At 40.9% G+C, this 72,089-nt stretch overlaps 2 protein-coding genes across 2 annotated transcripts; one reads left to right on the top strand and one right to left on the bottom strand.

The window, feature by feature from the left end:
• Nucleotides 1–48,572: 48,572 nt before the first annotated feature.
• LOC311628883 (tripartite motif-containing protein 60-like) lies at nt 48,573–49,933 on the bottom strand (the record flags this gene model as incomplete). Its single annotated transcript, XM_084896456.1, is given in 3 exon segments — nt 48,573–49,574; nt 49,580–49,654; nt 49,658–49,933. Coding segments are annotated over 3 exon segments (1,353 nt in total).
• Nucleotides 49,934–63,129: 13,196 nt separating this feature from the next.
• Nucleotides 63,130–64,180, top strand: LOC311628786 (peroxiredoxin-like 2A). Its single transcript, XM_084896303.1, has one exon. The coding sequence runs from the start codon at nt 63,173–63,175 to the stop codon at nt 63,824–63,826; it is 654 nt and encodes a 217-aa protein (XP_084752429.1). The 5' UTR covers nt 63,130–63,172; the 3' UTR covers nt 63,827–64,180.
• The last annotated feature ends 7,909 nt before the right edge of the window (nt 64,181–72,089 follow it).

Raw genomic sequence — 72,089 nt, 5'->3', positions numbered from 1 at the left:
ACTGTTTAACATAGTTGAGAGACAATGTTCCCGAGCTTTCCAGGTTCATAACAGTGTTTAGGTAGTTGTTTTTCCATGTTTCCAATGCTTATACCTGGACAAGAAGGCCGAATGTTAGAAACTATGAGAAAACATCAGTAATTCTGGGAAAATAACAGTAAATAGATGAGAACTCGCATAGAACATGTATAAAACACTTCTCCAAGTCTGTTGTTAGTTTATAAAAGGTATCTAAGATCCAGGAAATCCTAAATTAGAGTTAAAATCACATGAAACATTGTATGAATCCTATATTTTTTACTTACAGGAGCCTAGCACAGTAAATGTGTGTCATACAAGGCAGAATACCACTGAAATAGAGAAATAAACACATTAAGCAGCTTTGCAAATCCTTCCACTTCACTTCAATGTAGTATTTCACTCTATAACATAGTTGAGAGACAATGTTCCCAAGGTTCTTCTGGTCATAACAGTGTGTAGGAAGTTGTTTTTATATGTGGGCTATGCTTATACTTGTACAAGAAGGACTAATATAGGAATCTAAATGAAAACACAAATAATTCATAGAAAATGTCAGTAAATAGATGAGAACACGTTTAGAACAGCTGAAACAGATTCTCCAAGACAGTTTTTAGTGTAGAAAAGGTATCGAAGATTCAGGAAATCCTTATTTAGTGGTAAGAGCACATTAAACAGGGTATGAAACCTCTTTTATTTACTTAAAGTAGCCTAGAACTCTACATGTGTGTCAAACAAGGCTTGAAAGCGAGAAATGAGCAAATTGAACAGCTTTGGAAAGCCTGACAGTTCACTGTAATGTAGCATTACACTCTACAACATAGTTGAGGGACAGTGTTCTCGAGCTTCTTCTGTTCATAACAGTGTATAGGAAGTTGTTTGTATATGTGGGCAATGCTTATACTTGGACAAGAAGGCCTAATACAGGAAACTACATGAAAACATGTATAATTCAGGGGACTTCCGCCTTCCTCCTCCTGGTGCACATTTAGAACTCCAGGTTCTGCAGGGACTCACAGCTTCAGCACACTTTTCCTGAGAGGAAGGAGGCAGAGGAGGTTTAGGACTCAACGGCCTGAGATTGGCGTCTCCGTGCCTCCCAGCTCCTTCCCTCCCAGCATCCCAGCAGCCTGGCCCCCGGAGCCCTCCTGCCTGGGGAGCGGCCTCTCAGGTCCTACCGCTCCGGCCCCGCACTCAGGACAGAGAGAGAGAACTACACAACCAGACATCCTAGATCATGGGAAGACCAAAAAACAGTCTGCAAATGAAAGAAAAGCAGGCTTCACCAGAAAAGGAAGTAAATGAGATAGAGTCAAGCAACCTACCAGAGCAAGAATTCAGAGTAATGATCATAAGATGACTAAAAAGAATGGAAGACAAATTTGACAATATGAGTAAGACCAAGAGGAAATGAAGAAGAACCAAGAAGAAATGAAAAATTACATTGCTACTGTAAAGAACTCAATAGAAAGCATCAAGAGTAGATTAGAAGAAGCAGAGGACCGCATCAGTGAGCTAGAAGACAAGACGGAAAAAAATACCCAATTAGAACAGCTTCTGGAAAAAAAATTAAAAAACAGGAGGAAAGTCTAAGGGAACTTAGGGACAATACAAAACAAAACAGCATTAGAATAATAGGGGTTCCAGAAGGAAAGGGAATTTAGGAAGACATGGAACACATATTTCAAGAAATAATGACAGAAAACTTTCCTGAGATAGAGAAGAAAAAACCCACACAAATCCAAGATGCTCAGAGTCCCAAGCAAAATGAACCCCAGAAAACCCACGCCTAGGCACATTATAATTAAGCTGGCAAATACCAACGACAAAAAAAGAATTTTAAAAGCAGCCAGAGAGAGACAGAAAGTTACATATAAAGGAACCCCCATCAGACTAGCAACTGATTTCTCCACAGAAACTTATCAGGCCAGAAGGGAATGGGATGAAATATACAAAGTCATGCAAAGGAAGGGTTTGAATCCAAGAATACTGTACCCAGCAAGGCTATCAATCAAAAGTGAAGGTGAAATCAGGAGCTTCACAGACAAAAACAGACTAAGGGTATTTATGTCCACCAAACCATCAATGGAAGAAATGCTAAAGGGTCTACTGTAAAATTAAAGAAATTGAAAGGAAAGAAGGAACACAGGGGTATAGAATAAAAATGGCGTCAAATCAGTATCTATCAATAATAACTTTAAATGTAAATGGACTAAATGCTCCAATCAAAAGACATAGGGTAACGGATTGGATAAGAAAACAAGACCCATACATCTATTGTCTACAAGAAACCCACCTCAGAAAAAAAGATGCACACAGACTGAGGGTGAAGGGATGGAAAAAGGTTTTCCAGGCGAATGGAAATGAAAAAAAAAAGCTGGGGTAACAATACTTATATCTGACAAATTAGATCTCAGAGTGAAGGACATAACAAGAGATAATGAAGGCCACTTCATAATACTAAAGGGAGCAATCCAACAAGAAGAAATAACCCTGGTAAATACAATATATATGCACCCAATACGGGACCACCTCAATATATAAAAAAACTGCTGGAGGACATTAAGAGAGAGATTAATAGCAATACAATCATAGTAGGAGACTTTAATACCCCACTGTCACCCTTTGACAAATCATCTAAACAAAAAAACAGCAAAGAAATATCAATCCTAAATGACTCACTAGACCAGATGGAATTAATCGACATCTTCAGAACATTCCACCCCAAAGCCACAGAATATACATTCTTCTCCAGCGCACATGGGACATTCTCAAAGATAGCCCACATTTTGGGACATAGGCAAAGTCTCTTCAAATTCAAGAAGATAGAAATCATATCAAGCATCTTCTCAGATCATAGTGGCATAAAACTGGAAATTAACTACAATGAAAAAAATCCAAAGAAATCAAACACATGGAGACTAAACAGCATGCTATTAAACAAGGACTGGGTTACCAAAGAAATCAAGGAAGAAATTAAAAACATCCTGGAAACAAATGACAATGAAAACACAACTATCCAAAATCTATGGGACACAGCAAAGGCAGTTTTGAGAGGGAAGTTCATATTCCCATAAGCCTAATGCAAAAAACTGGAAAAAATGGTAACAAATGATCTAACTCTACAACTCAAAGAGTTAGAAAAAGAGCAAAAAGAAAAGCCCAGTGTAAGCAGAAGGAAGGAAATAACAGAAATCAGAGCGGAGATAAATGCCATAGAGACCAAAGAAATAATACATAAGATCAACAAAACCAAGACGTGGTTCTTTGAAAGAATAAACAAGATAGATGGACCTCTAGCCAGACTAACCAAGAAACAAAGAGAGAGGACTCAAATAAAATCAGAAATGAAAGAGGTGAAATAACAACAGACCCCGCCGAAATACAAATGATAGTTACAAAATACTACGAAAAACTCTATTCCAACAAACTGAACAACCTGGAGGAAATGGACATATTCCTAGAAAAATACAAACTTCCAAAACTCAATCAGTAAGAATCTAAAAATCTCAATAGAGCAGTGACTGGGGAAGAAATTGAAACAGTCATCAAAAAGCTTCCATCAAACAAAAGCCCAGGGCCAGATGGCTTCACAGGAGAGTTTTACCAAACATTCAAGGAAGAACTAAAACCTATCCTCCTCAGACTATTACAAAAAATTCTAGGGGAAGGAACACTTCCAAACTCCTTCTATGAAGCCAGCATCACCCTGATACCAAAACCAGATAAAGACAACTCAATGAAAGAGAATTACAGGCCAATATCCCTCATGAACATAGATGCCAAAATCCTCAACAAAATTCTAGCAAATAGACTCCAGAAGAACATCACAAAGATCATACACCATGACCAAGTAGGATTTATTCCAGGAATGCAAGGATGGTACAATATCCGCAAATCAATAAACGTGATACATCACATAAACAAGTTGAAAGATAAAAATCATATAGTCATATCAATTGATGCATAAAAAGCAATTGATAAAATCCAACACACTTTCCTGATAAAAACTCTCAACAAGGTGGGAGTACAAGGATCATACCTCAACATAATGAAAGCTATATATGATAAACCAACAGCCAACATCATACTCAATGGGCAAAAACTAAAACCATTCCCTCTAAGAACAGGAACAAGACAGGGATGCCCACTCTCGCCACTCCTCTTTGACATAGTACTGGAAGTACTAGCCATTGCAATTAGAAAAGAGGAGGAAATAAAAGGCATCCAAATTGGAAAAGAAGAAGTAAAGTTATCCTTATTTGCAGACGACATGATATTGTATATAAAAAAACCAAAAGACTCCATTAAAAAACTAATTGGCTTAATAAATGAATTTGGCAATGTAGCAGGATACAAAATTAACACCAAAAAATCTATGGCATTTCTATACACCAACAGCGAATTTATAGAAACAGAGACTAAAAAAGCAATTCCATTTACCATCGCACCAAAAAAATTAAGATACCTAGGAATAAACTTAACTAAGGAAGTAAAGGACCTATACACGGAAAACTACACGACACTGAAAAAAGAGATAGAGGAAGATGTAAGGAGATGGAAGAACATACCATGTTCATGGATTGGTAGAATTAACATCATCAAAATGTCCATACTTCCTAAAGCAATCTATAGGTTCTATGCACTCCCCATTAAAATACCAACGGCATATTTCACTGACCTAGAAAGAACTCTCCAAAAGTTCATTTTCCAAATAAAAGACCCCGAATAGCCACAGCAATCCTGAGAAAGAAGAATAAAGTAGGAAGGATCTCAATACCAGACTTCAAACTGTATTACAAAGCCACTGTTCTCAAAACAGCCTGGTACTGGCACAAAAACAGACATATAGATCAATGGAATCGAATCGAGAACCCAGATATCAACCCAAATCACTATGTTCAATTAATATTTGACAAAGGAGGCACAAATATCCAATGGAGTCAAGACAGTCTCTTTAATAAATGGTGTTGGGAAAATTGGACAGATACATGCAAAAGAATGAAACTAGATCACCAACTTACACCATACACAAAAATAGACTCAAAATGGATACAGGACTTAAACATCAGACAGGAAACCATTAAAAATACTGGAAGCATCTACAGGCAACAAAATCTCAGACATATGCCAAAAGAACTTCTTCACTGATACTACCCCTAGGGCAATGGAAGCTAAAGAGAAAATAAACAAATGGAATACATCAAAACAAAAAGCTTTTTTACAGCAAAAGAAACCATCAACAAAACAACAAGAAAGCCCACTGTGTGGGAGAACATATTTGCAAATGTTACCACTGATAAAGGTTTAATCTCCAACATCTACAAACAGCTTATACAACTAAATAAAAGGAAGGTGAATGATCCAATTAAAAAATGGGCAATGGACCTAAATAGAATATTTTCAAAAGAAGACAGAAGGAAGGCCAAAAGGCACATGAAAACATGCTCATAGTCACTAATTATCCGAGAGATGCAAATCAAAACAACAATGCGGTACCATCTCACACCTGTCAGAATGGCCAACATCAACAAATCAACAAACGACAAGTATTGGTGAGGTTGTGGAGAAAAAGGAACCCTCATGCACTGCTGGTGGGAATGCAGACTGGTGCAACCACTGTGGAGAACAGTGCGGAGTTTCCTCAAAAAACTGAAAATGGAACTCCAATTTGACCCAGTAATCCCACTCCTAGGAATATATCCCAAGAAACTAGAAACACCAATCAGAAAGGATATATGCACCCCTATGTTCATAGCAGCACAATCTACAATAGCTAGAATCTGGAAACAGCCTAGGTCCCCGTCAGCAGATGATTGGATCAAAAAACTGTGGTACATCTACACAATGGAATACTATGCTGCCATAAAAAATAAGGAATTCTCATCATTTGCAGCAACCTGGATAGAACTAGAGAACATCATGCTGAGTGAAATAAGCCTGTCAATGAAAGAGAAATACCACATGGCCTCACTCATTTATGGATATTAAAAAACATTATAAACTGACAAACCAAAAGATAGATATAGAGACAGTAAAGCAACAAGCAGACTGTAAAATTACAGCGGGGAGAGTAGGGAGATCTGGGGGAGATAAGAGATCAACCGAAGGACTTGTATACATGCATATAAGTACAACCAATGGACCAAAACTCTGGAGAGGGAGGGTATGTATGGGGGGGGCAATGTTAAAATATGTACACAGATAATAATTTAATAAAATAAAAAATAAAATTAAAAAAAAAGAAAACATGTATAATTCAGAGACAATGACAGTAAATGGATGAGAACTCATTTAGAACAGATAAAACAGCTTCTCCGAGTAAGTTCTTAGTGTTGAAATGATATCTAACATCCAGGAATTCCTTAATTCGAGTTGAAAACACATTAAGCAGTGTATGAATCCGATATTTTTTACTTAAAGGAGCCTAGAACTTTAAATGTATGTCACACAAAGCTAGAAAGAGAAAAATAAGCAAATTCAGGAGCTTAGGAAAGCCTTACACTTCACTGAAATGTATCATTAAACTGTATAACATAGTTGAGAGACAATGTTCCAGAGCTTTCCAGGTTCATAACAGGGTATAGGTAGTGTTTTTCCATGTTCCCAATGCTTATACCTGGACAAGAAGGCCGAATCTTAGAAACTATGAGAAAACATAAGTAATTCTGGGAAAATAACAGTAAATAGATGAGAACTCGCATAGAACATGTATAAAACACTTCTCCAAGTCTGTTGTTAGTTTATAAAAGGTATGTAAGATACAGGAAATCCTAAATGAGAGTTAAAATCACAAGAAACATTGTATGAATCCTATATTGTTTACTTAAAGGAGCCTAGAACATTAAATGTGTGTCATACAAGGCAGAATACCATTGAAATAGAAAAATAAACACATTAAGCAGCTTTGGAAATCCTTACACTTCACTGCAATGTAGTATTACACACTATAACATAGTTGAGAGACAATGTTCCCAGGTTCTTCTGGTCATAACAGTGTGTAGGAAGTTGTTTTTATATGTGGGCTATGCTTATATTGACAAGAAGGCCTAATATAGAAAACTACATGAAACCATGTATAATTCAGAGAAAATGACAGTAAATAGATGAGAACTCATTTAGAACAGCTCAAACAGCTTCTCCAATTAAGTTCTTAGTGTTGAAATGGTATCTAACATCCAGGAATTCCTTAATTCAAGATGAGAACACATTAAACAGTGTATGAATCCCATGTTTTTTACTTAAAGGAGCCTAAAACTTTAAATGTATGTCACACAAAGCTAGAAAGAGAGAAATAAGCAAATTAAGTAGCTTTGGAAAGCCTTAAACTTCACTGAAATGTATCATTAAACTGTATAACATAGTTGAGAGACAATGTTCCCGAGCTTTTCAAGTTCATAACAGTGTTTAGGTAGTTGTTTGTCCATGTTCCCAATTCTTATACATGGACAATAAGGACTAATGTTAGAAACTACAAGAAACATCAGTAAGTCTGGGAAAATAACAGTAAATAGATGAGAACTCGCATAGAACATGTATAAAACACTTCTCCAACTCTGTTGTTAGTTTATAAACGGTATCTAAGATCCAGAAAATCCTAAATTAGAGTTAAGGTCACATGTAACTTTGTATGAATCCTATATTGTTAACTTAAAGGAGCCTTGAACAGTAAATGTGTGTCATACAAGGCAGAATACCATTGAAATAGAGAAATAAACACATTAAGCAGCTTTGGAAATCCTTACACTTCACTGCAATGTAATACTACACTCTATAACATATTTGAGAGACAATGTTCCCAAGCTTCTTCTGGTCATAAAAGTGTGTAGGAAGTTGTTTTTATTTGTGGGCTATGCTTATACTTGTACAAGAAGGCCTAATATAGGAAACTAAATTAAAACATTAATAATTCAGAGAAACTGTCAGTAAATAGATGAGAACTCGTTCAGAACAGCTGAAACAGATTCTCCAAGTCAGTTTTTAGTGTAGAAAAGGTATCTAAGATCCAGGAAATCCTTAATTAATGGTTAGGGCACATTAAACAGGGTATGAAACCTCTTTCATTTACTTAAAGTAGCCTGGGACTCTACATGTGTGTCAAGCAGGGCTTGAAAGTGAGAAATGAGCAAATTGAACAGCTTTGGAAAGCCTTACATTTCACTGTCATGTAGCATTACACTCAATAACATAGTTGAGAGACAATGTAACCAAGCTTCTTCTGGTCATAACAGTGTGCAGGATGTTGTTTGTATATGTGGGCTATGCTTATACTTGGACAAAAAGGCCTAATATAGAAAACTACATGAAAACATGTATAATTCAGAGAAAATGGCAGTAAATAAATGAGAACTCATTTAGAACAGCTGAAACAGCTTCTCCAATCAGTTCTTAGTGTTGAAATGGTATCTAACATCCAGGAATTCCTTAATTCGAGTTTAGAACATATGGAACAGTGTATAAATCCTATATTTTTTACTTAAGGGAGCCTAGAACTTTAAATGTATGTCACACAAAGCTAGAAGGAGAAAAATAAGCAAATTCCGTAGTTTTGGATAGCCTTACACTTCACTGAAATGTATCATAAACTGTATACCATACATGACAGACAATGTTTCTGAGCTTTTCAGGTTCATAATAGTGTTTAGGTAGTTGTTTGTCCATGTTCCCAATGCTTATGCCTGGACAAGTAGGCCGAATGGTAGAAACTATGAGAAAACAACATTAATTCTGGGAAAATAACAGTAAATACATGAGAACTTACATAGAACATGTATAAAACACTTCTCCAACTCTGTTGTTAGTTTATAAGAGGTCTCTAAGATCCAGGAAATCCTAAATTAGTGTTAAGATCACATGAAACATTGTATGAATCCTATATTGTTTACTTAAAGGAGCCTAGAACAGTACATGTGTGTCATACAAGGCAGAATACCATTGAAATAGAGAAATAAACACATTAAGCAGCTTTGGAAATCCTTACACTTCACTGCAATGTAGTATTACACTCTATAACATAATTGAGAGACAATGTTCCCAAGCTTCTTCTGGTCATAACAGTGTGTAAGAAGTTGTTTTTATATGTGGGCTATGCTTATACTTGGACAAGAAGGCATAATATAGAAAACTACATGAAAACATGTATAATTCAGAGAAAATAACAATAAATAGATGAGAACTCGCATAGAACATGTATAAAACACTTCTCCAAGTCTGTTGTTAGTTTATAAAAGGTATCTAAGATCCAGGAAATCCTCAATTAGAGTTAAGATCACAGGAAACACTGTATGAATCCTATATTGTTTACTTAAAGGGCCTAGAAAGGTAAATGTGTGTCATACAAGGCAGAATACCATTGAAATAGAGAAATAAACACATTCAACAGCTTTGGAAATCCTTACACTTCACTGAAATGTAGTATTAAACTCTGTAACGTTCTTGAGAGACAATGTTCCCAGGCTTCTTATGGTCATAACAGTGTGTAGGAAGTAGTTTTTATATGTGGGCTGTGCTGATACTTGGACAAGAAGGCCTAATATAGGAAACTACATGAAAACATGAATAATTCAGAGAAAATGTCAGTAAATAAATGATTACTCATTTAGAACAGCTGAAATTGATTCTCCAAGTCAGTTTTTAGTGTAGGAAAGGTATCTAAGATCCAGGAAATTCTTAATTAGTGTTAAGAGCACATTAAGCACTGTATGAAACCTCTTTTATTTACTTAATCTAGCCTAGAACTCTAAATGTGTGTCAAACAAGTCTTGGAAGTTAGAAATGAGCAAAGTGAACAGATTTCAAAAGCGTTACAGTTCACTGTAATGTAGTATTACACTCTATAACATAGTTGAGGGACAATGTTCTCGAGCTTGTTCTGTTCATAACAGTGTATAGGAAGTATATTGTATATGTCGGCAATGCTTATACTTGGACAAGAAGGCCTAATATAGGAAAGTATAGGAAAACAAGTATAATTCAGAGAAAATGAGAGTAAATAAATGAGAACTCATTTAGAACAGCTGAAACGGGTTCTCCAAGTCAGTTCTTAGTGTTGCAAAGGTATCTAAAATCCAGGAATTCCTTAATTCGAGTTGAGAGCACATTAAACAGTGTATGAATCCTATATTTTTTACTTCAGGGAGCCTAGAACTTAAAATATATGTCACGCAAAGCTAGAAAGACAGAAATAAGCAAATTAAGTTGCTTTGGAAAGCCTTAAACTTCGCTGAAATGTATCATTTAACTGTATAACATAGTTGAGAGACAATGTTCCTGAGCTTTTCAGGTTCATAACAGTGTTTAGGTAGTTGTTTGTCCATGTTCCCAATTTTTATACCTGGACAAGAAGGCCTAATGTTAGAAACTACGAGAAAACATCAGTAATTCTGGGAAAATAACAGTAAATAGATGAGAACTCGCATAGAACATGTATAAAACACTTCTCCAAATCTGTTGTTAATTTATAAAAGGTTTCTAAAATGCAGGAAATCCTAATTAGAGTTAAGATCACAAGAAACATTGTATGAATCCCATATTGTTTACTTAAAGGAGCCTAGAACGGTACATGTGTGTCATACAAGGCAGAATACCATTGAAATAGAGAAATAAACACATTAAGCAGCTTTGGAAATCCTTACACTTCACTGCAATGTAGTATTACACTCTGTTGAGAGACAATGTTCCCAAGCTTCTTCTGGTCATAAGAGTGTGTAAGAAGTTGTTTTTATATGCGACTATGCTTATAATTGGACAAGAAGGCCTAATATAGGAAACTACATGAAAACATGAATAATTCAGAGAAAATGTCAGTAAATAGAAGAGAACTCGTTTAGAACAGCTGAAACAGATTCTCCAAGTCAGTTTTTAGTGTAGAAAAGGTATCCAAGATCCAGGAAATCCTTAATTAGTGGTAAGAGCACATTAAACAGTGTATTAAACCTCTTTTATTTACTTAAAGTAGCCTAGAACCTTACAAGAGTGTAACACAAGGCTTGAAAGAGAGAAATAAGCAAATTGAGCAGCTTTGGAAAGCCTTACAATTCACTGTAATGTATCATTACACTCTATAACATAGTTGAGGGACAATGTTCTCCTACTTCTTCTGTTCATAACAGTGTGTAGGAAGTTGTTTTTATATGTGGGCAATGGTTATACTTGGACAAGAAGGCCTAATATAGGAAACAACATGAAAACGTGAATAATTCGGAGAAAATGACAGTAAATAGAAGAGAACTCCTTTAGAACAGCTGAAACAGATTCTAAAAGTCAGTTTTAATGTATAAAAGGTATATAACATGGAGGAATTCTTTAATTCAAGTTGAGAGCACATTAAACAGTGTAAGAATCCTATATTTTTTACTTAAGGGAGCCTAGAACTTTAAATCTTTGTCACACAAGGCTTGAAAGAGGAAATAAGCAAATTCAGTAGCTTTGGAAAGCCTTACACTTCACAGAAATATATCATTAAACTCTATAAAATTGTTGAAAGACAATGTTCCCGAGCTTTTCAGGTTGATAACAGTGTTTAGGTAGTCGTTTGTCCATGTTCCCAATGCTTATACCTGGACAATATGCCCAATGTTAGAAACCACAAGAAAACATCAGTAATTCTGGGAAAATAACAGTAAATAGATGATAACTCATATAGAACATGTATAAAACACTTGTCCAAGTCTGTTGTTAGTTTATAAAAGGTATCTTCAATCCAGGAAATCCTTAATTAGAGTTAAGATCACATGAAAAAGTGTATGAATCCCATACTGTTTACTTAAAAGAGCCAAGAGAGGCAAATGTGTGTCATACAAGGCAGAATACCATTGAAATATAGAAATAAACACATTAAGCAGCTCTGGAAAGCCTTAAACTTCACTGCAATGTAGTATTACACTCTATAACATAGTTGAGAGACAATGTTCCCGAGCTTCTCCTGTTCATAACAGTGTGTAGGAAGTTCTTTGCATACGTGGGCTATGCTTATTCTTGGACAAGAAGGCTAATATAGGAAACTACATGAAAACTTGAATAATTCAGAGAAAATGACAGTAAATAGATGAGAACTTCTTTAGAACAGCTGAAACAGATTCGAAAAGTCAGTTCTTAGTGTAGAAATGGTATCTAACATCGAGGAATTCCTTAATTCCAGTTGAGAGCACATTAAACAGTGTAGGAATCCTATATTTTTTATTTAAGGGAGCCTAGAACTTTAAATGTCTTGAAAGAGGGAAATAAGCAAATTCAGTAGCTTTGGAAAGCCTTACACTTCACTGAAATGTATCATTAAACTCTATAAAATAGTTGAGAGACAATGTTCCCGAGCTTTTCAGGTTCATAACAGTGTTTAGGTAGTTGTTTGTCCATGTTCCCAATGCTTATACCTGGACAAGAAGGCTTAATGTTAGAAACTATGAGAAAACATCAGTAATTCTGGGAAAATAACAGTAAATGGATGAGAACTCGCAAGGCAGAATATCTTTGAAATAGAGAAATAAGCACATTTAAGCAGCTTTGGAAAGCTTTTGACTTCACTGTAATGTAGCATTAAACTCAATAACATAATTGAGATACAATGTTCCAGAGCTTCTCAGGTTCAAAACAGTGTTAATTACACTAAAGAGATCATTAAACAATGTATAAAACCTGCATTATGTACTTAGAGGAGCACATAACTATAAATGTGTGTCATACAAGACAGAAATCCATGAAATAGAGAAATAAACATATTTAAGTAGCTTTGGAAACAATTAAATATCCCTGAAATGTAGCATGAAACTCTATAACAGAGTTGAAAGACAATATTCCCTCACCCTAACCCTAACCCTAAACCTTTCCATAACCCTATCACGAACCCTAACCTAATGGAAGCCCTAACCATCACCATAACCCTAACCCTAGCGCTAGCCCTAAACCTAACCGTAACCCTAAACCTAGCCCTAGGCCTAACCCTAAACCTAGCCCAAACCCTAACCCTAACCCTAGACCTAACCCTAACCCTAGCCCTAACCCTTACCCTAACCCTAGCCCTAACCCTAACCCAAGCCCTAGCCCTAGCCCTAGCCCTAACCCTAACCCTAACCCTAGCCCTAACCCTAACCCAAACTGTAACACTAACCCTCACCCTAGCCCTAACCCCAACCCTGACCTTAACCCTAACCCTAACCCTAACCCTAGCCCTAACCGTAACCCTAGCCCTAATCCTAACCCCAACCCTAACCCTAGCCCTAGCCCTAGCCCTAGCCCTAACCCTAACCCTAACCCTAGCCCTAACCCTAACCCTAACCCTAGCACTAAACCTAACCCTAACCCTAGCCCTAACGCTAACCCTAGCCATAACCCTAACTCTAGCCCTAACCATAACCCTAGCCCTAACCCTAACCCTAGCCGTAACCCTAACCCTAACCCTAACCCTAGCCCTAACCCTAACCCTAACCCTAGCCATAACCCTAACCCTACCTAGGAATAAACTTAACTAAGGAGGTCAAAGATCTATATGCAAAAAACTACAGGACACTGAAAAAAAAGATAGAGATTGACATAAACAGATGGAAGAACATACCATGTTCATGGATTGGTAGAATCAACATCATCAAAATGTCCATACTACCCAAAGCAATCTACAGATTCAATGCAATTCCCATTAAAATACGAACAGCATATTTTGCAGACCTACAATGAACTTTCCAAAAATTTATTTGGAATTAAAAAAAAAGACCCAGAATAGGTGCAGCAATCCTAAGAAAGAAGCACAAAGAAGGTGGGATCTCAATACCAGATATCAAGCTGTATTACAAAGCCACTGTTCTTAAAATAGCCTGGTACTAGCACAAAAACAGACATATAGATCAAAATAGGGAACCCAGATATCGACCCAAAGCACAATGCACAATTAATATTTGATAAAGGAGGTATGAACATACAATACAGTCAAGACAGTCTCTTCAATAAATGGCATTGGGAAAATTGGACAGATACATGCAAAAAAATAAAACTAGACCACCAACTTACAACATACACAAAAATAAACTCAAAATGGATAAAGGACTTACACATAAGATGGAAAACCATAAAAATATTAGAGGAATCCACAGGCAGCGAAATCTCAGACATATGCAAAAGGAACTTCTTATTGCTCCTAGAGCAATGGAATCTAAAGAAAAATAAACAATGAAAACTACAAATATTACAATTTACCAGAGCTAAGATTTGGAAACAGCCTAAGTGCCCATCAGCAAGTGAGTGGATTAAAAAAGTGTGGTACAGCTACACAATGGAATACTATGCTGTGATAAAAAAGGAGTTCTTACCATTTGTAGCAGCATGGCTGGAACTGGAAAGCATTATGCTAAGTGAAATAAGCCTGTCAGAGAAAGATAAATACCACATGATCTCACTCATTTGTGGAATATAATGAACAACATAAATTGATAAACAGGGACAGATCCAGAGACACAGAAGCATTGATCAGACTGCTAAACCTCAGAGGGAAAATAGGGGAGGGTGAGGGTAAAACCAAAGAACTTGTATGCATGAATATAAGCCTAACCAATGGACATGAACACTAGGGCATTGAGAGCATGAGTGAGGGAGGGTTGGGTGGGTTAGTGCTGAGATGAGAACACATACGTAATACCTCAATTAATAATGAGATTTTTAAAAAGAAAGTGAGAATGTGTTTAAAATCCTACCTAATAAAAGAGTAATATGCAAATTAACCATCACTCAACTACACCTACAAGCCATGCCCACCAGCCACACTCACCAACCTATCAGAGCAAGTATGTAAATAAACCCAACCAAGATGGCTATAGCCACAGAGAGCAGGAGGGTGGCTTGGGTTTCCCAGGCAATGGAGAAAGCCAAGCTTTCCACCTGTCCTTGTTGGCCTAAGCCTCCACTCAGGGCTACAAAGTTTCAATTATAGAAGGTAAACAAATCCAAACAGAAATGGTGGCAGCTACAGAGCTGAAAAGAATGGAAGGCTAGGGTTTCTCTGGGCAATAAAGAAGCAGTTTTCCACACACCCTGACAAGCCCAGGCCTCCACTTCAGGCTACAAAGTTTCAATTATAGATGATACATAAATTCCAACAGAAATGGCTGCTGGCCACAGAGCGAGCAGGAGGCTTGGCTTCACTCCAGGTACAAAGTTTCAATTATAGAAGGTAAATAAATTCCAGATATCAGGGCCTCTACTTGGGTCACAAGGGGGCGTGGCTGGCCTGCAAACCACCACAGGCTCATCACCCAGGCTGCTCCACGCCCCAAGGGAACCCCCACCCTCATCCAGAATACCCTTCAGGGCAAACCAGCTGGTCCCCACTCGTGCACCAGGCCTTTATCCTATCTAATAAATGAGTAATATGCAGATTGACCATCACTCCAACACACAATGCTGCCCCCATGTGGTCAAAGATCCTGTCCCTATGTGGACACAAGATGGCCACCACAAGATGGTCAGCAGGAGAGGGCAGTTGGGAGGGAACAGGCCTGCAAGGGACGGCAGTTGGGGGCAATCAAGCCTTCAGGGGAGGGCAGTTAGAGGTGACCAGGCTGGCAGAGGAAGGAGGCTGGGGGCAAACAGGCTGGCAGGGGAGCAGTTAGACATCAATCAGGCTGTCAGGGAAGTGGTTAGAGAGAGATCAGGCTGGCAGGCAGAATCGGTTAGGGGCAATTAGGCAGGCAGGCAGGTGAGCAGTTGGGAGCCAGCGGTCCTAGATTGTGAGAGGAATGTCCATTTAAACGGGCAGCAGGACATCCCTAGAGGGGTCCCAGGTTGGAGAGGGTGCAGGCTGGGCTGAGAGACACCCTCCATCGCCATGCACAAATTTCATACACTGGGACTCTAGTATTTTATAAACAATTAAATTCTAATAAAGCCTTCTGAAAATTACTGGGACTACAAATGACCCCTCTATATATGCAAATAAGTGTAAGGGTATACTCTTTAAAAATATAATTCTAAGCTTAATAAAAAGGAGAAATTTAAAAATTTTTAAATCTCTTCTACTAATAGTTACAGGATTAACTAAAAATTGTTGTTAAAATACTAAATCTGACAATAATTACAGTCATCATAAATGAAAAATCACTTGAAATATATGGCTAATCTATTATAAAGTACCCATCTTGTACAAATCCCTCCCAAAACACCTCCCTAGTAATTCCCCCTGGTAGAATTGTATATGGATTTTGTGGGGAGACTGTTTAGAGTGCACCAGCTGGTCAAGGCTTCCCTAAGCCTTGGAACCCTTATCAGCCTCTGAACCTGGGAATCCTAATCAGGCCAAGATACCATGTTCCGTTTAGTAGCCAATATGATAGATGTAACTATTGGCATGAAGCCTTCTTGGTCTAAATGGTATAAAAGTAGGTTACTGACCAGCTAGTTGGCTGGAGTTGGCTGAGGTCAATCCCGGAGGTCCCCTCTCCCTTTGCTTACATTAACACCCTCATGTGAGAAAAAGTCTGAGGGAAAGAGCAGCTGAGCAAGAGAGATAGGAGAAGCTGCCGAGCCGGAGAGCTCAGATACCACTACGATGTGAGGCAGTGAGTCTAGGAGGCAGCATGTGGCTGCTAAGATAATAGCTGTGGGGGCAGAGACTGGTGCTGCTTTATGGGAAAGATAGATGCATTTACCAGTTGGTGTCTGTATGGACTTTGCTGTGAGGACAATTCTTGTCTGATAGCTTGATGGCCTCTGGCTTCAGCAACAAAGATTCATCCTTATCACTCCCAGCCTCTCATGGCTTCTCTGTCTAAGATCTGGCATCCTAGGAGGTCCAACCCCAGGCAGAGTAGCTCAGACCCAACACCTGTTACTAGTGAGCAGAGGATACAGGAGAAACTTGGACTAAGTTCCCAACAGTTAATACACTGGGCATGGTTCAAATGGGAACCAGCCCTGGCATAGTTGCATAGGAGAATTTAGAAGATTACATACACTCACAGCCACTCAGAGCTGTAAGGTGCTCTTGCTATGTGCTCCCACAGATCTACACTGAGTGTCCAGATTATTATGATCTCTAATGCAAAATAATCTGGCCACTCAATGTATCTACACTAATAAAAGAGTAAGATGCAAATTGACTGTACCTGTGTGACGCCCACCAGCCAACCAGGAGTGAGTATACAAATTAACCCAACAAATATGGTGGGTTAATATGCATATGCAGGCACCAAGTGGCCACTGGGCAATGTGGTAAGGCAGAAAACCGGATCCAGGTCAGAGCAAAAAGGTGACTCTGGCCAGAGCGAAGGTGGTGCTGGCAGCCAGGGGAAGGAAGGCCCATTCTTGCACAAATCTTTTTCCTTTGTCCATTGGGCCTCTATATACACAAACACACACAGTACACACACACACACACACACACACACACACACACACACACTATCGAGCCTCTAGTGTGTATATACCCTGTTTCCCCGAAAATAAGACTGTGTCTTATATTAATTTTTGCTCCCAAAGATGCGCTAGGTCTTATTTTCAGGGGATGTCTTATTTTTCCATGAAGAAGAATACGGTACACATTTATTGTTAAATGAAAATAAAGGAAATGTATTACCTGTATACGGTACGGTAGTACGGTAGTTGTCAACACAAACCAGGCAAACTGTGAATCCTACAGTATCAATAATTTACTCATTTATTCAATGACAATCATGTCATCATCTTCTGGAACATCATCATAACAATCCAATTCCTGAATTTCCTGGTGAATTTCTTGTGACTCCATTTCTTTCAGAATCAGTGGACCAAATCTCTCATGTTTAGCAATAGCATTCTGAGACAGAGCCTGGGGGGGGGGGGGTGCGTATTTGGGGGGGGGGGGGATGCCTTATATTTCACTCAGAAGGAAACCTGTAAGTAGGTCTTATTTTCGGAGGATGTCTTATTTTCGGGGAAATATATATATATATATGAATTTGTGCATGGGTGGGGTTTGGGCAGCCTGGACAGGGGGAGGGGACATGGGCGGTTGGCTGGCCTGTCTGCTAGTCGAACTCCTGGTTGAGGGGACAATTTGCATATTAGCCTTTTACTATATAGGATATACACTGAGTGGCCATATTATTATGTGTTCAGAGATCATAATAATCTGGCCACTCAGTGTAATCTAGATAAGTGTTTTAGATCAGTATTGTCTAAATATAGGAATGGATGAAATTAACTGCCAAGAAAAAAAAAAATGGAACTTCTGGATAATAGTAGATAGTTGTTCCCCAGATCCTTCCTTGTCTGATATTAGACATTTTCTGTTCCTCATCAATATTAGTGGTTTAATATTATTGCTTTTGCTTCTGGTATTGAATAATAGGCCATAACAGGATATGGTGTTTATAGGATATTCATCTTGTTCCCTTATTCTCCATTTTGTGTTACCTGTGAGAACAGCTGTTTAAAATCTTTCCGCTGAATGCAGGTGTCATTGTGCCTTTAAGATCCAGGAAATACCAACCCTCTGATGAGCTCCCTGAATTCCACTGAATCGTTAATATGGCTTAATTTAGCTTCTGTAATATGCTTAGCTAAGCACAGCTTCCCCCTTTGTTCTAACCAGGATGCAGTTTTTGCTTTTTTATTTTTAAAATATATTTTATCTGAGCGGCGGCGAGCTGCGGGCTGCGGCTCGGAGGGAAAGGAGTAGCTTCTCTGAGGCCTGGAAATCCCACAGGGGAGAGGTCCATCGAGCAGCTGAGAAGCCCGAATCGGCGCAAACACGTGGATTCAAGGGAGGTCTTCAGTCACCCACGGAAAGGAGAAGGAACACCACATAACCAGACATCCTGAAAAGAGAGGCCATGGGGAGACAAAAACATAGTCCGCACGTGAAAGAAAAGCAGGCATCACCAGAAAAGGAAGTAAACGAGTCAGAGGCAAGCAGCCTACCAGAGCAAGAATTCAGAGTAATGATCATAGGATGGCTAAAAAGAATGGAAGAGAAATTTGACAATAGCCAAGAAGAAATGAGGAAGAACCATGAGGAACTGAAGAAGAGCCATGAGGAACTGAAGAAGAACCAAGAAGAAATGAAAAATGACATCGCTACCATGAAGAACTCAATAGAAAGCATCAAGAGTAGAGTAGATGAAGCAGAGGACCGCATCAGTGAGCTAGAAGATAAGATGGAAAAAAATAGCCAAGTAGAGCAACTTCTAGAAAAAAAGATTAAAAAGCAGGAGGAGAGCCTACGGGAGCTTTGGGACAAAACAAAACAAAATAATATTCGAATAATAGGGGTTCCAGAAGGAAAGGAAACTGAGGTAGACATGGAAAAAGTATTTCAAGAAATAATGACAGAAAACTTTCCTGAAATAGAGAAGAAAAAAACCACACAAATCCAAGATGCTCGGAGAGTCCCAAGCAAAATGAATCCCAGAAGACAGACTCCAAGGCACATTATAATTAAATTGGCAAACAACATCGACAAAGTAAGAATCTTAAAAGCATCCAGAGAGAGACAGAAAGTTACATACAAAGGAACCCCCATCAGACTAGCAACTGATTTCTCAACAGAAATTTATCAGGCCAGAAGGGAATAGGATGAAATATACACAGTCATGCAAAGGAAGGGTCTGAATCCAAGAATACTGTACCCAGCAAGGATATCAATCAAAATTGAAGGGGAAATCATGAGCTTCACAGCCAAAAAAAGACTGAAGGAATTTATCTCCACCAAACCAGCAATGCAAGAAATGCTAAAGGGTCTACTGTAAAAATAAAGAAATAATAAGTGAAGAAGAAACACGGGTATAGAATAAAAATGGCGTCAAATGAGTACCTATCAATAATAACCTTAAATGTAAATGGATTAAATGCTCCAATCAAAAGATATAGGGTAACAGATTGGATAAGAAAACAAGACCCATACATCTGTTGTCTACAAGAAACCCACCTCAGAAAAAGAGATGCACACAGACTGAGGGTGAAGGGATGGAAAAAAGTTTCCCAGGCAAATGGAAATGAAAAAAAAGCTGGGGTAGCAATACTTATATCTGACAAATTAGATCTCAGAGTGAAGGACATAATGAGAGATAATGAAGGCCACTTCATAATACTAAAGGGAACAATCCAACAAGAAGAAATAACCCTGGGAAATATATATGCACCCAATACAGGAGCAACAAAATACATTTAAAAACTGCTGGAGGACATTAAGAGAGAGATTAATAGCAATACAATCATAGTAGGAGATTTTAATACCCCACTGTCACCCTTCGACAAATCATATAAACAAAAAATCAGCAAAGAAATATCAATCCTAAATGACTCACTAGACCAGATGGAATTAATCGACATCTTCAGAACATTCCACCCCAAAGCCACAGAATATACATTCTTCTCAAGTGCACATGGGACATTCTCAAAGATAGACCACATTTTGGGACATAGGCAAAGTCTCTTCAAATTCAAGAAGATAGAAATCATATCAAGTATCTTCTCAGACCATAATGGCATAAAACTGGAAATTAACTACAATAAAAAATAATCCAAAGAAATCAAACATATGGAGACTAAACAGCATGCTATTAAACAAGGACTGGGTTACCAGAGAAACCAAGGAAGAAATTAAAAACATCCTGGAAACAAATGACAATGAAAACACAACAACCCAAAATCTATGGGACACAGCAAAAGCAGTTTTGAGAGGGAAGTTCATATCCTTACAAGCCTATTGCAAAAAAACTAGAAAAAAGGGTAACAGATGATCTAACTCTACAACTGAAAGAGTTAGAAAAGGAGCAACAAGAAAAGCCCAGTGTAAGCAGAAGGAAGGAAATAACAAAAATCAGAGCACAGATAAAAGACATAGAAACCAAAAAAACAATACATAAGATCAACAAAACTAAGAGCTGGTTCTTTGAAAGAATAAACAAGATATATGGACCTCTAGCCAGGCGAAACAAGAAACAAAGAGAGGACCCAAATAAACAAAATCAGAAATGAAAGAGGTGAAATAACAACAGACCCCACTGAAATACAACAGATTGTTACAAAATACTACGAACAACTCTATTCCAACAAACTGAACAATCTGGAGGAAATGGACATATTCCTAGAAAAATACAAACTTCCAAAACTCAATCAGGAAGAATCTAAAAATCTCAATAGACCAGTGCCTTGGGAAGAAATTGAAACAGTCATCAAAAATCTTCCATCAAACAAAAGCCCAGGGCCAGATGGCTTCACAGGAGAGTTTTACCAAACATTCAAGGAAGAACTAAAACCTATCCTCCTCAGACTATTACAAAAAATTCTAGGGGAAGGAACACTTCCAAACTCCTTCTATGAAGCCAGCATCACCCTGATACCAAAACCAGATAAAGACAACTCAATGAAAGAGAATTACAGGCCAATATCCCTCATGAACATAGATGCCAAAATCCTCAACAAAATTCTAGCAAATAGACTCCAGAAGAACATCACAAAGATCATACACCATGACCAAGTAGGATTTATTCCAGGAATGCAAGGATGGTACAATATCCGCAAATCAATAAACGTGATACATCACATAAACAAGTTGAAAGATAAAAATCATATAGTCATATCAATTGATGCATAAAAAGCAATTGATAAAATCCAACACACTTTCCTGATAAAAACTCTCAACAAGGTGGGAGTACAAGGATCATACCTCAACATAATAAAAGCCATATATGATAAACCCACAGCCAACATTATACTCAATGGGCAAAAACTAAAACCATTCCCTCTAAGAACAGGAACAAGACAGGGATGCCCACTCTCGCCACTCCTCTTTGACATAGTACTGGAAGTACTAGCCATTGCAATTAGAAAAGAGGAGGAAATAAAAGGCATCCAAATAGGAAAAGAAGAAGTAAGGTTATCCTTATTTGCAGATGACATGATATTGTACATAAAAAAACCAAAAGACTCCATTAAAAAACTAATTGACTTAATAAATGAATTTGGCAATGTAGCAGGATACAAAATGAATGCCAAGAAATCCATGGCATTTCTATACACCAACAGTGAAACTGCAGAAACAGAGACTAAAAAAGCAATTCCATTTACCATCGCACCAAAAAAATTAAGATACCTAGGAATAAATTTATCTAAGGAAGTAAAGGACCTATACACGGAAAACTACACGACACTGAAAAAAGAGATAGAGGAAGATGTAAGGAGATGGAAGAACATACCATGTTCATGGATTGGTAGAATCAACATCTCAAAATGTCCATACTTCCTAAAGCAATCTATAGGTTCAATGCACTCCCCATTAAAATACCAACAGCATATTTCACTGACCTAGAAAGAACTCTCCAAAAGTTCATTTTCCAAATAAAAGACCTCGAATAGCCACAGCAATCCTGAGAAAGAAGGGTAAAGTAGGAGGGATCTCAATACCAGACTTCAAACTGTATTACAAAGCCACTGTTCTCAAAACAGCGTGGTACTGGCACAAGAACAGACATATAGATCAATGGAATAGAATTGAGAACCCAGATATCAACCCAAATCACTATGCTCAATTAATATTTGACAAAGGAGGCACGAATATACAATGGAGTCAAGACAGTTTCTTCAATAAATGGTGTTGGGAAAATTGGGCAGACACATGCAAAAGAATGAAACTAGATCACCAACTTACACCATACACAAAAATAAACTCAAAATGGATGCAGGACTTAAACATCAGACGGGAAACCATAAAAATACTAGAAGCATCCACAGGCAGCAAAATCTCAGACGTATGCCAAAAGAACTTCTTCACTGATACTACCCCTAGGGCAATGGAAGCTAAAGAGAAAATAAACAAATGGGACTACATCAAAATAAAAAGCTTTTTTACAGCAAAAGAAACCATCAACAAAACAACAAGAAAGCCCATGGTGTGGGAGAACATATTTGCAAATAACACCACTGATAAAGGTTTAATCTCCAACATCTACAGACAGCTGATACAACTAAATAAAAGGAAGGTGGATGATCCAATTAAGAAATGGGCAATGGACCTAAATAGAATATTTTCAAAAGAAGACAGAAGGAAGGCCAAAAGGCACATGAAAACATGCTCAAAGTCACTAATTATCTGAGAGATGCAAATCAAAACAACAATGCGGTACCATCTCACACCTGTCAGAATGGCCAACATCAACAAATCAACAAACAAGTGTTGGCGAGGTTGCGGAGAAAAAGGCACCCTCGTGCACTGCTGGTGGGAATGCAGACTGGTGCAACCACTGTGGAGAACAGTGTGGAATTTCCTCAAAAAACTGAAAATGGAACTCCCATTTGATCCAGTAATCCCACTCCTAGGAATATATTCCAAGAAACTAGAAACACCAATCAGAAAGGATTTATGCACCCCTATGTTCATAGCAGCACAATCTACAATAGCCAGAATTTGGAAACAGCCTAGGTGCCCATCAGCAGATGATTGGATCCAAAAACTATGGTACATCTACACAATGAAATACTATGCTGCCATAAAAAAAGAAGGAATTCTTATCATTTGCAGCAACCTGGATGGAATTGGAGAACATCATGCTGAGTGAAATAAGCCAATCAATGAAAGAGAAACACCACATGACCTCATTCATTTGTGGATAATAAAGATCATTATAAACTGATGAACCAAAAGATAGATACAGAAACAGTAAAACAACAAGCAGATTGTCAAATTTCAGCGGGGAGGGGAGGAGGATCTGGGGGAAATAATAGATCAACTGAAGGTCTTGTACACATGCATATAAGTACAACCAATGGACATGGAACTCTGGGGAGGGAGGGGATGTGTGGGAGGGAAGGAGGGGAGAAAAATCAATAAAATTTGTAAAATAAATAAATAAATGCAAAAAAATAATAAAATTAAATAATAAAATAAAATATATTTTATCTGAGGTTCTTCCTCCTCCCAACTGGTAGGCGGAATTATGACATTACTGGCATCTGTCCCAGAGACATCCCCAAGACATTGAACCACCAATCAGCGCGTGCCAAAGAGTCCTGGAGCCCACCCCTTCCTGTCCCACCCTGGGTCCAACCCTCTCTTGTTCCTCTCCTTAAAAAGACCCCCAGACAATTCTGATTTCTATACCTCCAAAATGAGTCCCGCTCATTACTGGGAAATAAACTTTACTTTAAAATGTCTTGGTGGTCAGTTTCCTGTGCCTCAAACCTTACATTTTATTGATCTTTTTTTACAGAAAGGAAGAGAGAAGGATAGAGAGTTAGAAACATCCATGAGAGAGAATCATTGGATCAGCTGCCTCCTGCCATCCCCTAATGGGGAATGTGCCCACAACCAAGGTACATGCCCTTTACTGGAATCAAACCTGGGACCCTTGAGTCTGCAGGCTGATGCTCTATCCACTGATCGAAACTGGTTAAGGCTAGCTTTTACTTTTATAAGCTAACCCATGAGCTCATTCAGGGCCACGAGGTTTTGGAGAGACATTAGTCCTCTTGCGGTCACCAGCTCTTGAAATAAAGGCTCCTAATTTGTCTCTTTGATTTTGGCATCTTCTGTCTAGCTCACTGAATTCCAATATAACAGTGTGTAAATGTTAAATGTTATACTAGATGCAGAAAAACAAAACTTAAGACAAGCAGCAAAAAGACTTGGGTCATGGTGGCTCAAAAATTAAAAATGATCCAAATACTTTTAAATATATATTTTATTGATTTTTCACAGAGAGGAAGAGAGAGGAATAGAGAGTCAGAAACATTGATTAGAGAGAATCATCAATCAGTTGCCTCTTTAACACCCCCTACTGGGGATGTGCCCGCAACCAAGATACATGCCCTTGACCGGAATCAAACCCGGGACCATTCAGTCTGCAGGCCGACACTCTATCCACTGAGCAAAACCGGTATTGGCAATCCAAATACTTTTAAACAAGAACATATAGGATCTGACTGCCTCCCAGTTACCTGCCTTTTATTTTGAATAATAATAATTTGTCCCTAAGTGCTATCTAAGGTTATGGGCTCCCAGGACTGGAACAGGCCCCACCCACAGTGATCCACCCTGTTCCGCAATACGTGCTGACACTGAGACATCCTGGGAATGAGCCTTCCTAGCCTCATGGGGCTCCATTATCCAACCAAAAGGTTAGTCATCAGTGCATCCTTTGGATTCATTTGTGAAAGAAAAGAGCCACATGCTAACCTGACAAGCTCAGGGAAGGCCTGTGTGGCAGTCTTGCAAACCCAGAGACCTAAGATAACCACAAAAGATGGTTTGAAAATTAAATATCTAACAGGTTATAGTGGGTAGTCATGTCCCAGATATTCTCCCAGACAAAGATCAACTTTGATCTTTTTACTGAGCCCGTTTGCCTTTCTGCCTCTAAGATAACATATCTGTGAGATGTCTGGGTAACTTGTAACTTCCCTTTTTCCGGAGCCCCTGGGGAACAACCAAATGTGGTGGGCACCAGGACAGATGCCTCAAATTCCTTCTTTATCATGTTAATTGTTCCTGTACTCACCTGAGTACACCTCCATCATTTTACTTCTTATCCAATCCCAGGACTTTCCGACTGCTTTGCTTTCTCCCGCCTCCTTACTCCATCACCAATGAACTTCATGTAACCCACCTGTGTCCCTCCTTTGATTTAAGTGTATAAATAGAGAAATGTAACCCGCCATTCTTCGGAGCATTATCTCAATCCGTTGAGGTTCTGCTTCCTGGCATATGTTGACAGTTTGGGCTCAAATAAACTCATAAAAAAAAAATTCTTTACAGGTTTCAATGGTTTTTTTCATTAACATTAATTGGCGACCACGAAGGGACTCCAAAGAAAACTCACCAGCGATCATCCTTTGGACTTGGACTCAGAGCTAGGCCAGCCAAGGGCCCATTGAGCCCGCCGTTTCTCCATCCATTGAGTGAATGTGGGTGAGTTATCTCTTGGATTCAGAACCTTCCCTCCGTTTGGTATAAGGTCTGACTTTATTTGAGCTGTTTTAAAATCCTCGAGGTGGAACCAGGGTTGACAGAACCCCAGGTTAAGAGTTGGCAGAACCCAGGCTAAGGCGTAACTGGAGGAAAGAAATGGGTGGCTGGTTTTATTTTGGCTTTTCAATTGGAATTGCTGAGTGTCTAAGCAAAAATAACCTTCACCGTATAAATGAGCTGAACTCATTCAGCTTCTAAGATAAAGGGGCAATTTTTAAAGAAAAGTCCTATTCTGAGGTGTTCTTAGGTGACTACGAATTTTGTGGAGATGTCAGAAATGCAGAAGCCCCATCTGGAAGTTCCAATGCAACTGTTAACTAAATGGCTTATTTGGGGCCTCCATAAGGCTTGGTCTGCCCGGGCCCCAAACCTTTCCTGTGGTTTTAGACAGCCGGGAGAGAAACTGAGGCCACATTTGACCCACTACATAACATATTTAAAGTTTGCTCAGACTACAGATATCCAAAAATAAAAATTAAATTAAAATGGGAGCTTCCAAGGCAAGAAGCTCCCAAGACCCCAGCCCTCATTTAATACTCCTGATAAGAAGCCTTTACTTGCAAGTACTTACAGAAATGAGAAGATTTAACTAGAAAATATTAACTGAGAAATGAATGGCCAAAAATTTTTGTGGTACCTATGTTAATATCTTGCTTGCAGAAATTAGAAAATGCCGGCTCTAAAATTAAACTGAATTGAGTATATGGGAAGTACCTCTTGATTTGAAAACTAGAAGCTTCTAAGGAAAGGCATAGAAAAATGTTTCTTCCAATAAGATGGAAATTAGTAAAATAAAAATTTAGAGAGGGTCAATTCCCGAACCGGGGATAAAAGACACTGTTTTGGAAACTTTAATGCTGGACATTCTCTGGTGTAAACTTTTAGTATGTTCTGTGCGCTTGTATAAGACTATTGATGTTTTGTGTCTCTTTGTTGTTTAATTTGTTGAAAGAAGAGGCAAGTCCCACTCTGGGGAAGCCTAGTTGTGTGTGGAGTGGTTGAAAGCTTGAGAGAGGTTGCAAGAACGTCCCAGCAGCTGCCAAGAGTTCTTTTTCTTGGGGGCTCTTCTTGCTCTCCCTCTCAGGGTTCCGCCTCCAGAAATAGTGAGATTTCTGTCTGTCTGTCTGTCTGCAGTATAATTGTGGTTGTCTATCTTTTAGGAGTTTCAGTTCGCTCTTTCCTTATTTATTGTGAAAATAAACAAAATCACCTTTTCTGTCAAAGAACAGTTTAGACAGCTTCCGTTTTGGACTGTGACTTGGCAGCCGCCATGACCGCATGGCCAGGACCGCATGGCTGCTCCCATTGAAAGAACAGGGCCAACCCCTCCCTTTGAATTAGCCAGTCAGGATAGACTGTGTGGCTGTGCTCCAATCAAGAGCAAGGGACAGGTCATGTGCATTGTTAAAGCACTCTGATTCAGAAAGGAACTTGCAAGGATTCTCAGAGTCAAGTTTAAACAGGAGACTTTGGGAGGATAGCATGTGTATAGCAGGGACACTGGCAAGCCAAAAGTGTCATGATTCTCTGTGGGGGCATCTGCCAGTGATACTCTGGGTATTTGATTTTCACATATTGGGGGTTTATTAATTATTTTCAATGCTCAAGAATGCAATAAGTCATGTGCCTGATTTTAAAATCTTATACATATTATTCTTTATCTATTGATATTATAATTGAATCTAAAGGTATACAAATTTTATATTATTCTCTATGTTAGGGGTGTCAAACTCAATCAGAGAAGGGGCTAAAATCTAAAATCCAGCCTAAATCGCGGGCCGAATGGTTTACTGAACAGTCATAAACTGACAATGTCATAAACTGACAGCGGAGTGCAGTGATGACAGCGCGGTGCGGGCCACATTGCAAGGCCTGGCGGGCTGGATTTGGCCCACGGGCCGTGTGTTTGACACATGTGCTCTATGTCATTTTACAGGGACTATTACTTAACAAATAAATTGTTGTCTTGGAATGTTATATTTTATAAAAAAGCAAAGTTTTTTATCAAATCTATTACCATGCCACTTTAAAATTTTTGTCATTTATGGACAGCTTTATTCTGATACATTTGTAGGTATATATGTCTAGAAAAATCCATGAAACGGACTCGGATTTATTCTAACTTGCAGGCTTCTAAGCAGGTCATATTTTGAACTGGTTGAAAATTTATAGAACTTCAAGGAATAACAATTCAGAAACTACTGACCAATAATCAGGATAAACAAAACAACTGGGACTAAATGAATTGAGGTTAATTATTCTTATGATTCTGTTTAAAATATTGTTGACCTTTAAATCTTTTGTTTCCTGAATATAGGGAAAAGTAAAGAGCAGACACTCTGCATTGTAGGAACTAACAAATTGGTAACAGATTCATTTCACAGTGCACTCCGGGGAGACGAAGATTTCAAAGATCACGGCCTACAACCAGGAGATTTGGTGTATTGGAAAAGACATCAAATAAAAAAAAAAAGCTCTCCAACCTCATTGGAAGGGACCTTACCAGGTATTACTAACTAACCCATGTGCAGCTAAACTTAAAGCAGTTAGCTCATGGATTCACATTTCTCATTTTAAAAGGCACCTGTTTGTGAATGGACGTCTACTCCCATCTCTGACACCCATCTCCGTCTGCAATGGAGATCAAAGACTTTTTTAAGGACAAGAAACAGCTGAGAACTTTCGAGGATGAGAAGTTGCCAACCACAGAGGCAGACAGCTATCCCAAGATGACGTCAACAAGGCTTGTATGCTCACAAACTGATATTGCTTGCTTTTATATCATCTGATTGTTATTGATTGAATGTACATAAAATGATTTTCATATTCTTATTATCCTTATAGTTTCCTAATGGAAACAATATCTACCTCCCCAGACCTCCTCCCTTATTAGATATGAAAAATTTAATTTGGATACTTGCTAATCTTTCCCACCTAGTACACAATGGTGTTTTGATTATCAGGTATGATAGTGAAATTAATGCTTTGTTAGCCACACATTGGTCTTCTACCATCAATAAACTTTGGTTGTTGTTGTTTTCTGGCTCTATTATAAAGGACCCACCTTAAGCAAATACCTCCAAGAATATTTCCCTGGTAATTCCACTGGTAGAATTGTATATGGATTTAATCTAGATGAATATTGTATTGTTATAGAGATAAATGATGAATAGCTAAAAGAAAAACCTGAATATGATGGCTAAAGGTTTGTAGCAGCCTGTCCTATCTGTCATAGCATATGGTGTCCTCAGAATCACCAGCCATGCTCTTATGGTTGGATGTCTGTGAAACAAGAAAGAAATCAATGGGTCCCCATTTTAGAAATTATTGACATCACTTAGTGGGTAGATATGTTTATAATTACCCCACTGTCTTTGTGTCCTGGACTCTTGAGGAGCCCTATGGAATACCCAAACTCTAGCTCATTTGGGAGTCACCTCCACTCATTTAACTATGGCATAGGAAACGCAACATTTTTGGGTCCACTCAGTATACTCTAATTGCTCCCATGCAATAGCTACCCAATGGCAACAACATTTCTGGTGGATCCAACAACATTGGTCTCCCTAAAAGAAGGAAAAGGAGAATATTTGGAGGAATAGGGCTGGCTTTAGTATTCTGGAACAAGCTGAACTTTTCTAACGTTCATTAGAAAAAGATTCTTTTTTTTTTTTTTTTTTTTTTGTGGTTTGTGCTTTATTTTTTTTTATTTTTAAATATTTTTTTTTATTGATTTCAGAGAGGAAGGGTAAGGGAAGGAGAGAAATAGAAACATTAATGATTGATCGACATATTCCTCCAAACAGAATAGAATCTGAGACCCTTCAGTCCTGACACTCTATCCACTGAGCAAAACCAGTTAGAGCCAATTTGTACTTCTTAATTCCTTCACTTTTTTAATCTATCCCCTGAGTCCCTCTTATCTAGCAACCGTCAAAATATTTTCTGTATCTATGAGTCTGTTTCTGTTCTGCTTCTTCATTTATTTTATACTAGAGGCCCAGTGCACAAATTTGTGCATGGGTGGGGTCCCTTGGCCTGGCTGGCAATTGGGGCCGATTGGGGCCAATCAGGCTAGATGGATGGGGGGCGGGACCATGGGAGGATGGCTGTTCATGGGAGGTTGGCTGTGGAAGTGCACTGACCGCCAGGGGGTGGCTTCTGCATTGAGTGTCTACCCTGTGATGGTCAGTGTGTGTCATAGTGAATAGTGACCAGTCAACTGGTTGTTCAATAGACCGATTATAATGGTCACTTGATTATAATTATTCACTTGTTAATAGACATGTATTTATTGACATATTATTGTTCATATTTTAATATATTTTTTCTTCTTCTCAAAGAATACTCTTTAAGATTGCACCACAATAAGGGTTTGGTGGTGATGAATTCCTTTAACTTCTTGTCTGGGAAGCTCTTTATGTCCTTCAATTCTAAATGACAGCTTTTCTGGGTAGAGTAATCTTGGTTGTAAAGCCTTGCTTTTCATTCTTTTTTTTTTTTTTTTTTTTTATAAGTTTTTATTGTTCATATTATTACAAATGTTCCTTCCCCCCCTCCCCACCATTGCTCTCCTCCACCAGGTTCCCACCCCACCCTCTGTCCTTTCCCCACCCCCCATTGTCCTCATCCATAGGTGCACAGTTTATGTTCAGTCTCTTCCCACGCCCCCCTCTCCCCTTTTCCCCAAGAATCATCAGTTCACTCCCCTTCCATACCTCTGATTCTATTATATTCAACAGTTACTATTGTTCATCAGATTTTTTTTTTAATTTCCTTGGTTTTTAGATTCACTTGTTGATAGTTACGTATTTGTTGTTCATACTTTTTATCTTTGTTTACTTTCTCTTCTGAAAGAACCCCCTTCAGCAATTCATATAATTCTGGTTTGGTGGTGATGAACTCCTTTAGCTTTTTTTTATTAGTGAAGCTCTTTATCTGACCTTCAATTCTGAGTGATAGCTTTGCTGGATAGATTATCTTTGGCTGTAGGTTCTTACTATTCATCACCTTGAATATTTCTTGCCATTCCCTTCTGGCCTGCATGGTTTCTGTTGAGAAGTCAGCTGACAATCGTATAGGTGCTCCTTTATATGTAACTACCTTCTTTGCTCTTGCTTCTTTTAATATTCTCTCTTTGTCTTTTGCTCTTGGAATTTTAATTATGAGGTGTCTTGGTGTGTTCCTCTTTGGATTCCTTTTGTTTGGAGTTCTGTGCGCTTCCTGGACTTGTAAGTCTAATTCTTTCGCCAGGTGGGGGAAGTTTTCTGTCACTATTTCTTTCAGTATGTTTTCGATATCTTGCTCTCTCTCATCTTCTGGAACCCCCATAATTCTGATGTTGGTTCGCTTGAAGTTGTCCCAGAGGTTTCTTACATTATTTTCAATTTTCTGGATTCTCTTGCCTTCTAGCTTCTGTGAAGGAGTGTCTTCTGGCTCTTTATGTTCCAAATCTTTGACTTGATTCTTGCGATCTTCCCTTTTGTTTTTAGGACTCTGTAAAATATGTTTTATTTCAGACAATGTATTCTTTATTTCTTGTTGTTCCCTTATCATTTCTTGATGGTCTCTTTTCATATCCTCATAGGTCTTATCCATCTTTTCTAGGAAATTCTTGAAAAACCTTATAAGCGTAGATTTGAACTCTATATCCAGACGCTTTTTGTCCTCCATTTCTTTTGTTTGTGATTTATTTTGTTGTCGCATTTCGCAGTTACAGATGGGGCGAGGTTTCAGGGTGGAGCCTGCAGCTTTGGCTTCCGTCAGCCCCGCCCTATGCGGGTCCTTCAGTGCTCGCTGCCGGCGCCTCTGAGAGAAAGGTGGCCTCGATTTTCGCCTGCTGCCAAACAGTCTAGGTTTTCCCCCAATGAGCCCGGTATTGGGGTTCAGTTCATTTGGAAGTGGGGTTGGAGGTGGCGTTCAGAGCAGTCTGGAGCCCCAGTCTCCTTCCGGCCAGGGCAATCCCGCGGCACAGCCGACCGTCCCTTCTCTGCGCGCAGTGTACGCCGCCGGGACCTCCTTTCGCCGCGGCTTCCCCGGGTCCGCCTTACAGCCCGGCTCCCTATGGCTGAGCCTGGGTCCCCGGGGTCTGGGGAACGGGGGTTCAGAGCAGTCAGGGGCCCAGCACAGTCGGAGTTTTATCTCCTTTCCGCTAGGGAACGCCCACCAGGCACTCCGTCTCCCCCTCCTCTCTGGCTCCGTCCTCTCCGCGCGCCGCGTCTCCGTACCTTGGGCTTTTCCAGCTCCTCCACGCCTCCTTCTGGTTTTGTCCTTGCTTCTCGCTATAGAATTTCCAGTCAGTCAACCTTCCTGTAGTTCTGGGCAATGTCCGTTTTATATTTTAGTTGTATTTTATTGAAATTGTTGTGTGCGGCTGCGGCTAGGTGTTCACCTGCGCGCAGCCATCTTGGATGCAGACGAAAAAGATTCTTTATCTCAAATAGGTCATATAGAGGGAATGCTGTTTCAGGAAGAAGGAAAAGGATGGGAAGCAGCATGGTAAAATAATAAAGTCTTAGTTTCATGGATAGAACAGATTCGACAGACTATTAAAAACTCATACACAAACCCAACAATGGGAACATGCCCATGCCCTAACTCAACAGGGCCTATTGTCTATGCTAATGCAAAATGGAATCTGAAGTGGCTATGAAACAATGGCCAACTATAATGGCTACAGGAGCCCAGGCCAGACTCTTATGGGACTCATATGGTTTCCTAGGAATTTGGAAAATTTTGAATGGGAAATGCGATCTATGATGTTGTGTCTTAAAAGCCCAGGTGCCAGTTTATCCTAGGCTTAAATTCCCAGTAGTTCAACTGGCTGGCATAGTAACCATCCTCAATAATACTAGAATACTTCCAATGGGAAGTAGATGGGCCATATTTAAAAATAATAAACAATGGGAACCCATCTCACTGTCTGATTGTGAAAGTCAGAGGGGTGAATGATTATGCCCCCAATCCATATGGAATACTGAATTCACTCAGTCCTGGCCCATTGTATCTACCCCCGTAAATAACAACATATGGTATATGGGAAAGGGGCGTTTTTACTGGGAAGGTTTAAAAAAAACTCTTCTATTACAGTAAGTGATTTTTACTGTAATAACACCAAGTTTACTTTAAATAATACTAGAATATGGTGTAATACTGAAATTATAGGAAAAATAACTTTGCCTGAGGCTCATAAAACCTATGATAATATTGATACTGAAGAACCAATATATTGGGAAATTGAACTTAATCCTCCCTAGGAAGTCATTTCTATGGAAACTAATTGGCCAGAAGAAAAATTAGAACTTCTAGATAGTGAAATAGTAGAGAGTCTCAATTCATCTGACCAAACATATCATAAAGTACAAATGACAGTAGATGAAGGAGGAAAACATATAATTAGCTTAATAAAAAAAAATATCATAATACATACAAAGAATTTTCGGTTGTCTGGGATGCTTGATCCCTTTAGATTTTTCCTTGTCTAGTATTAGACATCTTCTGTTCCTAATCACTGTTACTGGTTTACTATTGTTGCTCTTGTCCATGATATGTAAATGTTATATCAGATGCAGAAAGGCAAAACGTAAGATAAACAGCAAAATGACTCAGATCATGGTGGCTCAAAAATTAGAAATGATCCAGAATACTTTTAATAAGGACATATAGGATCTGACTGCCTCCTATTTACTTGCCTTTTTTTAAATATATAATTCGACCTTAAATGCCATCTAAGGTTATGGTCTTGTCCCCATCCCCAGTGGTCCACCAGTTCAGCAAGACATGCTGACACTGAGACATCCTAGGAATGAGCGTTCCTAGCGCCGTGGGACTCCATTATCCAACCAAAAGGTTGGTCATCAATGCATCCTTTGGATTGATTAATGACCAGAAGGGGGGAAATGTGAAAGAAAAAAGCCACATGCTAACCTGACAAGCTCAGGGAAGGCCTGTGTGGCAGTCTTGCAAACCCAGAGACCTAAGATAACCACAAAAGATGGTTTGAAAATTAAATATCTAACAGGTTATAGTAGGTAGTCATGTCCCAGATATTCTCCCAGACAGAGATCAACTTTGATCTTTTTACTGAGCCCATTTGCCTTTCTGCCTCTAAGATAACATATCTGTGAGATGTCTGGGTAACTTGTGACTTCCCTTTTTCCAGAGCCCCTGGGGCACAACCAAATGTGGTGGGCACCAGGACAGATGCCTCAAATTCCTTCTTTATCATGTTAATTGTTCCTGTACTCACCTGAGTACACCTCCATCATTTTACTTCTTATCCAATCCCAGGACTTTCCCACTGCTTTGCTTTCTCCCGCCTCCTTACTCCATCACCAATGAATTTCATGTAACCCACCTATGTCCCTCCTTTGATTTCGGTGTATAAATTGAGAAATGTAACCCGACATTCTTCAGAGCATTATCTCAATCCGTTGAGGTTCTGCTTCCCGGCATATGTCGACAGTTTTGGCTCAAATAAACTCATTAAAAAATTCTTTACAGGTTTCAATGTTTTTTTCGTTAACAGGTTTATGGCCAAAGGGAGGATGGGTGGATGAAACCCAACAAGCTCAGGGAAGGCCTGCGTGGCAGTATTGCAAACTCAGACACCTAAAGTAACCACAAAGGATGGTCTGGAATTAAACTTTAACTAAAAGCAGTTTATAATGGGTAGCCATGTCCTAGGCCAGTATTTTTCCTCACAAAGGTCAATCTTTACCTTAACTGAGCCTATTGTCTTTTTGCATCTAAGATAATGTACCTGTGAAATGTTAGGGTTACTTGTAACTTCCCTTGTTCCGGTCCCCTCAGGCCACAACCAAATGCACCAGGGCTCTAGGACTGAGACCATAAATTCCTCCATTGTCACTGTTATTGAGTTAATTGTGGACTGTTAGCTATCCTGTCCCCACCTAAGTAAAAAACTATGTGTCTATCATTTTACTTTTTATCCAATCCCAGAGGTCCCCCCTACTTTGCTTTCTCTGTCTCCCTAATCTATCACCAACGGAATTCATGTTACCACTTCCCTCTCCGCCTTTGATTGTAATGTGTACAAATATATGAAACACTGCCATTCTCTGGAGCATTATTCCCATCTGTTGAGATTCTGCTTCCTAGCAATTGTCAACAGTTTGGCTCAAATAAACTTACAAAAAATTCTTTACAAGTTTGAATGTTTTTTATGTTAACACCCTCAAGTGAGGATTAACAAAAAAACCAACAAAGAGCAGGATTGCTTTCTGCCTGTTCTGGGGGGGGGGGGGGGCGGGCAGCGGTCCTCAGTCAGGGTGTGAGGGAGGCTCCTGGAAGCTGGGAGAATCCCTGCTCATCTTGTCCAGAGTCCAGAAGCCGCCTTCCTGCCACAGCTGCTGCCCTTCCTCTGTCTTCGAAGCCAGCGGGCAGGAAGGCCTTTAGTCTCTCTCTGGTTCAGTGGCTCCCATGGCCTCTCACAGGAGCTCTGGAGGTTCCACTGGGCCCACCTGAATGGGCCCGGAGGGCTCTCCATCTCCAGGCCAGTCACCTCATCACACTTGCAAAGTCCCATTTGCCACATAAGGTGACCGATTCACAGGCTCCAGGGGTTAGGTTGTGAACATCTTGGGGGAGGGGAGAACGCCTTATTCAGCCAACCACACCCAACCACACCCTGATAGGTTGGTCAACTATCAGGGTGACAAGACCCCAGCACACACACCCAGGGAACTGTCCATTCTTGGATATGCTGGTATGGTTGGTCAACTATCAGGGTGACAAGACCCCAGCACACAAGAGCCAGCTGATAAATGGGAACCCATATGGCATCAAATCCCTATAACCTATTGGCTCAGATGCCCTCCTGTGCCTGGAGGGTTTCAGAGGGTCCCGGTGTAGGACAGGAAGGTGGGGTGAGCTTGTAGCACACCCCAGGGCTCCTAGGCCTGGAACAGGGCCTTGGCAGAAGGGCTGCAGACCAACTCAGAGCCTAGGCCTCTCAGGCTGTGGCCACACCCCCTCAGGGGTCCTTGTCCAGGTGGTGTAAAGGTGTGAGGTCAAAGGACACACCTGGGCTCCTATCTTACCTAATAAAAGAGAATTGACCATCACTCCGCTACACCCACAGCCAATCAGAGTGACTATGCAAATTAACCCAACAAAGATTGAGGTTAATTTGCATATGCAGGCACAGAGTGAAGCCTACTATAAGGACAAGGGGGGGCGGCGGAGGGAGCTATTGGAGTGGTGCTCCAGACAGAAGCGAGGACGTGCCAGCTCCAGGTGCCTGGGAGTGAGGCCAGGAGCCTATTCTTGCACAAATATCATGCAATAGACCTCTAGTATCTTATAATAAAAAATTAAAAATGTGATCACTTAAGTCATCACAAATAAGTCTTAGATTGTGGAAACTGGAACATGAAGTTTCCATTAATTTTGAAAGATGAAGCAAAATAAATTAAAGAAGTTAGGCAGTTCACTAAAACCTTTCATCACAGAGGCCCAACCTCCATGGGCACCTGGAGCCTCAGGTGACAGATTGGGAAGCTGGAAAGTGAGGCTGCAATCTCTGTAGCGGCCACCAAAGGGCAGTGTGTCCACTTTCCAGACAATTGTGAGTCAGAGCAAAACTCCTGCCCAGCAGCAAAACCATTTGTGGTAGTAATATGTAGAAATGTTTAAAAATGCTTTAATGTACCTAAAATGTTAAAAAGGTTTAAAAATGTTTGAGTTAACTTTCTTGAAACTTAAAGTGTGATATTAAGGATACATTCCCACTGCCCTGAGCATGTGTACCCTAGAGATAAGGATTTGAACTTCAGTTACTGACTCAGAGTGACTCGGTAAGATAACCATTTGTGTGGGTGATGTACTCCCCCTAATAACCACATGCAGCCCCTCGCCCTGTCTGAGATTAACATGGGTGCATTGATAGCCACCTGAACTGCTGTGGGTACAAAACAGGCTTTAAAAATAGGTCCTGGCCAGCTAACAGTGCTTGCCTGTCGATACAGCCACAAAGGCACATCCTTTAGTCAGTCCTCTGGCAAGCGACGCTGCTCCATGCTCCTCTCCCTGCCAGACAACAGAAGAACGGCTGGTACCTCCTGATGGAGAGGTGACCAAGCTCTCGGGTGAGGAACGCCGGCCCCCTGCATCCAGCCCAGCCCAGCCCAAGTGCCGAACCCCAGAGGACAGCACCACCAGGACCTGGTTTGGAGCAGGAGGGGAAGGAGCTGATGCCCAGGAGCTGAGCATGTGTCCATGGGAAGTGGGCCGAAGAGGGGCTGTGCCCTGGGGAAGTCCATCGAATAGGATTGGCACTGTGTCCACTGTGGAATGACTGAAAGTGCTGACTTTGAGGGATGGTGGGAGAGAGTGGCAAGTCCACTTGAACCACAAGATACATGGGAGCCCATATGGCATCAGGTGCCTATAACCCACTCTCTCAGATGCCCTTCTGTGTCTGGAGGGTTTCAGAGGGTTCCGGAGTAGGACAGGAAGGTGGGGTGAGCCTGTAGCGCATCCCAGGGCTAGCACAGGGCCTTGGCAGGAGGGCTGTAAGCTGGCTCAAAGCCCAGCTCAAAGCCCAGGCCTCTCAGGCTATGGCCACACCCCCTCATGAGTCCTTGTCCACCTGCTGTAATGGTGTGGGGTCAAAGGACACACACCAATACACAAGATGTATCTTACTAGAGGCCAGATGCATTAAAATTCATGCATTGGAACGGGGGGAGGGGGGGTACCTCAGTCTAGCCTGCCTTCTCTTACAGTCCAAGAAGCCTCAGGGATGGGAGGCAACCTGGTGATCAAGTATAGGTGATGCCTCCATCACACCTTTGCTTCTGCCACTGCCAGCAGCACCTGCCTCTGCCAGCCCTGTTTACCTCGGCCTTCCCTGGGAAGCTAGGCAGCTGATATCTGAGGCCTGCCATTGCCTTGACTCAGTCACCCACTGCCCTCCCTTGCCATCCTGCCCACCCCCCAACTATTGTATCTTCCCCTACGGGACCAGTCACCCCTAACTGCCCTCCTTTGCCAGCCTGGTCCCCACTCCCAACTGTCCTCCCCTACAGGCCTGGTACCCCCAACTGCCCTCCCCTGCAAACCTGGTCACCTCCAACTGCCCTCCCCTGCAGGCCTGAACACACCCAACTGCCCTCTTATGCTGACTTAGTTACCCCCAACTCCCCTCCCTTGCAGACCTGGTCCCTCTCAACTGCCCTCCCCTGCTGGCCTGATCACCCACAACTGTCCTCCCTTACTGGCCATCTTGTGGCAACCATCTTGTGTCCACAAGGGGGTGGCCATCTTTGACCACATGAGGGTGACCATCTTGTGTATTGGAGTGATGGTCAATTTGCATATTATCTGTATTTTATATAGGATAATAACAAAATTAAAAATGTGATCACTTAAGTCATCATAAATACGTCTAGATTGTGGAAGCTGAAACATGAAGCTTCCAGTAATTTTGAGAGATGAAACAAAATAAATTTAAGAGGTACAGGCAGTGCACCAAAACCTTTCATCACAGAGGCCCAACCTCCATGAGCACCTAGAGCCTCAGGTGACAGACCAAGAAGCTGGAAAGTGAGACTGCAATCTCTGTAGCAGCCACCAGAGGGCAATGTGATCACTTTCTGGGACTGACAATTGTGAGTCAGAACAAAATTCCTGCGTAGGAGCAAAATAATTGCAGTTTATATTTTAATTGTTGACATCATCTTTATTTCCCTCTTCTGCTAATTGGCTAATTCCCTGCCTTGGATGCACTTTCCAGTGAGCCAGGCAGCCTTTAAGGACACCCAAATGCCAAGGAGATCCATTTCAGCCGAGTCTACAGGAACCACATAGGATTGTCATTTTTTTTTCTTAAGTATATTTTTTATTGTTTACAGTATTACAGATATCTCCAATTTCCCTTCCCTCCCCCCCCCCTCTTCCCAGCCCTTATGCCTCCCCACAGGTCTTCACCACCCCATTGCCCATGTCCATGGGCTACACAATCCTATATAATAAAAGAGTAATATGCAAATTAACCATCACTCTGCAACAAAATGGCAGTGCCCATAGCCACAAGATGGTGGCGTCCAGTCCTCTCAGACTGGCCAGAGTCCCCCAGTTCCAGGGAGGGCTGCTGCTAAGAGCCAGAGGCATAAGCAGCCTGGTGGAATGCTGCCCAGAGGCCCTCCCGACCCTTTATAAAAAACAAAAACAGCCAAAGCCGGTTTGGTTCAGTGGTAGAACGTCGGTCTGCGGACTGAAAGGTCCCAGGTTCGATTCCGGTCAAGGGCATGTACATTGGTTGCGGGCACATCCTCGGTAGGGGGTGTGCAGGAGGCAGCCGGTCGATGTTTCTCTCTCGACGTTTCTGGCTCTCTGTCTCTCTCCCTTCCTCTCTGTAAAAAATCAATAAAATATATTTTAAAAAATTTTAAAAAAACAAACAAAAACAAACAAACAAAAAAAAAACAAATTCACTCCCCTTGGAGTGATCCCTCACACACACACCTGCAGCCTCAGGTCTTTGCCTTGGAAGCGCCCATACCCCCACAGAGCGATCCCCTCCCAGCCGCAGCCAGTGCCTCCCTCCCACCCACCCCTCACAGCCACAGCCCCCCCCATACACCCCCTCACCCCACCCCTCACAGCCACAGCCCCCCCTACACCCCCTCACCACACCCCTCAGAGCCACAGCCCCCCCCCGTACACCCCCTCACCCCACCCCTCACAGCCACAGCCCCCCCCTTGTAGACCCCCTCACCCCACCCCTCACAGCCACAGCCCCCCCAGGTCTCCTCCCCCCCACACACACCCCCTCTCCCAGAATGATCCGCTCTCAGCCACAGCCTAGGGGAGTCTGCCTTGGAACTTCCCTTGCCTCCAGCTGCCAGCTGAGTGATTGGAGATGGGGGAGCTATCTGGGCAGACCTGGCTCTGACAAACCAACACTTTGCTTCCCCCAAGTGTAACATAGGCCCCGCCACCACCCCAGAACGAAACCCCACCAAATCACAGCCAACACTGCCAAGACCCCATGGCCCAAAATGCAGTCCACAGCCCAGCCCAGCCTGGAAATGATTGCTGTGGGTGCTGGGTAATGATGCCACATAGCAATGCCCTCTCCCTAGCAACTAGCCTCCTTGCAGTTTCTTCCGCCCAGGAACATGGCTTGCCTTACATTTCTTCAGCCCAGGAACGTGGCTTGTGCAAACATTTCACTCTTTAACCAAATGTTTGTGAAGCATTTTCAGTTGCCTCATCTCATTTGATCCTCACAGAAGTCCTGGAGTGGGTACATAGGAGACTCAGTGGAATTCTATTTTCTTTACATTAGCTGGAAAATGGAGATTTAGAAAGCTTAGAAACTTGGCCCAACTGCAAAGAAGTAAGAAATGGTAGACCTTGAAAATGACCTCAGGTTTTCTCACTGTGCAGAATATAGTCAAACACTGCTGTAGTTAAACATTTTACCTTTGTTCTCCCTGCATGATCTACAATAATGATCTGTTTCATGTTGATATGTATTGCTGTGTTGCTGACAAATTCCTGAAAGAGAAGTTGGGGTGCTTTACTGGGCTGGAAAAAGTTTAGCTAAATCAGAAAGCAGGTCTAATTAAGCAGGTTTATTCTATATCTATAAAGGGCTAAGTTGGCTCATGTATGTGTGATACATATAAAACTCTCACAGGCGCCAATCGCATGTGTGTGTTTCAGTCTGTTGTTTATTGTGAGTTTGGTTGACTCTACTATATTTAAAATATTTTTTCTAATTAATTCCCTTTCAGTGTGCACGAATCTGTGCACCGGGCCTCTGGTAAGTATATAACTTCTTGTTCCCCCAAACCCACATCAAGGTATGTCAGATTGTTCCATGCCTCCTGCTTCAGGCCTTATTTTGTTAGTCAATTCATTTTGTTCATTAGATTCCACAAATAAGTGAGTCCATGTAATATTTGTGTTTTTAATATTCATTTCTCTGGTGATTAGTGACTTTGAGCATTTTTTCATGTGTCTCTTGGCCATTTTATGTCCTCTTTGGAGAAATGTCTACTCAGGTCTTCTGCCCATTTTTTAAAAATAATTCTTTACTGTTGGAAGTACTTTTCCTCCCCATTATACTCCACCAGCCTGTCCCCACCCTCCTGATGTAGCCAATCAGTGTACAGTGCAGTAACATGTCAGGGATGTTACTGTAGCTCAGTCTAACACTGAGCTACACATTTCACAGCTCTTTAAACATTTGCACTAATGTGTAGCTCAGTCTAACACTGAGCTACACATTTCACAGCTCTTTAAACATAAATTCTTAGTGTTTCAACACTCCCCTACCGATTTCTCAGACCTTCACCACCCTATTCTCTGTGCCGATGGGTTATGCATATATGCATTCAAGATCTTTGGTTGATTACCTTCCACACAACCACCATACCCTGCCTCCCCTCTGAGAGTCCTCACTCTGTTCCATGTTTCCATGTCTCTGGACACACTTCATTCTTCAGTTTATTTTGTGACTTAGATTCTACATATGAGTGAGATCATGTGATAATTGTCTTTCCCTGACTGACTTATTTCACTCAGCATGATACTCTCCAGGTCCCTTCATACTGTCTCAAAGGCTAAGAAATCCTTCTTTTTAACTGCTGTATAGTATTCCATAGTATAAATTTATCCACTCATCTACTAATGGGGACTTAGGTTGTTTTGAGATCTTAGCTATTGTAAATTGTGCTGCTATGAACATAGGGGTGCATACATTCTTTCTGATTGGTGTTTTGGGTTTCTTGGGATATATTCCTAGAAGTGGGGCCACTGGGTCAAATACAAGTTCTATATTTAATTTTTTTAGGAAACTCCATATTGTTTTCCATAATGGCTTCACCAGTCTGCATTCCCACTCCTGTTGTGCCACCCTCCTCAGATTAGACATTCCAGCCAGATTGCTAACCCAGGACCTTAAGCCAATCAGGGTACAGTGCAGTAACACATCAGAGATGAACAGGAGTCTAACACTGAGCTACACATTTCACAGCTCTTTAAACATGAATTCTTAGTGTTTCAACACTCCCTTACCGATTTCTCAACTCTATAAATGTGAATTCTAAGTGTTTCAACCACTTTCCTACATACTGTATTTTCTGGAGTATAAGACTATACCCTAATTTTACAGTTAAAACATAGGTTTAGGCCTATATTCACTGTATAAGACTACCCCCCACTTTAAAGAAAAGACTTACTTTGCCGTCAAGATCTGCAGGTAATTTTTGTGCAATTTTGGTCTTTTGCCCCCGATTTTCGGTTCACTTTTTTTCGTTTCAAAAGTCGTCTTATATGCTGGAAAATATGGTATATCCCAGCTGTTTAAGCGAGAATTATGTTTTCAGACACTTTCCTACATATTTCGCAGAACTTTTAATACTAATCACAAGTATTCCCTATCCCTAACACTGAGAGCTAACCCTATCAGTAATCCTTATCTCTAGCCTAACTCCTAACTCTAACTCTCTACCTTCTATCCTTAACCCTAACCCTAACCTTATCCCTAATCCTAACCCTAACCCTAACTCCTAACGCTAATTCTAACCCTAACACTATCTTACACATTTCACAGCTCTTTAAACGTGAATTCTTAGTGTTTCAACACTTCCCAACAGATTTCCCATCTTTATCAATGTGCATTTTAAGTGTTTCAAACACTTTCCTAAACATTACCCAGCTCTCTCAATGTGAATTCTAAATGTTTTAAACACTTTTATACACATTTTCTAGCTCTTTATTTTTTTTAGGAGGAAATTTATTTAATTTCTCCAAGAAAAATTATTTTAAATATAAAAATGTTACATGCAATAGACATTAACATTTCAAGAAAAATAATGCTATCTAATAAAAGAGTAATGTGCAAATCGACCATCACTCCAACACACAAGATGGCTGCCTCCATGTGGACACAAGATGGCTGCTACAAGATGGCCAGCAGGGGAGGGTAGTTGGGAGGAACCAGGCCTGCAAGGGAGGGCAGTTGGGAGGGACCAAGACTGCAAGGGAGGGCAGTTGGGGACAATCAAGCCTGCAGGGGAGGGCAATTAGGGGTGACCAGGCCAGCAGAGGAGGGAAGTTGGGGGTGACTGGGCCCGCAACGAAGGGCAGTTGGGGGGGGGGGGGAGGTGGAATCCAGACCTGTAGGGGAGAGCAGTTGAGGGGACCAGGCCTGCAAGGGAGGGCAATTAGGGGCAAACAGGCTGGCAGGGGAGCAGTTAGGCATCAATCAGGCTGAGAAGTGAATGGTTTGGGGGTGATCAGGAAGGCAGACAGGTGAGCAGTTGGAAGCCAGAAGTCCTGGATTGTGATCCCATTGGGATTGGGCCTAAACGGGCAGTCAGACATCCCTCAAGGGGTCCCAGGTTGGAGAGGGTACAGGCTAGGCTGAGGGACATGCATGAATTTCGTGCACTGGACCTTTAGTCTTAAATATAATAATGTTACAAGCAATAAACACCAATTATTCAAGAAAAAGTATCTTAAATATAGTAATATTATAGGGAATAAACATTAATATTTTAAAAACTATATTTTAGGTATAATAATATTATCAAAACTAACATAGCATGATATCACAAAAGTTGTAGGAAATATTTAAAATCTGCAAATACCAGGATTACGTCTATTAGATTCTAAAATATTTTCCCTTCACTGGTTCTATTTTTGTTCATCAGTTTATGTTGTTCATTGTATTCCACAAATGAGTGAAATCATGTGATATTTATCTTTCTCTGACTGTCTTATTTTGCTTCATTTCGTAGCTCTTGAAACGTAAATTCTAAGTTTACAACAACTTTCTTACATATACCCCAGCAGCTTCAGTGTGAATTACAAGTGTTTTCTAACACTTTCTTAGATATATCCCACCCCTTCCAACCTGATTTCTAAGTGTTTTAGACAATATCCTACACATTTTACAGCTCTTTAAATATGGTCTCAGAGTTTCAAGACTTCCCTACACATTTCCAATTCTATAAATGTTAACTCTTTTTCAAACACTTCCCTAAACATTTTCCAGCTCTATCAATGTGAATTTTACATCTTTCAAACACTATTCTACACATTTCCTAATCCTAACACTAAGTGCTAATACTAACAATAAACCCTATCTATAGCCTGAACCTAACTCCTAACTCTAACCCTAACCTTAATACTAACTCCTAATCCTATCCTTAACCCCTATCCTAATTCCTAACCCTAACCCTAACCCTAAACCTAACTCCTAACCCTAGCAATATCCTACACACTTCACAGCTATTTTAACATGAATTCTCTGTGTTTCAACACTTTCCTGCATATTTTCAAGGTCTATAAACATGAATTATAAGTGTTTTAAACACTTTTGTACACTTCCAAGCTCATTAAATGTGAATTCTAAGTGTTTCAACAACTTTCTTACATATATCACAGCTCTTTCAGCATGAATTATAAGTGTTTCCAACTCCTTCCTAGATATTTCCATGGGCTTTCAGTGTGAATTCTAAGTTTTTAAAATACTATCCTCTGTATTTCATAGCTTTTTAAATGTGAATTCTAAGTGTTTTAAAGACTTTCCTAAACATTTTCCTGTTCTTTTAGCATGAATTCTAACACTATCCTACACATTTCATAATCCTAACACTACTAGTAAATGCTAACCCTAACAGTAAGCCCTATCTAGCCTAAACCCTAACCCCTAACCCTAACCTTAACTCATAACCCCAATCCTAACTCCCAACTTAACCTTAATCCTACATGTTTCACAGGCCTTTAAACTTGAATTTTCAGTGTTTCTAACACCTTCCTAAACATTTTGAGCTCTATCAATGTGAGTTCTGTGTTTTAAACATTTTCCTATACATCACACAGCTCCTTAAAAGTGAAATCTCAGTATTTCAAGTTTCCTACAAATTTCCCAGCTTTATACATGTGAATAATAAACATTTCAACCACGTCTACATATTTCCCAGCACTTCCAACATGAATTTGTTTTTTAAAACACTATCGTACACATTTCCTCAACCCTAAAACCAATAGCTAACCCTAACAGTAAGTCCTAACTCTAGCCTAACCCATAACCCTTAACCCTAACTCTCACCCTAACCCTTAACTCATAATGCTAATTCTAACTTTAAACCTAACAGTATCCTACACATTTCACAGCCCTTTGTTTATTTTTTAAAATATATTTTATTGATTTTTTTTTTACAGAGAGGAAGGGAGAAGGATAGAAAGTTAGAAACATCGATGAGAGAGAAACATTGATCAGCTGCCTCCTGCACATCCCTCACTGAGGATGTGTCTACAACCAAGTTACATGCCCTTGACCAGAATTGAACCTGGGACCCTTCAGTCCACAGACCAATGCTATATCCACTGAGCCATATGGGTTAGGGCATCACAGCCCTTTAAATGTGACCTACAGATATTTCAACATTTTCCTACAGATATCCCAGCTCTATAAATGGGAATTCCTAGTGTTCCAATCATTTTCCCATATATTTCCCAGTGCTTTCAATGTAAATTCTAAGTTTTAAAACACTAGCCTACACATTTCACAGCTTTTTAATGTTTATTGATAGTGTTTCAATAATTCCCTACAGATTGCACAGCTCTATAAGCTTGAATTCTAAGTGCTTTGAACAATTTCTTACATATATCCCAACTCTTTCAGCATGAATTATAAGGGTTTTACAAAATTTTCTTACATATTTACAACCACTTTCAATAAGAATTCTAACTATTTTAAAGATGATCCTATACATTCCACAGTTCTTTAAACATGAATCATGTGTTTCAACACTTTCCTGCATATTTTCCTAAAGTATGCCCTAACCCTATACCTAACCATAACTGTAATCTTAACACCTAAACCTAACCTTAACCCTAACCCTAAACTTAATCTAACCCTAATCCTAACACTAACCCTAACCCTAACCTGAACCCCAAATTAAAACTAACCCTAGCCTTAAACCTAACCAAATTTAACCTAACCCTAACCCTAACCCTAACTTTAACCCTAACCCTAACTCTTACCCTAAATCACCAGGTAATTACACTGTGCATCCAAGGACCCAGACGCTAACCCTAAACCTAACTCTAATCCTAACACTAAACCTAGTCCTAATCATAACACTAACCCTAAAAGTAACCCTAACCAAAACCCTAAACCTAGCTTTCCCTAACACTAGTTCTAGCCCTAAAACTACCCCTACCAATAATCCTAGCTCTAGCCCTAAATCTAAACATAACAATAATCTTGCCCTACCCCTAAACTTAAACCTAAAACTAACCAAACCCTGGCACTAACCCTAACCCTAAACCTAATCATAAACCTAACCTTAAACCAAACCCTAACCCTTGCCATAGCCTCAAACCTTAAACATAACCCTAACCCTATACTATTCCTAACTCTGACCCTAAACCTAAATCTAAGTTTAGCACTAATCTTAAACCTAAATGTAATCTTAGCCCTAACCATAATATTAACACTAACACTCCAACTCTAACAATAAATCTAACCCAACTTTGAAACCTAATCTTAACACAAACCCTGGCCCTAACCCTAACCCTAATCCTAGATCTAGACTTAACCCTAACCATAAACCCAACCCCAGCCTTAACCATAACACTAACCCTAACCCTCGCCCTAACACTAACCTTAACCCTAACCTTGGACCTAACCATAATACTAACACTAACCCCAGTTCAAACCAAAAACTCAATCCAATCAAAAAAATGCAATGCTAACCCTAGACCTAGCCCTCACGGTAACATTAAACTAACACTAAACCTACCCTAAATCTACCCCTAACCCTACCCCTTACACTAACTCTCCAGGTAATTCCAATGTTCATCCAATGACCCAGACACAAACCCTAACACTAAACCTAGCCCTAGCACTAGTCTTAACACTAATCCTAACCCTAACCATAATTCTAACCCTAGCCATAAGCATAAGACTAAACTTAACCCTAACTCTAGTTTTAGCCCTAATCTTAACACTAACCCTAGCCATAAGCATAACACTAAACCTAACCCTAAACTCAGCTGTAACCCAATACTAACCCTATACTAAAATGTGACTCTAACCTGAGACCTATCTTTAACACTAACCTAACCCTAAACCTAAAACTAGTTATAGCCTCAACCCTAACTGTAAGCAAAGCTCTAAACCTAAATCTTCAGTTGATAACAATGTGCAGCCAACAACCCAGAAGCTAAACCTAACCCTATCCATGACCTTAGCCCTAAATGTAACCCACCCTTAGCCCTATCCCTAGCCCTAGCCCTAACCATAACCCTAACCCTAATCATAACTCTAAACCTAAATATAACCATAGCCCTAGCTGTAACCCTAACACTAACCTAAACCCTAAACTAGCTCTTGCCCTAAACCCAACCATAGCCATAACCCTAACCCTAGCCCTCATCACAACCCTAGCCATAACCCTAAACATAATCCTAACCTAACCATAAAACATAACATAAACCTAGCCATAGCCCTAGCCCTAACACTAACCCTAAACCTAATCCTAGTACTAGCCTAAACCCTAACCCAATCCTAAACCTAACACTAGCTCTAGCCCTAAATCTAACCCTAATCTTAATCCCAGCCCTAATCCCATATCTATTCCTAACCCTAACCCCATCCCCAGCCCTAATCTTAACACAAAACTTAAACCTAACCATAGTCTTATCCCTAAACCTAAAACCTAACCCTAACCCTAGCCCTAATCTTAACCCTAAATCTAGTCCTAGCCCTCACCATACACAAACTCTAACCCAAACCTAACTCTAACCCTAACCTGAACCAGAGCCCTAGCCCTAATCATAGCACTAAACCTAACCCTGCCCTAGCTGGTTTGGCTCAGTGGATAGAATGTTGGTCTGTGGACTGAAGGATGCCAGATTTGATTCCCATCAAGGGCACATGCCTGGGTTACAGGCTCTATCCCCAGTAGGGGATATGCAGGAGGCAGCCAGTCAATGATTCTTTCATATCAATGTTTCTATCTCTCTCTTCCTCTCCCTTCCTCTCTCTCTATATATATACCTAATCCTAAATCTAACCCTAGCCTAACCCTAAGGCTAATACTAGCCCCAGTACAACCCTAATCCTAACCCTAGCTATAACCCTTAACCTAGCCCTAGCCCAAGCCCTAGACCTAACTATAACAGTAACTCTAACCTTATCCCTAGCCCTAGTCCTAAACTTAACACTAACTCTAACACTAACATAGCCCTAGCCCTTACCCTAACCCTAACACTAACTATAACTGTAACCATATCTCTAGCCCTAATCATAAACCAAAACCTATTCCTAATACTATCCCTAACCATAGCCCTAAACATAACCCTAGCTCCAGCCCTAACCCAAACTTCAGCTGTAGCCCTAGCCTAACCCTTACCCTAAATCTCTAGGTGATTCCAATGTGTATCCAAGAACCCAGATGATAAACCTAAACTTAACCCTAGGCTTAGCCATATATCTATCCCAAACATAACATTAACCCTAGCTCTAGCCCTAATTTTTTTTTTTTTTTTAGGAATCAGGATCTTGATTCTAAGTATTCCTTTCAATAAAAAGGGGAAAAAATAAGCACATACAAAATTTCCCCCAAATTGTTCATCACTAGACTATGATGATACTGATTGTAAGAGATTCTGAAGAAGGTGCAATGGAGAAATAAGGCATGAGTTTCTCTGTGAAGGTATCACTTAGTCCATTCAAGAATGACCAGTTATTCAAATTATAAAATGAAACCTCTCCCAACTCATAGTCCAGAAAAACGCCAATGTGATGTTCTCCTGTACAGAAAAGGTCAAATACATCAGTCTTCTGCTGGTATTGCCAGCATCCATTGCTTGGGGATGGTGATATGAGAGTATCTCTGGAGACAGATTCTTTACACACACCTAATAAACATTCACCTGCGCCTTTTATGTTTACCATCCAAAAATGTCTGCCAGTATCAAATCCCTCAGAACTCAGGACAGTTGGGTAAGCAGTAAGTGCGTGTGGATTAGAAAGATCCTCTGATATCCTAAAGGTCACACTTTTTCTATCACTTGTGATATTGAGGCTTGGATGGGCTATTTCAGGATCCAGTGTCAAATCTACCTGAAACGTGCGGATCATTTTATGCAGGCCCAAATAATGTGGGGGGGTACTGTAAGACTCCTTCTTTAATTCACATGAAAACACTGCTGGGATCTCTAAGTTTCCATAGCTGTTGTGGATCCTTTCTATGTCCGTGAGTAAGTCTAGGTCTGTCTGCAAACAGTTGTCTTCTATTTCACTTAACAGATTGCTTAGCCTGATGTGGTATGAAATATGCCTTCCATTTTCAATTAGTTTTTCTTCAACATCCTCCTCTTCTATAAGTAGATTGTTATCAATTTCCTGTCTCTCTGTTTCCCAGAAACACTTAAATTCTTCACATTCAAAGTCCAATTCCTCCCTCCATTTTTTCATCTTTCTTTTCACTTCCCAAGTATTTGCAACTTGTTTTTTATACACAATTTCAGCATTTTTAAAGCTATGAGTGAGGTCTCTAATGTGCCTTTTGAGCATCCTCCTGTGACTAGCTGCAGCTTCCTCAATGGGGATCAGGCCCTGATCCTGGAGGAGACCCTGCACTGGGCACACAGAAGCTCCATGTTTTCCTCACAGAACAGGGTCAGAACCTCACTGTGCTTCCCACACAGGGGTATTTATTCCTGCAGTTTCCTCTGGCTCCCTGAGGTGGGGATCTGCTGAACAATCTCTATCATATCACATAATTGGGGGTTCCTCTTCAAGCTCCTGTCAGGGCAGTGGTGGAGGCAGACAGGACAGGGAAAGGTGTCCTGTAGACCTTCCCAGTGCTGGTGGATGCAGGAGGGACAGAAGTTGTCCCCACACTCAGTGGTCACGGGGTCTCTCAGGTGATCCAGGCAGATGAGGCAGCTGGCTTCTGCTTGGAGCTTGACCAGGAAAGCTGGATAGGCCATTGTGCAGTGAGGGTGTCTATCAGAAGAGACTGTCCTTCAGTCAGTGTGATCCTCCAGGAGTGAGGAAAGGTGAGAAGCTGAGGTCTGCTCAGGCCTTCCTCTCTGTGGAAGGCACTAGGAGTTTCCAAGAGTTCCAGCCACCAGCTGACGTCGTCTTCTTGCCGCCCTGTCCTGTATTTAACACCACGTTGCACAAGGGATGTAGAGTGCTCCTGGTCAAAAAACAAGCTCAATCCAAGTCATATGTGGTTTCTGGTGCCAGCTTTCTGTGGGCCAGTCTGTGGACTGAGTCTCCAGGACGGGTCTGGGATGCGTCTTGTACCAGTTGTCTCTAGCCCTAATTTAAACAATAACCCTAATGCTAACCCTTGCCCTAGCCCTAGCCCTAGCCCTAAGCTTAACCATAATCCTAAACTTAGCCCTCAACATAACATTAACCCTAACCCCAAACCCAGCTTTAACCCCAAACTTTAGATAACTAAAATCTAACCCTAACCCTTCCACTAACTCTATCTCTCCAGGTTATTCCAATGTTGACCCAAGGACCCAGACAATAAACCTAACCCTACCCTGTTCCTAGCCCTAATCCTAGCTCCAGCCCTAGCCTTAACCATAACACTAACCCTAAGCTTAACCCTAACCCTAACCTTAGCCCCAGCCCTAGCCCTACCTTTAACAGAAACCCTAAACATAATGCTAGCCCTAGCCCCAGCCTTAATCTTAGACCTTGACCTAACGTTAACCCTAACTCTTCAAGTCGTTCCAATGTGCATCCAAGGACCCAAACCATAACCCTAGGCCTAAGCCTAACCCTAAACATTAGTGTAACTCTCCAGGTGGTTCCACTGTGCATTCAAATACTCAGGTGTTAACTCTAACCAAAGCTCTAGCCATATACATAACAAAAACCCTAATACGTTATAACCATAACCTTAAACCTAAACCTTACCATAACCCTAGCCCTAGACCTAAGCATACAACTAACACTAACCTTAACTCTAAGCGTAAACTTACTAACCTTAACCCTAGCACTAACTAATTAGAGTCCTAACTCTAATCTTAACCCTAAACCTCAGCCTAAACCCAACAAAAGCTATAGTCCCAAATATAACAGACCCTAAACATAGCCTTTGCCCTAAACTTTTTTATTTCCTTGCCCTAAACTTAACTCTATGCCTAGCTCTATATCTAACCCTAACCCTAGCCCTAATCCCAACCCTAACCCTACCCAAAGCCATAACTATAACACTAATCCTAACATTAACCCTAGCCCTAACTCAAAACCTAGCACTAACACAGCTATAGCCTTAACCTTACCCTTGATCATAACCATAGCCCTATTCCTAAACCTAAACTGAACCTTAATCCTATTCCTACCCCTAATCCTAACACTAACACTAACCCTAACTCTAACCATAGCCCTAACCCTAATTGTAACTCTAGCCCTAATATTAATATGACCCCTATCCCTAGCTCTATACCTAGCGCTAAGTCTACCTCTAACCCTACCCCTAACACTAACCCTAACCCTATTGCTAGCCCTAACCCTACCCTTACACTAACTCTCCTGGTAATTCCACTGTGCATCCAAAGCTACAGTAACTGATCTTAACCATGGCCAAAGCCCTAACCCCAAACATAACACTAACCCTAATCTGAAACAAAACCTACAATAACCCTAACTTTACTAAAACCATAGTCCTAGACCTTACCATAGCACTAACATTCACCATAATCCTAACTGTAACCTTAGCCCTAACCTTAACCCTGACTCTAACCCTAGCTTTACACTCTAACCCTAGCCCTAAACCTAACCCTATCATTAGCCCTAGCCCTAACAATAACACTAACCCTAACCCCAGACTACTCTTCACCCTAACTTTAAACCTAGCCCTAATCATTACCCTATCCTACCCCTAATTCTAACCTTAACCCTAACTCTAGCTCTAATGTTAATCCTTACACTAACCCTAACCTACCTCTATACCTAAATGTAACCCTTCTCCTAACCTTAACCCTGACCTTGTCCTAGTCCTAACCCATATCCTAACTCTATAGATATGGCAATGTACATCCAAGGACCAGATAATAAACCAAACCCTAACCCTACTCCTAATCCCAATCCTAACCATAGACATAGAACTAATCTTAACCCTAAACCTATCCCTAAGCATAGATTTAATTTAACACTAACCTAATTCTATCCTAACCATAATGGTAAACCTACTCCTTATGAAACATCTAACCCTAACACTAAAACAACTCTAAAACCTAACCCTAACACTAGCCATAACACTAAACCTGAACTAATCCTAACCCTAAACCTAGCCTGAACCCTAACTCTAACTCTACAGATTATTCCACTGTGGACACAAAGACCCACATGGTAACATTAAGACTAACCCTAGCCTTGTTCTAGCCCTAATCTTAAACCTAACCCTAAACATAGCACTAGTCCTAATCCTAATCGTAACCCTAACTCTAACCCTAAACCTAATCTGATCTATAAACCTAGCCCTAATCCTAGCCCTAGTACTAGCAGAGGCACTAACCCATACACAAACTATTCAGGTGATTCCATTGTACACACACTGAACCCTAACTGTAACCCTACCACTAATAGATACACTAACACTAGCCTAAACCAAACCTTGCACTAAACTGAAACCTAACCCTACCCCTACCCCTAGCCCTACCCCTAAATCTTATCATTACACTCCAGGTGATTCCAATGTGAATCCCAGTACCCATACAATAAACCTAACACTAACCCTATCTTTGGTCCCAATTCTACTCCTAAACCTAACTCCAATCCAAACCCTAGCCCAAATCTTAATCTAACTCTAATACTAACCCCAACTCTAACCATAGCCCTACCCCTAACCATAACACTAGCTCTATCCCTACCCCTAGCTCTAACTCTATCCTGAAACCTAACACTAGCCCTAGCCTATCTATAACAGTAATCTTAAACCTAACCCTAGCCCCCTGGCCCTGCTCATTACACTAAACTTAACCCTAACTCTAATCCTAATCTTAGCCCTTGGCCTACCCCTAAACCTAATCCTAACTCTCCAGGTGATTCCAATCCAAAAAACCTAACTCTAGCCCTAATTCTACTCCATCCTAAATCTCCAGATGTTTACACTGTACACTGTACACCCAAAGAACCAATCACTAACCATAACCATAACACTAACCCTAAACCTAAACATAACCTTAATCTTTACTGTAATCCTAGTCCTGGACCTAACCATACCAATAACATTGATCCTAAACCTAACCATAACATTAGCTGTAATCCTAACCATAATACAAGCTATAGCCTTAAACCAAAACCTGACCTTGACCCTAACTATAGCCATTGTCCTAATCATAACTCTAACCCTAACACAAGAATTAGCCCTAAAACTAACGCTAACCCCAAAACAAGGCTAGCCCTAATTTTAACCCTACCCTTATAAACTAACCATAGCCCTAATGCTAGGGCTAGAGGAATCCCTAGACCAAACTAAAACACTAACCCTAAATCTAATCCTAGCCTCGGCCCTAATCTTAACCCTAAACCTAATTCTAACCTGAGCCCTAACCCTAACCCTAAACTTAGCCTTAATCCTAACCCTAACCATACCCCTAGCACTAAACTTAACCCTAACACTAACTCTAACCCTAGCTCTATACCTAGCACTAACCCTAATCATGAACACAATCCTAACCCTAGCACTAGCCCTAACCATAACCCTAACAAAAACCTCCAGGTGATTTCAATCAAGGACCCAGACTCTAACCTTAAAACTAATACTAGCCCTACCCCTAACTCTAGCCCTACCCCTGTAGCCCTAGCCTAACCCTAGCCCTAACCCTTACCCTAACGCTCCAGGTAATTCCAATGTGCATCCAAGGACCCAGACACTAAAACTAACCCTAGACTTAGCCTTAGCCTTAACACTATCCCTAACCCTAATCATAACTTCAGTTTTAGCCCTAATTTTAACCCTAACTTTAACCCAGGCTCTAATCTTAATCATAATCCTAACCCTAACCCTTCCAATAACCCTAACTATAACCTAAACCATAACCCTAATCCTAACATAACCTTAATCCTAATGCTAACTCTCCAGGTGATTACAATGTGCAGCCAAGGACCCTCATGCTATCCCTAACCCTAACCCTAACCTATATCTAAAGCTAAAGGCCCATTCACTAACCCTAACTCTAAAACAAGCCCTAACCCTAACCTTACCCTAATCCTAACCCTAAACTGAGCCCTAGTCCTAACCTTAAACTTAACCATAGCCCTACCCCTAAACCTAACACTAGCCTTAAACTTAAACTCAAACTTAGTCCTAGCCTTAACAATAACACTAACCCTAACCCTAAAACTAAATAAACGTATCCTGAGCACTAGCCCTAATCATAGCACTAACCCTAAAGCTAATCCAAGCAATAACCCTTAACCTAGCCATAGCCAAAATCATAGCCCTAATTATAGCAATAACCCTAATACTATCCACAGTGCAGGCAGCATCTTAACCTTAACCCTAACATTAACACTGTCCCTAATGCTAATCCTAACCCTAGTGATAACACAAATGCTCACCCTGACTCCAACTGTCTCCCTAAACCCAAATGAATTCTAAAATTTAACCCTAGACCTAGCCGTAGCATTAGCCCTAACACTACTGCTAATCTAAACTAACTTTAATCATAGCCTAATCCTAACCCTAATCTTCTGGAGATTCCAATGTGAATCCAATGAATCAAATATGAACCCTGACACTAACCCTAGGGTTAACAGTTACCCTAACCCTAGGCCTAAACCAAACCTAACCCTATCCCTAAACATAACCCTAAATCTAATCCTAGCCCTAGCCCTAGCTCTAACCCAAATCCTAGCCCTAACCCAAATCCTAACACTAATATTAATACTACTGTAAAACTAGCCCGGCCCTCACCCTAACCCTAATCCTAACCCTAACCCTAACCCAAAACTTAACTCTAAACCTAACCCTAATCCTAACCATAACCCTGTCCCTAACCCTACCCATAACCGTAAACCTAACTAACTGTAACCTTAACCCTAACCCTAACCTAACATTAACACTAACCTTAACCCTAATCCTAACACTAGCCCTAGTCCTAATCTTAACCCTAACCCTATCCCTAACACCTGCCCTTACTCTATCCCTAATCTAACCTTAGCCATAACCCTAACCTGAACACAACCCTAACGCTAATTCTAGCTCTAGCCCTAACCTAAATCCTAACTCTAGCCCTACACATAACTATAACCCTATCCCTAAAATAACACTAAACTTAACCCTAATCTAGTACTAATATTAACCATAACCCTAGCCCTAACCATAATTTTGAACTAAGCCTTAGCTATAACTATAACATTAATCCTAACCCTATGTGAAGCCTTAGTTCTAACTCTAAACCTAGTGCTGGTCTTCACCCCCATCCTAATCCTAACCTAACCCAAAACCTAAACCTGACCCTTATCCCTGGTCTATCTCTAAATCTAACACAACCTTAAGCCTAATCCTAACCCTAGTCATAGCCATAGCCATAGCCCTAAAGCTAACCATAACTATCAAGGTGATTCCAATGGACATTCAAAGACCCAGATGCTAACACCAAATCTAACACTAACTTTAGCCCTAACACTAACTCTAACCCTAATCCTAATCCAAGCCCAAGTCCAAATCTTAACACTAACCCTAACCATAAATGTAGCCCTAATCCTTACTCTACCCTAAACTTAAACCTAAACCTAGCCCTGGCCCTAACCATAATTCTAACTATAATCCTAAACCTAAACCTAACCCTAAACCTAGCCTTAGCCCTAACTATAATAACCCTAAGCCTAACCCTAGTAGTAGACCTAGCTCTAAACCATTATCCTAAGCAAAATAAGCCAGCCAGAGAAAGATAAATATTACATGATCTTACTCATTTATGGAATATAATGAACAACACAAACTGATGAACCAAAACATATCCAGAGACAGAGAAGCATCAATCAGACCATCAAACCTCAGAGGGAAAGTAGGGGAGGGTGGGGGTAAGATGAAGAGATCAACCAATGGACTTGTATGCATTCATATAAGCCTAACCAATGGACACAGACAACAGGCAGATGAGGGCATGAGTGGGGGGCAGGGGGATAGCAAGGCATTTGGGGGATAAGAACACAAATGTAATACCTCAATCAATAAAGAAAAAATACATTAAAAAAGGAAGGAAGAAAAAAATCAATGAAAAAATATCCTCAGGTGAGGAGGAAGGTCAAGTAGGATGGAACGGGTCAATGGGGAGGGGGTCGTTAGGGAAGATGGGGGACATCTACAATACTTTCAACAATAAAGATAAATTTAAAAAAAATGAGCTTAACTCTAAACCTACCCTAGCTCTAGCCTAACTATAACATTAACCCTAACCTTAATCCTAGCCCTAAAACTTACCCTAACCCCAGTGCCAACCATAACCATAACCATAACCATAACTTCAACCTAAAACTAACCCTAGTAATCCTAAAACTAACCCTAAGTCACCAAGTGATTGATTCAATGTGCAAACAAGAATCTAGACACTAAACCTAACCCTACTCTAACACTAAGCCTAGCACTAGCACTAACCCTGACCCTATCCCTAACACTAACCTTAACCCAAAACCTAAACTTAACCTTATCCCCAGATCTAACCCTAACCCCAGTCTTAGCCCTAGCCCTAATCCTTACCCGAAATATTCAGGTTATTACAATGTGCATCAAAGGACCTAGACAACAAACCTAACCCTACCCCTAGCCTTAACTCCATACATACCTCAAACCCTAACCTTAATCCTAGCCCTAATTTTTGTAAAAAAATTTTGTGAGTTTATTTGAGGCAAACTGTCGACATATGCCAGGAAGCAGAACCTCAATGAATTCAGATAATGCTCCAGAGAACAGCAGGTTACATCTGTATTTATACATTGCAACCAAAGGAGGGACATAGGTCGGTTACATGAAATTCATTGGTGATAGATTAAGGAGGTGGGATAAAGCAAAGCCAGGGTGGGAAACCCCTGGGATTGGATAAAAAGTAAAATGATGGACACATATTTAGGTGGGTGCAGGAACAATTAACATGATAATGAAGGACTTTGTGGTATCTGTCCACATTTGGTTGTGCCCCAGGGGCTCCAGAAAAAGGGAAGTTACAAGTTACCCAGACATTTCAAGAGTAAGTTATCATAGATGCAAAAAGACAGATAGGCTCAGTTAAGGTAAAGGTTGACCTTGTCAGTGAAGATACCATTGCTGTGTTTGTTTGTTTGTTTGTTTGTTTTTAAAATAAATCTTTATTGTTCAGATTATTATAAATGTTCCTTTTTTTTTTTTTGCCCTCCATTGTTCCCCTCCACCAGGTTTCCATTCCACCCTCTGCCCTTTCCCCACCCCCCATTGTCCTCATCTGTTCAGTCTCTTCCCACACAGTTTTCAGTTTTTGCTCAGTCTCTTCCCTCACCCCCCACTCCCCTTTACCCTGAGAATCGTTAGTCCACTCCCCTTCCATTCCTCTGATTCTATTATAATCACCAGTTAATATTGTTCATCAGATTTTTTAATTCCCTTGGTTTTTAGATTCACTTGTTGATAGTTACGTATTTGTTGTTCATAATTTTTATCTTTCTTTTTCCTCTTCCTAAAGAACCCCCTTCAGCAATTCATATAATTCTGGTTTGGCGGTGATGAACTCCTTTAGCTTTTTTTTTTATTTGTGAAGCTCTTTATCTGGCTTTCTATTCTGAGTGATAGCTTTGCTGAGTAGAGAAATTTTGGCTGTGGGTTCTTGCTACTGTATTTTCCGGTGTATAAGACGATACCCCAATTTTACAGTTAAAACATAGGTTTAGGCCTATATTCACTGTATAAGACTACCCCCACTTCAAAGAAAAGATTTACTTTGCCGTCAAGATCTGCAGGTAATTTTTGTGCAATTTTGGTCTTTTGCTCCCAATTTTTGGTTGACTTTTTTTTGTTTCAAAAGTATTCATCACCTTGAATAAGGTACTCATCACCTTGAATATTTCTTGCCATTCCCCTCTGGCCAGCATGGTTTCTGCTGAGAAATCAGCTGACAATCATATAAGTGCTCCTTTATAGGTAACTACCTGCTTTTCTCTTGCTGCTTTTTGACAAAATTCTCTCTTTGTCTTTTGCTCTTGGCATTTTAATTATGATGTGTCTTGGTGTGGTCCTTTTTGGATTCCTCTTGTTTGGGGTTCTGTGTGCTTTCTGGACTTGTAAGTCTATTTCTTTCACCAGGTGGTGGAAGTTTTTTGTCACCATTTCTTCCAATAGGCTTTCGGTATCTTGCTTTCTCTCTTCTTCTGATACCCCCATAATTCTGATGTTGGTTTGCTTGGAGTTGTCCTAGAGGTTTCTTACACTATCTTCAACTTTCTGGGTTCTCTTCTCTTCTTGCTTCTGTGGAGGAGTGTCCTCTGGCTCTTTGTGTTCCAAATCTTTGACTTGATTCTTGCGATCTTCCAGTCTGTTTTTAGGACTCTGTATAATATTTTTTTTATTTCAGACAATGTATTCTTTATTTCTAGTTGATCCCTTTTCATATCCTCAAAGGTCTCATTAATTTTATTGGCATTTTATAGGAAATTCTTAAAAAATCTTATACCGTGGTTTTGAACTCTATATCCAGTCATTTGTTCTCCATCTCTTTAGTTTGATATCTATTTCCTTGTCTCAGCATTTTTGCTGCTTCCCAGAGTTGGTAGGATGGCTTTGTGTGTTTAGTGTCTTATATGGCTCGGTGGGTCAGCCTTCCCAGTTACCTGAGGTAGACACTCTTGGTGCTCCCCTTTGTGAACTGTGTGTACAGCCTTGTTGTAAAGTCTTGATTGTTGTTGGTATCTCTGGGAGAAATTGACCTTCAGGCCAATTGGATGTGGGTATCAGCTGTGTCTACTCTGGGATATCTTCTGTATTGGAGACAGTCTTATAGGATCAAAATGCAAAATTTCAAAAGCCTCTGTGCTCAGCTTGGATGGGGCGGAGTCTAAAGGCTGAGAGGCCACGGCAATCTTCGCAGTCAGACCTCTCTGCGCACACTCACTCGCACGTGACTGTAGACCCTGCCCGCTGCAGCTCCTGGCTCCCCCAGTCTCTCAGTCTCTGAGTCTCCAGGTGCCTTTCTCTACAGTCCAGACTCCACCCATATGAGCCTGGGTCCACGGGGTTTCGGCCGGGGTTGGGGTTCAGTGCAGTCGGAAAGGGTTTAGTGCAATTGGGGACTTCCTTTCCCCTCCCTCCAGCCAGGCATTTGACTGCACTTCCTTTCTGTGCACACGTCACCCTACCTCAGCGCTTTGCAGCTCCCAATCCTATCCATGAGCCTCTCTCCTTCTTTCTGGTTGTAGCTTTCCTGTGTTTTTGGATGGTGTCCATTCTGATTTTAGTTCTTGTTTTGAAATTGGAACTAACTTGTGCGAGATGGCAGCTTAGGTGCTTACCTAGGGCACCATCTTGATTCTCCTCTCCATAGCTGTGTTTAATTAAAGTTTAATTTCAGTCCATCTTTTGTGGTTACTTTAGGTCTCTGAGTTTGAAAGAGTGCTATGCAGGCCTCCCCTGAGCTTGTCAGGTCATCCACACATCCCCTTTTTCTTCATAAATCAATCCAAAGGTTGCATTGATGACCAACCTTTTGGTTGAATAATGGAGTCCCATGGTGCTAGGAAGACTCATTCCTGTGATGTCTCAGTGTCAGCATGTCTTGTTGAATAGGTGGACTACTGGGGATGGGGCAAGACCATAACCTTAGATGGCATTTAAGATCAAATTATCATTTAAAAAGGTCAGGTAAATGGAAAGCAGTCAGATCCTATATGTCCTTATTAAAAAGTGTTCTGGCCGAAATTGGTTTGGCTCAGTGGATAGAGCATCCGTCTGCGAACTGAGAAGTCCCAGGTTCAATTCTGGTCAAGGGGCATGTGCATTGGTTGTGGGTACATTCCTGGTGGGGGGTTGTGCAGGAGGCAGCTGGTCAATGTTTCCCTCTCATCAATGTTTCTAGCTCTCTATCCTTCTCCCTTCCTCTCTGTAAAAAGTCAATAAAATATCTTTTTAAAAAAGTATTCTGGATCATTTCTAATTTTTGAGCCACGATGATCTGAGTCTTTTTGCTGTTTGTCAAGTTTTATTTTTCTGCATCTAGTATAACATTTACATACTAGGAACAAAAGTTACAATACTAAACCAAAAACATTGATTAGGAAGAGAAAATGTCTAATACTAGATGAGGAAAAGTCTGAGGGAAACAATCATCCCAGTCAACTGAAAAACCCTTTACATGTATTATCATAATTTTTTATTAAGTTAATTATATGTTTTCCTCCATCATTAACTGTCAGTTGTACCTTATGATATGTTTGGCCAGATGAATTAAGACTCTTTACTATTTCATGATCTAGAAGCTCTAATTTTCTTCTGGCCAATTAGTTTCCATAGAAATGACTTCATGAGAAGGAGTTCAATTTCCCAATACATTGGTTTTATCACATATTTTATGAACCTCAGGCAAAGTCATTCTGCCTATAATTTTAGTATTTTTCCATATTCTAGTATTATTTAATGTAAACTTGGTGATATTACAGTAAAAATTGCTTAGTATAACATAATTTTTTAAACCCTTCCCAGCAAAAATGCCCCTTTCCCATACACCATATATTATTATGGAGTAGATACAATAGGCCAGAACTGGATGACTTCAGTGTTCCATGTGGATTGGGGGCATAACCATTCACCTTTCTGATTTTCACAATCAGGCAGTGAGATGGGTTCACATTGTTTATTATTTTTAAATATGGCCAATCAACTCACCATTGGAAATATTCTAGTATTATTGAGGATGGTGTCTATTTCAACCAGTTGAACTACTGGGAATTTAAGCTTAGGATTTAACTGGCTCCTGGGCTTTTAAAACACAGTGTCGCCGAAACCGGTTTGGTTCAGTGGATAGAGTGTAGGTCTGAGAACTGAAAGGTCCCAGGTTCGATTCTGGTCAGGGGCATGTACATTGGCTGCGGGCACATCCCCAGTAGGGTGTGTGCAAGAGGCAGCTAGTTGATGATGTTTCTCTCTCATCGACATTTTTAGCTCTCTATCTCTCTCCCTTCCTTTCTGTAAAAAATCAATAAAATATATTTAAAAAAAAAAAAAAAAAAAAAAAAAAAAACAGTGTCGTAGATCTCATTTCCCATTTCCCATTCAAAAATTCTGAAATTCCTGGGGAACCATATGAGTTCCATAAGTGTCTGGCCTGGGCTCCTGCAGCCATTATAGTTGGCCGTTGTTTCATAGCCACTTCAGATTCCATTTGCATTAGCATAGACAATAGGCCCAATTGAGTTAAAGGCACAGACATGTTCCCATTGTTGGGTTTCTGCATGAGTTTTTATAGTCTGTCCAGTCTGTTCTATCCATGAAACTAAGGCTTTATTGTTTTTCTATGCTGCTTCCCACCTTTTTTCCTTCTTCCTGAAACAGTATTCCCTCTATATGACCTATTTGCTGTAAAAATCTTTTTCTAATGAATGACGTTCTTAATTAGTTGCAAATTCAGCTTGTCCCAGGATGCCAAGGCCAGCCCCTACTCCTCCAAGTATTCCTCTTTTGATTCTTTTTTTTTTGGGGGGGGGAAGGGGGGCAATGTTGTTGGATCCACCAGGAATTTTGTTGCCATTGGGTAGTTATGGCTTGGGAGTAGTTGGACCAAAAAATGTTGAGTTTCCCATGCCATAATTAAATAGGTGAGGGTGACCCCCAATAGAGCTAGAGTTTGAGTATTCCATAGGGCTTCTCACAAGTGTCCAGAATGAAGGATGGTGAGGTAATTATAGACATTTCTATCCACCAAGTGATCCCAATAATTTCTGGAATGGTATCCATTGATTTCTTTCTTGTTTCACAGACATCCAGCCATAAGAGCATGGCTAGTGAGTCCAAGGACAAGATATAATATTCCAGATAGGACAGGCTGCTGCAAGCCATCATATCTAGGTGTTCTTCTTAGCTTTTCATCACCCATCTCTATAGTTATACAATATTCATTCAGATTAGATCCATATACAATTCCACCAGTGGAATTATCAGGGAGGTATTCTTGGAGGTATTTGCCTAAGGTGCATCCTTTATAGTAGATATAGCCAGAAAACACACACACACACACACACACACACACACAAAACACACACACACACAAAACACACACACACACACAACACACACACACACACACAAAACACACACACAAAACACACACACACAAAACACACACACAACACACACACACACAAAACACACACACACACAAAACACACACACACACAAAACACACACACACACACACAAAACACACACACACACACACACACACACACACACAAAAAAAAGCTTATATTGATAGTAGGAGAAAACCAATGGTTGGCTAACAAAGCATTAATTTCACTATCATACATCATAGTCAGAACATCATTGTGTAGTAAGTGGGAAAGATTAGTAGGTATCTGAGAGGCCACGGTGGGGCCGGGGCAAGGCTAACGCCTGACTCCATTTTGTACTGTGGGGCAGGGCAGAGCTATCCTGCGTTTTGTGTAACTGGACCCTAGCCCTCACCCAACCAATCATAGTCAGCCAAAGCAGTGACATCACCACAGTATAAAACTCCTTGACCTGTCGAAGTTCAGTCAACCCTGCGGGCTGTCCCCAGTCTTTAGAATTTAGTCTTTAGGATTTAGGAACAAAAGGAAAATTCCTATGGTTTGAACCTTTAAAAGGAATTGCCTACCCCTGAAACGGTGCAGTCATTTGGAGTCCAACTGAGTGGTGCTCTTGTGGCTGTCCTGGCCAGTTCAATAAATCCTTGCCTGCTTTTTTTAATTAATTAACCAGCCTCCGGTGGTCTTATTTTGAACCCAGGGTTCGACCCCACAACAGTTTGATTTGATTTAAAAAAAAAAAAAAAAAAAGTAAGGCTGGGCGCTGGCCCACCCCGGGGCCCCTGGGGCGGGCGAGAGGGGGTCCTCCCGCCCCCAGTCGGGCACCAGAGAAAGCGGGCTGGAGGGGATCCCGAGCAGGATGAGGTCCACGGTTCCACATGGGGCTCTGCAAGGCATGTGACCTCCACGAAGGTGGCTCCGCCTCCGCGCAGGATCCAAGCTTCTTCACTGTGGGGATGTGGTCCATGGGCGCGGGGGCCCTGGGGGCTGCTGCCCTGGCACTGCTCCTGGCCAACACAGACATGTTTCTGTCCAAGCCCCAGCGAGCCAACCTGGAGTATCTGGAGGAAATAGACCTGAAGACACTGGAGAAGGAACCAAGGACTTTCAAAGCAAATGAGCTCTGGGAGAAGAAGGGCGCTGTGATCATGGCTGTGCGGAGGCCAGGCTGCTTCCTCTGTCGAGAGGAGGCCACTGACCTGTCCTCCCTGAAGCCCAAGTTGGATGAGCTGGGCGTGCCCCTCTACGCTGTGGTGAAGGAGCAGGTCAAGACTGAGGTGAAGGACTTCCAGCCTTATTTCAAAGGAGAAATCTTCCTGGATGAAAAGAAGTTCTACGGCCTCCAGAGGCGGAAGATGATGTTCATGGGGTTCGTCCGGCTGGGCGTCTGGAGCAACTTCTTCCGGGACTGGAGCGGAGGCTTCTCTGGAAACCTGGAGGGCGAAGGCTTCATCCTCGGGGGCGTCTTCGTGGTGGGATCAGGAAAGCAGGGCATTCTTCTCGAGCACCGAGAAAAAGAATTTGGAGATAAAGTAAACCTAGCCTCTGTTCTGGAACCTGCTAAGAAGATCAAACCACAGGCTGCAAGTTTAGCCTCAGAGGAAAAGTGACTGTGGGCTCTGCCCAGCTCAGGGATAAGAGGGGCTCACCTGCTGCACAGGAGGCCCGGGTTCCACTCGTGTCACTTAGGCCATCTCCTTAGACTAGATCACTGTGCTCTGTTTAGGCTCAGTGAGACAAAATAGCTCCCAAATAAGACTGATAAAAACCTAAGACGTGAGTGAGAGGTATTTCAGCTAAACCCTGCAAAACAAGAGGCTTAAAGCTGGCTGGAGCGCCGCATTACAAACGTATATGGTGTGTGAGGTGCTGTTATTGGAAATTAGTTTACTTTTGTGTCTTTAAAAACCTAGAGGAATTTGGTGATTGACTAGAAAATTTCGGATTGAAGGCTTTTGGTTGTGTGTTTTCTACCATGACTTGTTACATAAGATTAAAGTAATAACATAAAGGAATTATGTGCTCTGGTTGGCTTGATAAAGGTAGATCATAAAATGAAGAAAAAAATAAAATAAAATAAATAAAAATTAAAAAGTAAGGCTGAGTGCTTTGATGGCTAGCAAACTGCCCCAAGGGGTCACTGGGATTCCTTTTTTCCCAGGGGTGCTTGCTCTCTGTCAGAGGGGAATCGGCCCACCTAATTAATTTGAAAGTATGAAGTTGTAACAATTGTGAAAAGCAGGGACCAAATTCTAAAGTTAACTACTGTTTGTCTCAATTGGCCATTTAAGTTTGATGTGAGTGAGCAGGAGCGGGGCCGCACCCTGCAAGTGGCCAAGGTCTCCACCGCTTCCTTGGGGCGCTTTTAGGAGTGCCTGCCCAAAGTGAAGGCTGCACTCCCCCACCTCGGGGGGGGGGGGCTCCGGCGAGAAGAGGAAGTTTCAGCCTCTTTTCGAGGACTTTGCAGCAGGTGATTTATTTCCCAACTGGATTTGAAATTTGTGATTTTGTTTGACAAAGCAAAGTTTGATTATTAGAATGTTAAATGGCAGGCTGAACTGTATAACATATGATTATCTCAAGGATTGATTTGTCCTCTGTTAACAAAAAAAACAACTTGAAACCTGTAAAGAATTTTTTTTGTGAGTTTATTTGAGCCTTACTGTCGACAACTGCCGGGAGCAGAATCTCAACGGATTGAGATAATGCTCCAAAGAATGGTGGGTTACATTTCTCTATTTATACACTGAAATTAAAGGAGGGACATAGGTGGGTTACATGAAATTCATTGGTGATGGAGTAAAGAGGCGGGAGAAAGCAAAGTGGTGGGAAACTCCTGGGATTGGATAAAAAGTAAAATGATGGACATGTACTCAGGTGAGTGCAGGAACAATTAACATGATAAAGAAGGAATTTGAGGCATCTGTCCTGGCGCCCACCACTTTTGGTTGTTCCCCAGGGGCTCCGGAAAAAGGGAAGTTACAAGTTACCCAGACATCTCACAGATATGTTATCTTAGAGACAGAAAGGCAAACAGGCTCAGTAAAAAGATCAAAGTTGATCTTTGGGAAAATATCTGGGACATGACTACCTACTATAACCTGTTAGATATTTAATTTTCAAACCATCTTTTGTAGTTATCTTTGTTGTGGGGTCGAACCCTGGGTTCAAAATAAGACCACCGGAGGCTGATTAATTTTAAAAAGCAGGCAAGGATTTATTGAACTGGCCAGGACAGCCACAAGAGCACCACATGCAGATGGACTCCAAATGACTGCACCGTTTCAGGGGTAGGCAGTCCCTTTTAAAGGTTCAAACCACAGGAATTTTCCTTTGTTCTAAATTCTAAATCCTAAACACTAAATTCTAAAGACTGGTGACAGCCCGCAGGGTTGGTTCCCAGTCACATCCTGCTGGACATTGGAATGTGGCCCTATCTTGCAATAGCGGTTAGACTCTAAAGGTTATCTACAGTTTCTATCCCTGAAGCTACTGAGTCAGTGGGAATCAATCTCCTGTGGTCCTGATCCCAGGCAAGGAAAAATTGCCTTAGCCTCCAGGTCTTCACCTGGAAGCTGAGGTAAGTACCCTGTGTTTTAATCAGATGCAGGGGCCAAACTAGAAGGGTTAAAATTCAAATAGCAGTTTTTACCAAAGTATGGTTGCCACTATATTTCATTTCCCACTGGTATTATGTACATAGTCAAATCATTGACTCATCCTATTTCCTTTAAGGGCATACTCTATTTTGTTTTGTTCTTTAGTTTCATAACACATTTAGTCTTTACTTAGCCCTGGACTTTCTCACTGGCTAGCAAAAAAAAAATGTTCTTACAGTTACCAAAACTCCTAGTACCACAGTTCCCATTAGTACCGTCCTCACTGAAGTCCAATTCCCCTCCTGCAGGCATCAAGTCTCCTCCTGGCCTGTGTGGAGCCCAGGATGGGGATCTCACGGGTGAGGCTGCTGGTTGCCAGGATCCAGGTTTTCTGTGCAGGAGCTGGGAGTGGTGTAGCCAGGTCTGGGTGCCATCTACTTCAACAGCCACGGGCGTACTCAGGGTAACAGTGTAGCGTCCCTTTCGGGTTGGGGTGAGTCCTTGGGCAGTGAACTTCTTTACCCACACAGAGTCTCCGGGCTGGAAGGGATGTACAGGGTCCACAGGGGCCACTGGCAGTGCATCTGGAACAAGCTTATATATGGCTCTCTGGGTAAACTGCAGAGCCTGTAAGGACTTGAGCAAGGGAATGGTTATGAATTCTAGCTTTCAGTTTCTCCCTGACCCCAGGAAGGATGGAGAGGAAGTCTACCATACATGATCTCAAAAAAGAGGGGGCGGGGGGAGAACCTCTCCCGTTAGAGGGTACACCTGGCCCATAAGAGGGTGAAGGGCAGGGGTTGGTCCAATTTTCACCGGTTTTCAGGGCAAATTCAATTAAACTTTTTAGAGTACTGCTCATGCCTGTCCTAAGGCTTGAGCTTCACTTTGAGATACCTTGCTACAAAGGCTGGGCTGTTATCTGATCCTATGACAGCTCGAATCTAGGTATAATCTCCTGGAGTAATTTTTTGACTACTATAAAGGCAGTTTTTGTCCTAGTGGGGTATGCTTCAACCTAACCTGAGGTGTCCATAAAAACTAGCATGTACTTGTACTTCAATCTCTGTGAAATCCACCTCCTAATGCTCTCCTGGGGAATTTCTCTGGGGCCCAATTCCCCGGGGGACCATCCTACCCTAGCATTTACCTGCATCTGCCTCACAGAAGTTTAGAAGTCTTGGTGACACCTAAGTGGGTAACCTGGTATAATTGGGCAATTAACGTCCTACCTAGAGCCTCTGGGACCAGCAGTCTGTCATCGGGTAGGGGCCACCAACCATCTGGTCCTTTGATGGCTTGCTTCTGTTCAGCCAATTTCTTCACTTGTTTGGTGTAGGTCGGGGTCCAGCAGGGTTACTAAGACTTGTAAAGGCCCCACTGGTTTTTGGGCATCTTCCTTAGCAGTTTGGTCTGTGGCTCTATTTTCTCTGTCTTCAATTGTCTCCCCTTTCTGATGTCCTTTGCAGTGCACTATTGCACTGCCTTTGGGAGTCAGATGGCTTCAAATAAGGCTAAAATAATGTATTTTCTGACTGGAGTTGGTAACCCTCTTTCCCGGGGGATGGCACTGTGTCCCCATCAAAGGGCCTGGATTAAGGCCAAACGTTCAGGAACTGTGTCCAAATGGTGTGGTTCAGGGTGACTACTGCTGTTCTTGTATATCAAATCCCATCCTGAACGTAACTGCTCCCATCAGTGTACAGTACTTCATCTGATGATGATGGCAGGACATCTGTCAGTACTACATCTGTTACCTCTATGCAGTCATGAGTGGGTTCCTCTGGATCATCTGGAAGCAGGCTGGCAGGGTTGATGACCAGTGTCTTATGGAACCAGATGCAGGGCTGGTCCAGGAGAAGAGGTTGGCACTGGGTGATATTTGACATCCATCTCTCTGGAGCACCTCAAAGGAGGGCCTCAACGGCATGGGTGTTGTCAGGGCTAGCTCCTGGCCCAGAGTCTGCTTATCTGCCTCCTTCACCAGCAATTCTGTGGTGGCCACTGCCCAGAGGCACACTGGCTACCCTGCTGCCACAGGGTCTAGCCTCTTAGACAGATAGGCAACAGGTCTCTTTCAGGGACCTAAAGTCTGAGTGAGAACGCCTTTGGCAATGCTCCTTACCTCACTCATGTAGAGGTGGAAGGGCTTGGTGACATCTGGCAAGGCTAGGGCAGGTGCTGAGATGAGAGCCTTCTTTAGCTCCTCAAAGGCTCGTTGGTCCAGTTCAGCAGCTGTGTTCTCCCAGTACGTGTTCCTTCTTAGGTCTACAGTCCTTCTTGATGTCCAAGGAAAACAGGCAGTTTGTCTAGTGGCTCCCTGGACTGATATCTTCTTAGAGGTCCCATCGGCTCTGTCAAGACTGACTAGACTGCCCCAGTATCCACCAGGAAACTAATAGTTTGCCCTCTACTTGTAAGGTTACCCTTGGGGGCTTAATTGAAAGGAGCCCCGGTCCTGTCAGTCTTCTTCCTCTAAGTTAAAAAAAAACCTTGGAGTCTAAGTCTCCCTTTCTTTCACACCGTCTCTGTCTCTCTAGACCTCCACTTCTGCTGTTTCCTTCTCTCCCTTCTTCTCCTTTGCATCACATGCACAACAGTTTCTATCCCTGAAACTACTGAGTCAGTGGAAATCATCCTCCTGTGGTCCTGGTCCCAGGCAAGGAAAAATTGCCTTAGCCTCCAGGTCTTCACCTGGAAGCTGAGGTAAGTACCCTGTGTTTTAATCAGATGCAGAGGCCAAACTAGAAGGGTTAAAATTCAAATAGCAGTTTTTACCAAAGTATGGTTGCCACTATATTTCAATCTTAGGTCTCTGGGTTTGCAAAACTGCCACATAGGTCTTCCCTGAGCTTGTCAGGTTAGCATGTGGCTTTTTCTTTCACATTCCCCCCTTCTGGTCATTAATCAATCCAAAGGATGCATCATCTATTCCTCAGAATGATAGAAATCCCCTATTCCACAGAATTCTAAAAGTCCATCCTACCACAGAATTCTGCATGTTCCCTATTCCACCGGATTTCTGAAGTCCTCTCTTCTACAGAATTATAAAAATCCTCTATTCTGCTGAATTCTGTATGGCCTCTCTTCCACATAATTCTAGAATTCCTCCCTTCAGATTTATAGAAAATCCCTATTCCACAAAATGGTAGAGGTCCTCAATTCCATAGAGTTCTAGAAATCCCCTATTACACAGAATTCTAAAAGTCCTCCCTTCCTATGAATAGGGAACATGCAGAAAAGCTCTATTCTAAAGAATTCTAGAACTCCCATATTCCATAGATTTCTGAAAGTTCTCTCTTCCACAAAATTCTAGAAATCCCCTATTCCACAGAATTCTGTAAGTCCTCTCTTTCTCCATTTTTAAAAATACCCTATTCCACAGAATTCTACCTATCCTCTCTTACTCCAAATTCTAGAACTCCCCATTCTTCAGAATTCTAGAGTCCTCCCTTCCTCACAATTCAAGAAATCCCCTATTCTACAGAATTCCAGATAGCCTCTCACCCTCAGAATTCCAGAAATCTCCTATTCCACAGAATTCTAGAAATATTCTATTCCACATATTTTTATAAGTCCACTCTTTCTTATTTCTAGAAATTCTCTTTTCACAGAGTGTAGAAATCATCCCTTCCTCCAATTCTATTAGAAATCCTCTTCCACAGAATTATAGAAACCCCTATTCCACAGAATCCTAGAAGTCCACTCTTCCACAGAATTCTCAATGTTCCATATTCCACAGGATTCCTGAAGTCCTCTCTTCCACAGAATTCTAAAAATCCTCTATTCTGCCTTATTCTATATGGCCTCTCTTCCACAGAATTCTAGAAGTCCTCTCTTCAGATTTCTACAAAATCCCTATTCCACAAGATTCTAGATGTCCTCCTTTTCTCTGAATTCCAGAAATTCCCTATTCCAAAGAATTGTAGAAGTCCTCCATTACTATGAATCCTAGAAATCCCCTATTTTACAGAATTCTATGTCAACTCTTCCACAGAATTCTAGAAATACTCTCATCCACAGAATTCTATAAATCATCTATTCCACAGAAGATAAAAATTCCCTATTCCACAGAATTCTCGAAGTCCACTCTATCACAGAATTCTGGATGTTCCGTATTCCACAGAATTCCTGATGTCCTCTCTACCAAAAAATTCTAAAAATCCTGAATTCCACTTAATTCTATATGGCCTCTCTTCCACAACAATCTAGAAATCCTATTTTCCACAGAATTCTAGAAGTCCTCTCTTCAGGTTTCTAGAAAATCCCTATTCTACCGAAATGTAGAAGTCCTCCTTTCCTCAGAATTCGAGAAATTTCCTATTCCACAGAATTGTAGAAGTCCCCTACTCCATAGAGTTCAAAAATCCCCTATTATAAAGAATTATAAAAATCCTCTATTCCTCTGAATTATAGAAAAGCTCTATTCCAAAAATTCTAAAACTCCCCTATTCCACAGATTTCTAAAAATTCTCTCTTCCACAAAATTCTACAAATCCCCTTTTCCACAGAATTGTAGAAGTCCTCCTTTCCTCAAAATTCTAGAAATCCCCTATTCTACAGAATTCTAGAAGTCAATTCTTACACAAAATTCGATAAATCCTTTCTTCACCAGAATTCTAAATCCTCTATTTCACAAAATTCTATAAGACCTCTCATCCACAGAACTCTAGAAATCCTCTCTTCCACCAAATTCTAGAAGTCCTCTCTCAGATTTCTACAATTCTAAGAGTCCACGCTTCCACAGAATTCTGGAAGTTCACTCTTCTACAGAATTCCAGTAGTCTTTTCTTCCACAGAATTTTACAAATCCTCCATTCCACAGAATTCTATAAATCCTCTATTCATCAGAATTCTATGCATCCTTTCTTCAACAGAATTCTAAAAATCTTCTCTTCCACTGAATTCTAGAAGTCCTTTCTTCCTCAGATTTATAGAAATTCCCCATTCCACAGAATTCTAGATATTCTCTCTGCCACAGAATTCTACAAGTAATCTTTTCCACTGAATAGTAGAAATCTCATATTCCACAGAATTATAGAAATACTCTATTCCACGGAATTTTGTAAGTACTCTATACCTCAGAATTCTACAAAGCTTCAATTCCACAGAATTCTAGAAATCCTCTCAACAGATTTCTATACATCCTCTCTCATAATTCTAGAAATCTATTCCAAGAATTCTAGAAATCCCATATTCCACAGAATTCTAAAAGTCCATCCTACCACAGAATCTGGATGTTCCGTATTCCACAGGATTCCTGAAGTCCCCTCTTCCACAGACTTCTAAAAATCCTCTATTCCGCTGAGTTCTATATGGCCTCTCTTCCACAAAATTCTATAAATCCTCTCTTCCACATAATTCTAGAATTCCTCTTTTCAGAATTCTAGAAAATCCCTATTCCACAGAATTGTAGAAGTCCTCCATTACTCCTAATTCTAGAAATCCCCTATTTTACAGAATTCTACAAGTCAACTCTTCCACAGAATTCTAGAAATACTCTCTTCCACAGAATTCTATAAATCATCTATTCCACAGAATGATAGAAATCCTCTATTCCACAGAATTCTAGAAGTACACTCTACCACAGAATTCTGGATGTTCCGAATTCCACAGGATTGCTGATGTCCTCTCTACCACAGAATTCTAAAAATCCTGAATTCTGCTGAATTCTATATGGCCTCTCTTCCACAACATTCTAGAAATCCTCTCTTCCACATAATTCTAGAAGTCCTCTCTTCAGATTTCTAGAAAATTTCTATTCAACAGAATTCTTGAAGTCCCCTATTCCATAGCGTTCTAGAAATCTATTATAAAGAATTCTAAAACTCCTTTATTCCTCTGAATTATAGAAAAGCTCTATTCCAAAGAATTCTAGAACTCCCCCATTTCACAGATTTCTAAAAATTCTCTCTTCCATATAATTCTAGAAATGCTCTATTCCACAGAATTGTAGAAGTCTCCTTTTCTCCAAAATCTAGAAATTCCCTATTCCACAGAATTATAGTCCTCTATTCCATAGAGTTCTAGAATTCCCCTATTACAAAGAATTCTAAAAGTCCTCCCTTCCTCTGAATTATAGAAAAGCTCTATTCTAAAGAATTCTAGAACTCCCATATTCCATAGATTTCTAAAAAATTCTCTCTTCCACAAAATTCTAGAAATCCACTATTCCACAGAATTGTAGAAGTCCTCCTTTCTTCCGAATTCTAGAAATCCCCTATTCCACAGAATTCTAGAAATCCCCTATTCCACAAATTCTAGAAATCCTCTA

Source organism: Pipistrellus hanaki (genome assembly GCF_964339955.1).
Source record: "Pipistrellus hanaki genome assembly, chromosome: 10".
NCBI classification, from domain to species: Eukaryota; Metazoa; Chordata; class Mammalia; order Chiroptera; family Vespertilionidae; genus Pipistrellus; species Pipistrellus hanaki.
The sequence above is the reverse complement of the archived record's forward strand: the minus strand, read 5'-3'. Positions and strand labels throughout refer to the sequence as shown.

Excerpts from the sequence above, each read along its gene's own strand:
- LOC311628786 (XM_084896303.1), top strand. The coding sequence starts at position 63,173 with ATGTGGTCCATGGGCGCGGGGGCCCTGGGGGCTGCTGCCCTGGCACTG.